At 37.4% G+C, this 72,089-nt stretch overlaps 1 protein-coding gene across 6 annotated transcripts; it reads right to left on the bottom strand.

The window, feature by feature from the left end:
* Positions 1–33,484: 33,484 nt before the first annotated feature.
* LOC110143546 (killer cell lectin-like receptor subfamily F member 1) lies at positions 33,485–61,602 on the bottom strand. 6 transcript variants are annotated; one of them, XM_070463991.1, is made up of 8 exons: positions 60,258–61,602; positions 55,787–55,878; positions 53,503–53,601; positions 51,719–51,847; positions 46,088–46,242; positions 45,248–45,360; positions 42,242–42,391; positions 39,070–39,504 (listed from the first exon to the last, which is right to left on the bottom strand). In XM_070463991.1, exons 2-7 carry the CDS (start codon positions 55,875–55,877, stop codon positions 42,253–42,255), a joined length of 726 nt encoding a protein of 241 aa, XP_070320092.1. In that variant the 5' UTR covers position 55,878; positions 60,258–61,602; the 3' UTR covers positions 39,070–39,504; positions 42,242–42,252. The 6 variants fall into 6 exon arrangements, with proteins under 6 accessions (XP_070320090.1, XP_070320092.1, XP_070320088.1 ...); XM_070463989.1 differs by lacking the exons at positions 39,070–39,504; positions 60,258–61,602 and adding an exon at positions 33,485–33,728 and having other exon boundaries at positions 55,787–56,550; XM_070463987.1 differs by lacking the exon at positions 60,258–61,602 and having other exon boundaries at positions 55,787–56,550.
* Between the last annotated feature and the right edge of the window lie 10,487 nt (positions 61,603–72,089).

Below are 72,089 nucleotides of genomic sequence, written 5' to 3'. Positions count from 1 at the left end.
GTCAAATGATCAATGTCAAAATAGTAAGATGTGTATACAATGTGTGTATGAGTTGCTTAATCATACACAAAGAAATCATACACATATCTATTATCCTATGTGAAACTCACAATAATTCTGTATGGAGTCCAGTTTTTGTTTTTTCTCAATTAGGAATTAAAAATATAACAAAATTAAACCACTTGTGCCAATATTCCAAGTCAACTTGTACCTTTGATTATACTTCATATGGATGAGTGACTGATTAACATTGATAAAGTCCTCTCATTCTTCAAGTATTCTGAATTCTTATAATAAATAATAGCCATTGAGTCACTGTGTTTAGGATTTTATTCTGGAGCCCCAAAACATACTTAGCTTGAAGGTCTGAGAACTTCTATCCATACTGCTCCTTCCTTGGGCAATCTGTCCTCTGAGAAGAATGATATCCTACTATTTTCTAAGAGTTCCCATCTTCGTTGTCTCTCTGAGTTTACATAATAGAGATAGAAAATTGTGAAGACTGAAGGACCAATGTTGAATCTGCTAGAAGCTGAACCTAGATTTCCCTAATCTAACTGATGTCTTTCGTGAATATTAGCAAAAACTGATACTGGAATGGTAACATCTAGAGAAATAAATATGCATCACACTCCAGGTGTGATTTTTTTTTCCCCCAAGGCTCTTTTGGACTCTGCCTTTGATGGTCTCAAGTCTCCCCTCTCCATCCATGCTGGATCCCACACTTTTCTGGTCCCTCTCTCTTAGGTCCCTACTGAGAACCAGGAGAAAAACCACATGATTGATTCTACAACCCATTGGACTCACTGTCTAGTCGGTCACAGAACTCACTTCCTTAGGCTGATCTACTGACTTACTCTGCCTAGTGATGTCTTGGGTCTCCTGAAATTAATGTCAGTCAGAGTCGGTATTTCCATAACTCTCCCAAAGTCTGATTCTTCAAATCATAGTCAAGTAGGTAAATGGTCACAGATCTCTTTAGGAAAACATGGGGAAAAGATTAACTATAAGCAGTCTGTCAGTTTAGCAGGGCACTTACTCAAGGGACATGCCCCTCACTCTTAATTAAGGAAGTTCTGGCTCTGTAAACCGGCTCATGTCTAGAAGTTGACTGAGGGGACAATGTTTTGTTGATTCAAGTTATCATTCTGTTCACTCACCCAGGACTCTTCTACTTAAGGGAGGCTATTTACAGTCTCTTCAGGCAAAACATGGTTAACCTTCTCACACACGGGTCACAGGGATACTTCTAATGGCAAAAAGACCTCGATAGAGTTAGAATTCCATATCCCTAGTTTGTTTGGGATCGTCCCATATGTCCCCATTCTAGTTTTCAAGACCTCATTCATTTCTCATTAGTGTTGAAATGTTAACAGAAGAGCTCCCCTCACAACGCAGCTAACAGTGGTTTCAGGAAATTTCATTTACCGGAAAATTCCAGGTATTTCTAGAAACTTTCTTGTGCTGTGCCTAGATTGTCCCAGCATCGTATCTGACAACAATCAGCAGTGCCGACTCTGTCCAGAAGAGGGAGCCATTCAACAAAGGCACTCAGGCATTCGTAGGAAAGCTTTCCTGTTTCTCTACAGTTTTCATGACACGGAGAGCAACTCTTAACATTAACAATTAATAAATTTGTTGCTATTGTTTAGTTGCTAAGTCGTGTCCAACTCTTTTTGCAACCCCATGGACTATAGCCCACCAGGCTCCTCTGTCCACGGGATTTCCCAGGCAAGAATACTGGAGTGGGTTACTATTTCCTTCTTTAGGGGATCTTCCTCACAAGGGATCAAACCCATGCTTCCTACTTTGGTGACCAGATTCTTTACCACTGAGCCACCTGGAAAGCCCAACTGATAAGAAAGAAAATGCATTCATGTTCGAAAGGAAGAAGCAAAACTTACACTATTGCAGATGATATTATATACAGAAAACCCTAAAGATTCTACCAAAAAAGCTGTAGGACTAATAAATGAATTCAGTACAGTTACAGGATATAAAATCAAGATACAGAAATATGTTGCATCTCTATATGCTAATAACAAACTATCAGGAAGAGAAATTAAGAAAACAATCCCATTTATAATTGCATCAAAAGAATAAAATACCTAGGAATAAATTTAACCAAGGAACTGAAAAACCTATACCCTGAAAAGTATAAGACATTGATGAAAGAAATAAAAGAACACAAATAAAAGGAAAGATATTCCATGCTTATACATTGAAAGAATAAATATTGTTAAAATGACTCTCCTACTCAAAGTTATATGGAGATTCAATGTAATTTCTGTTAAAATTGCAATGGCATTTTTCAGAAATAGAACAAAAAAAGTCCTAAAATTTATATGGAAACACAAAAGATGTAGAGTACCCAAAGAAACTGAGAAAGAACAGAACTGAAGGCATGATGCTGTCTGATTTCAAAATTTTTTACAAAGTTATCGTAATCAAAATAGTATCATATTGGCATAAAAACAGATATACAGATCAATGGAACACAATAGAGATCTCAGAAATAAAGCTACATGTATATGGTCAATTAATTCATGACAGAGGAACTAGGAATATGCAACAAGGAAGGGACAATCTCTTCAGTAAATGGTGTGGGGATAATTGGACAGCCACATGAAAGTAATGAAGCTGAGTCACGGCCTTACTTCATAAACAAACTTAGTGTGAAGTGAATTAAAAATGTGAGTGTAAGACCTGAAGCCAAAAATCTCTTAAGAGAAAAAATAAGCAATAAGTTCCTTAACATCAGTCTTGGTGATGATTTCTTGGATTTGACACCAAAAGCAAAGAAGATAAAAGTAGACAAGGGAGACTACATCAGACTAAAAAGGCCCTGAACAGCAAGGGGAATCATCGACAAAATTAAAAGGCAACCTACTGAATGGGAGAAAATATTTTCAAATTATGTATCTTATATGAGGTTAATATCTAAAATATATAAAGAAAGCATACAACTCAAGAGCAAAAAAAATAAAATAAAAATTCCAATCTGATTTAAAAATGGGCAGAGAATCTGATATAGACATTTTTCAAAGAAGATATACAGATAGATGGTCAATGGGTACAATAGAAGATGTTCATCATCACTAACCATCAGGGAAAAGGCAAATCAAAACTATGAGGAAATACCATCTCACACCTGTTAGAATGACTCTTATCAAAAAGACAAGAACTAACAAGTGCAGGAAAGGCTGTAGAGAAAAGAAAATCCTTGGGCACTATAGGTGGGAATGTACACGATTGCAGTCACTGTGGAAAACACTATGGAAGTTCCCCAAAAAATTAAAAATAGGAGAGAACAAGATCGCAGAGGAGTAGGTGGACATGGAGTACATCTCTCTCCATGGATACATTAGGAATACACCTTCAGACACGGAAGTGCATCCAGAACACCAGCTGAGAGTGGACAGGAGTACCTGACCAGCGGAAAAGAATATATAGAACCACACAAAACTCGGTAGGACAAAGGAACTAGGGGGGAAAACAGGAGTGTTAGTAGGACTGGACCTGCCCTCAGCGGGTGGGGGAACTGAAGCAGGGGTCCAATCCCCACATCAGGGCAATTGTCTGAGTCAGAGGAGAAACATTTAAGGCTGAGAGTGAAACAGCTGATCTGTGGCAGCCTAAACAGAATGAGAATCAGACAGTCCTTGCTGCAGACAGGACCACAGATTCCATGGAAGGCGCAGTGGCTGGGAGCTGGAGTTTAGGATTGTGGAGCAATCCCAGGGTGAGGACTGCTGTTTGCTGCAGAGAGACGGATGGATGCACTGTGAGGGAGGAGATTGTGGTGGGAAATGTGTGGAAAATGCCTGTGGAGGGAAGCTGGGCAGCCATGGAAGCAAGGCGATACTGCTGAGTCAATCATAGGGGGTGGAGCCATCACCATAGCCTCTCCCCCAGCCCTCACCCCCACACACCAGCATCAGCAGCTGAACAATAGAGAGGCTGGCCCATCAAACACCTGATGCACTGTACTACAGAATAGGACCCCATCCTGGGTGCCCTTTAAGTGCCTGACTAGCAGGTCTGCAGAGTAGGACCCCAGCCAAGGGGGCCCTCTATGTGCCTGACTCTCCAAACAACAGAGAAGGACCCCAGTCAAGGAAGCCCTTTAAGTGTTTAAACAGGTTGATCTCACTGATATCTTCAGGACATTCCATTCCAGATACAGAAGAATACATCTTCTCAAGTGCACATGGAACATTCTCTAGGATAGACCACAATTAGGTCACAAATCAAACCTCAGTAAATTTAAGAAAATTGAAATCGTATCAAGCATTTTCTCCAACCACAACACTATGAGACTAGATATCAACTACAAGAAAAAAAAAAAAAAACTGTAAGAAACATAAACACATGTGTCGGGAGCCCCCGGGACGCACCCAGGCTGTGACAAGTTCACAAGAGGAGAGAGGAACCTGCAAGGCAGCTCTTCCCCTCAGGGTCGCCCTGGGGACCCAGTTTGCCCCCTTTCTCTTTCTGTCTTACTGTTACTGTGCTTTCTACTAAATCTTGGAAATGTAATATGTAGTAATCAGGCCTCCCCGGAATGGCCCAAGCTGAGGGTATGGCTATGGGCAGAAATAAGGAAAAGGCCACAGGCATAGTTTGGCTGCTTGCTTAGAAGATTATAATGTTCTAGATTAGAAAAGAGTAGAGACATTTAGATTCAGAAGTAGATGTACTGCTTCAGTTTACTTGCTCTTTGGTCAAGAGGGTTTTCATTGTTGCTATTTCAGTGCTGCTATTTGTCCACTGTTTCCATTCCCTTAATAAACATAGAATATTATGGGTATTTTTGTAGAATTAGAAAATGTGTAACATAGGATTTCAATAGTATAAAAGATTTATATTAACCAGCCTCACTGCCATTACCTCACTATTAATAGAGGTGTTTTGCTACTTTAGAGGTGTTTTGCTGCTTCATAGTTAATCATTGTAGACTGAGGTTTTGTGGTTTCAGGTAAAGAAAAATATCAGGGTTTTCATATGGTACTATTCTCAGAAATGTCAAACATGTTTTTGTAACCCTTCCCATGTATTGTTTTATTGTCCAAAGAATTCATACTATATCTGGAATCTATGGAACATTGTTTTTGTCAGAGTGAAAATGTTAGGCCATTGAGGCAAGAAGACTATGTACGGGACATTCAAGGAAAAAACCCTGTAATCAGGATTGTTCCAGATGAAGTCATTGGGAAAGATATGATGGAAAATGTTGACAGGAGTATGAAACCAACATCTGATGTAACATGGGGTGATGGTAAGGGGGAGTAAGAAAAACAATTCTATAGAATTTGAGCTGTTAAAAAATAAAGTAGACAAGTTCTTGCATTGCAACCAGAGTCCGTGCACTTCTTCTCGCCGACGCCACTCATCCCTTAGGTATTCCTGGACCTGCTGGGGCTGGACTGCCGCACAAGTGGAGATTAAACAACACGTTTCTAAATAACCAACAGGTTACTGAAGAAATCAAAAGGGAAATCAAAAAATTTCTAGAAACAAATGGCAATGAAAACATGACAACTCAAAACCTATGGGATGCAGCAAAAGCAGTTCTAAGAGGGAAGTTTATAGCAATACAATCCTACCTCAAGAAACAAGAAAAACATTGAATAGACAACCTAACTTTACACCTAAAACAACTGGAAAAAGAACAACAACAAAAAAAAAAAAAAAAATTAGTAGAAGGAAAGAAATCATAAAGATCTGAGCAGAAATAAATGAAAAAGAAATGAAAGAAACAATAGTAAAGATTAATAAAACTAAAAGCTGGTTCTTTGAGAAGATAAACAAAATTGACAAACCTTTAGCCAGACTCATCAAGAAAAAAAGAGAGAAGAATCAAATCAACAAAATTAGAAATGAAAAAGGAGAGGTTACAGCAGACAATGCAGAAATACAAAGGATTATAAGAGACTATTATGAACAACTATATGGCAATAAAAATGGATAACCTGAAGAAATGGACAGATTCTCAGAAAAGTTCAATCTTCCAAGACTGAACCAGGAAGAAATAGAAATTACAAACAACCCAATTACAAGCACTGAAATTGAAGCTGTGATCAAAAATCTCCCCAAAAACAAAAGCCCAGGACCAGATGGCTTCACAGGAGAATTCTATCAAACATTTAGAGAAGAGATAATGCCTATCTTTCTAAAACTCTTTCAAAAAATTTCAGAGGAAGGAACACTTCCAAACTCATTCCACAAGATCACCATCGCCCTGATGCCAAGACCAGACAAAGACAGCACCAAAAAGAAAACTATAGGCCAACATCACTGATGAACATAGATGCAAAAATTCTCAACAAAATTTTAGCAAACAAACTTCAGCAACACATCAAAAGCTCATACACCATGATCAAGTTGGTTTTATTTCAGGAAGGCAAGATATGCAAATAAAGATATGCAAATCAATTAATATGATACACCATATTAACAAATTGAAAGATTAAAAACCATATGATAATCTCAGTAGATGCACAACAGAACATTTGACAAAGTTAACACCCATTTATGATTATAACTCTTCAAAAAATGAGCATATAAGGAACCTACCTCAACATTGTAAAGGCCATATATGATAAGCCTAGAGCAAATATTATTCTCAGTGGTGAAAACCTGAAACCATTCTGCCTAAGATCAGGAACAAGACAAGGGTGTCCACTTTTCACCATTATTATTCAACATAGTCCTAGAAGTCCTAGCTATAGCAATCAGAGAAGAAAACAAAATAAAAGGAATCCAGGTCAGAAAAGAAGAAGTAAAGCTCTCACTGTTTGCACATGACATGATACTGTACATAGAAAACCCTAAAGATAGTATCAGAAAATTACTAGAGCTAATCAGTGAATTTAGCAAAGTTGCAGGATACAAAATCAATACACAGAAATCACTTGCATTTCTACATACTAACAATGAAAAATCAGAAAGAGAAATTAAGGAATCAATCCCATTCACCATTGCAACAAAAAGAATTAAATATCTAGGAATAAACTTACCTAAGGAGACAAAAGAACTGTACACAGAAAATTATAAGACACTATGAAAGAAATCAAAGATGACATAAACAGATGGAGAGATAGATGGAGAGATATTCCATGTTCCTGGGTAGGAAGAATCTATATTGTGAAAATGACTATACTATCAAATGCAATCCACAGACTCAATGTGATTCCTATCATATTAGCAATGGCATTTTTCACAGAACTAGAACAAAAAGTTTCACAATTCATATGGAAACACAAAAGACCCTGAATAGCTAAAGCACTCTCGAGAAAGTAGAATGGAGGAATTAACCTCCCTAACTTCAGATTATACTACAAAGCTACAGTCACCAAGACAGTATGGTACTGGCACAAAAAAGAAATATAGACCAATGGAACAAGATAGAAAGCCAAGAAATAAGCCCATGCATCTATGGGTAACTTGTTTTTGACAAAGGAGGCAAGAATATACAATGTGGCAAAGACAGCTTCTTCCATAAATTGTGCTGGGAAAACTGGACAGCTACACATGAAAGAATGAAATTAGAACACTTCCTAACACCATACACAAAGATAAACTCAAAATGGATTAAAGACCTAAATGTAAGACCAGAAACTATAAAACTCTTAGAGGAAAACATAGGCAGAACACTCGATGACATAAATCAAAGCAAGATCCTCTATGACTCCTAGAGTAACAGAAATAAAAACAAAAGTAAACAAGTAGGACCTGATTAAACTTAAAAGCTTTTGCACAGCAAAGGAAACTATAAGCAAGGTGAAAAGACAACCCTTGGAATGGGAGAAAATAATAGCAAATGAAACAACTGACAAAGGATTAATTTCCAAAATATACAAGCAGCTCATACAACTCAATGCCAGAAAAACAAACAACCCAATCAAAAAGTGGAAAAAAGACCTAAACAGACATTTCTCCAAAGAAAACATACAGATGGCTAACAAACATATGAAAAGATGCTCAACATTGCTCATTATTAGACAAATGCAAATCAAAACCACAATGAGATATCACTTCACACCAGTCAGAATGGCCATCATCAAAAAATCTACAAACAATAAATGCTGGAGAGAGTGTGGAGAAAAGGGAACCTCTTGCACTGTTGGTGGAAATGTAAATTGATACAGCCACTATGGAAGACAGTATGAAGATTCCTTTAAAAACTAGGAATAAAAGTACCATATGACCCAGCAATCCCACTCCTAGGCGTATACCCTGAGGAAACTAGGGTTGAAAGAGACATACGTATCCCATTGTTCATTGCAACACTATTTACAATAGCTAGAATGTGGAAGCAACCTAGATGTCCATTGACAGATGAATGGATAAAGAAGTTGTGGTACATATACACAATGGAATATTACTCAGCCATAAAAAGGAACACATTTGAGTCAGTTCTGATGAGGTGGATGAACCTAGAACCTATTATACAGAGTGAAGTGAGTCAGAAAGAGAAAGATAAATATCATATTCTAACACATATATACAGAATCTAGAAAAATGGTACTATAGAATTTATTCACAGCTATGGAGGAACAGACATAAAGAATAGACTTGTGGATATGGGGAGGAGGAGAAGAGGGTGAGATGTATGGAAAGAGGAACATGGAAACTTACATTACCATATGTAAAACAGATCACCAACAGGAATTTGTTGTATGGCTCAGGAAACTCAAACAGGGGCTCTGTATCAACCTAGAGGGGTGGGATGGGGAGGGAGATGGGAGGGAGGTTCAAAAGGGAGGGGATATATATATATATATATATATATATATATATATATATACCTATGGCTGATTCATGTTGAGGTTTGACAGAAAAAACAAAATTCTGTAAAGCAACTATCCCTCAACTAAAAAACAAACAAACAAACAAAAAATACTCCTAGAACTTTAACTTCAGGAATTAGTTCCCTACAGCTTAGAACATTGAGATAAAAAATTAAAAATAAAATCAAAGAGTCGAAAGAAAGCTTTTTTAAAAAGTTAAAAATAGAACTGCCATGCCATCCTGCAACCCCACTTCTAGATGTTTATCCAAAGAAAATGAAAACACTGACTTGAGGGAACTCCCTGGCTGTCCAGTAATTAGGACTTTGCACTTTCACTGCCATGGGCCCATGTTTTTTCGGGGAACTAAGATCTCACAAGCTTTGCAGTGCAACCGAAAAAAAAGAAAATACTAACTTGAAAACATACATGCACCTTCATACTCATTGATGAATTATTTGCAACAGGCAGGATATGGAAATGACCTAAGTGTACACTGATGTCTGAATGGATAAAGAAAATGTAGTATATATACAATAGGATATAATTCAGCCATAAAAAAAGAATGAAACTACCCTTTGTGACAAACTGGATGGACCTTGAGAGTATCATGCTAAGTGAAATGAGTCAGACAGAGCAGAGAAAGACAAATACTGTACCATCTCACTCATATGTGAAACCTAAACAACAACAACAAAATCCTGGATATGGATACAGAAATCACATTGGTGGTTACCATGGGCAGAGGGAGGAAGGTAGGCAAAAGAAGCTGAAAGATAAAAGAAGTCAGGGAGTACAAACTTCCAGTTATAAAACAAATAAATTCTGTAAATCCTGTAGCTGTAATGTAAAGCATAGTAACTCTAGTTAACAACACCATGTTGCATATTTGGAAGTTGCTGAGAGAGTGGATCTTATAATTTATCATCACAAGAGAAAATATTCTGTGTGACGATGGATGTAAGCTAGACTTGTGATTGTTTCACGGTGCATATGAATAACAAATCATTATGCTATATACTTGACATTAATATCCTGTTGTATGTCAAGAAAACCTTGATTTCCAAAAACAGAAAATTTAAAAATAATCGGTAACTGACTTCCCCACTAGAGTTTAGTAGTAAGGAAGGAAAGGGGGGGAAATGCAATGAGTTGATACCCTATAAGAAGCTTAAGGAATAAGAGAAAAAAAACTTTAAAAACTCTGACCTCAAAAGAGGCAAATGGATACGGAGACAAGAGCATAAGAGCGTGCCCTAATCTGTCTTCAGAGTTTGGCCATATACTGTGTGATTCCACACACTGGAAATCATCTCAGGTGATTTCCAGAAATAAAGGAAGTATATCTGGATGTTCCAGAGAGTAGGGAAGGGAGAGGGACACAGGGGATTTTAAGGCCTCTGCAGTCGGGCAAACCGTCTGTTGGTATTGCTCAAACAACACCTATATCCAGAAATTGTAAAAACTGGGAAATATGAGGATTCACCATGATGCCCAGACAGTACAGTGGAAGAATAACAGTGTTTGTACACAATTCTTTGTTCTGTGATTTACTTTCAAACGTTTCATAGACCTATTCTATGTTGCTACACATGCTATAAAAGACAATGTAAGTATTTCCAATTTTAGAGATATATTAAATCTCTATTATATTCTTTTGGGGCTTCCCTGGTGGCTCAGTAGTAAAGAATCTGCCTGCCAATGCAGGAGACCTGGGTTTGATCTCCAGGGGAAGATTCCCTGGGGGAAGGAAATAGCTACCCACCATGGTATTCTTGACTGAGAAAGCCCATGGACGAAGGAGACTGATGGGCTACAATCCATGAGGTCACAAAAGAATCAGACATGATTTAGTGAATACCGAAATCAGATACTTATTTGAACAATGATCAAACTTTATATTACCCTTTATTTATTTTGGATGCATTGTTTGATATTAATTTTTTGCACCACAGAGAATTGAAACTAAAACAAAATACACGTTCCTCCATTATCAATAATAATGAATTTATTAATCTCTCAATTTCCTATTTTCTAATAGAAATGATTTCTATCTAATACCTCCAAGAAGAAAACTGACTTGAGTTTATGGGCTAAACAGACACATGAGTCTGTGAGATAAAAAGAGATTGTAAGATTAGTCAAGAGATGCCTGGAGTAACAGGCAAATTTGGCCTTGGAATACAGAATGAAGCAGGGCAAAGGCTAACAGAGTTTTGCCAAGAGAATGCACTGGTCATAGCTAACACCCTCTTCCAACAACACAAGAAAAGACTCTACACATGGAAATCAGCAGATTGTCAACACAGAAATCAGATTGGTTATATTCTTTACAGCCAAAGATGGAGAGGCTCTACACAGTCAGGAAAAACAAGACCAGGAGCTGGCTGTAGCTCAGATTATGAACTCTTTATCAACTCCACTATATAGTGGAAGTGACATATAGATTCAAGGGATTAGATCAGATAGATCTAATAGATAGAGTAGATCTAATAGATCTGATAGACAGAGTGCCTGAAGAACTATGGATGGAGGTTCATGACTTTGTCCAGGAGGCAGTGATCCAGACCATCACCAAGAAAAAGAAATGCAAAAAGGCAAAATGCTATTTGAGGAGGCCTTACAGATAGCTGTGAAAAGAAGGGAAGCAAAAGGCAAAGGAGAAAAAGGAAAGATACACCTATCTGAATGCAGAGTTTCAAAGAATAGCAAGGAGAGATAAGAAAGCCTTCTTCAGTGATAATGCAAAGAAATACAGGAAAACAATAGAATGGGAAAGACTAGAGATCTCTTCAAGAAAATCAGAGATACCAAGGGAACATTTCAAGCAAGGATGGGCACAATAAAGGAGAGAAATGGTATGTACCGAAGAGAAACATAAGATATTAAGAAGAGGTGGCAAGAATACACAGAACTATACAAAAAAGATCTTCATGACCCAGATAACCACAATGGTATGATCACTCCCGTAAAGCCAGATGTTCTGTAATGTGAATTCAAATGGGCCTTAGAAAGCATCACTACAGACAGAGCTAATGGAGATGATGGAATTCCAGCTGAGCTATTTCAAATCCTAAAAGATGATGCTGTGAAAGTGCTGCACTCAATATGCCAGAAAATTTGGAAAACTCAGCAGTGGCCACAGGACTGAAAAAGGTCAGTTTTCATTCCAACCCCAAAGAAAGGCAATGCCAAAGAATGTTCAAACTGCTGCACAATTGCACTCATCTCACACACTGGCAAAGTAATACTCAAAATTCTCCAATTCAGGCTTCAACAGTATATTAACCGTGAACCTCCAGATATTCAAGCTGGATTTAGAAAAGGTAGAGGAACCTGAGGATCAAACAGCCAAAATCCACTGGATCATCAAAAAAGCAAGAGAGTCCCAGAAAAACATCTACTTTTGCTTCATTGACTACGCTAAAGACTTTGACTATGTGGATCCCAACAAACAGTCGAAATTAAAACTGCCTCTTGAGAAATCTGTATGCCCAGTTAGAACTGGGCATGGAACAACACACTGGTTCCGAATAGGGAAAGGAGTACCTCAAGGCTGTATGTCACTCTCCTTATTTAACTTACATGCAGAATGCATCATGAGAAATGCTGGGCTGGATGAAGCACAAGCTGGAATCAAGATTGCCAGGAGAAATATCAATTAACTCAAATATGCAGAGGACACCACCCTTATGGCAGAAAGCGAAGAAGAACTACAGAACCTCCTGATGGAAGTGAAAGAGGAGAGTGAAAATGTTGGCTTAAAACTCAAATTCAGAAAACTAAGATCATGGCATCTGGTCCCATCACTTCATGGCAAATAGATGGGGAAACAGTGGAAACAGTGACAGATTTTATTTTCCTAGGCTCCAAAATCACTGCAGATGATGACTGCAGCCATGAAATTAAAAGACGCTTTCTCCTTGAAAGAAAAGTCATGACCAACCTAGACAGCATACTAAAAAGCATAGATGTTACTTTGCCAACAAAGGTCCATGTAGTCAAAGGTATGGTTTTTCCAGTAGTAATGTATGTATGTAAGATTTGGATTGTAAAGAAAGCTGAGCTCCGAAGAACTGATACTTTTGAACTCTGGTGTTGGAGAAGAACCTTAAGAGTCCCTTGGACAGCAAAGATATCTAACCAGTCCATCCTAAAGGTAATCAGTTCTGAATATTCATTTGAAGGACTGATGCTGAAGCTGAAGCTCCAATACTTTGGCCACCTGATGGGAAGAACTGACTCATCGGAAAGACCCTGATGCTGGGAAAGATTGAAGACGGGAAGAGAAGGGATAACAGAGGATGAGATGGTTGGATGGCATCACCAGCTCAAAGGACATGAGTTTGAGTAAGCTCTGGGAGTTGGTGATGGACAGGGAGGCCTGGCATGCTACAGTCCATGGGGTCGCAAAGAGTCAGACATGACTGAGCAACTGAACTGACCAAACTAAAGATTAGCATTAGAATAGGATCTGCTTAATCAAATATTATGAATTTCATCTCACGTACTGTATATACTGAATATGCTTGCTGAATGAGTAGAAGAATAAATAAAAGTATGGAAGGAGTCTGCCAACCTCAGAAGCTTATAAATTATAAGCACCCAGAAGCAATGTGATTTTTATGTTAGAAGACAATCAAGTGAATGGTTCATCAAATATCTAGCGGAATAAATCAAAAGCTACAAAATTTGAGGTTCTGAAGGAATTTTCATTCAATTAGATTAGAATCTTTTTCTCAAATTTGGTACAAATGTCACCATTTGTATGATTATCAGTTATATGCAATCCATATACATCAACATGCATCAATATGGACATCCATACACATCAATCACTCAGTAAGTTTGAGGCCAAGTTACAAGTTTTAAAATTCAAGTCAAGGATTTACAGAGGAAGGTAATCCTGAGTTCCCAAATAGGAGAATTGTTGAGAACATAGAACTCATTCACCGCTAGTTAGAATACCATTTGTTCTTCTACCCAATGCTCCTAACTCCTGTACAGGCCTACCAAATAGTTAAATTAGCCTTAAATTTTGAAGAAAAAAAAAAGCGATGAAAACATGTAAGCAAGCTAGTCTTTCATTACAATCCTACAGTTATTAGTAACCGGAAATTAATTATAATTAATTAATTGCTAATTAAATAATAACTGTTAATTGTTATTAATTAATTAATTAATTATACCTGACTCTAAATGGACTCTAAAACTGACACACAGAAGGAGAGAATTAGGTTGTTATAATAAGAACCGTGGCAACAGAAAAAAGATTGAGAGTCAGAGCTATGCCAACTGCGGTACAGAAAGACCAGGACTACAAGATCAACATGGCTACTAGAAACTGATGCTTTTTAGAAAAAGAATTGACCACAGAGATATGAAGTAGAAATTCATTTTATCAGAATACTTGGAAGAGTTGAAATAAACAGTAACTCAGATGTTAACTGAACAAATAGAAGATTAACACTGCAAACAATCCCATATTTACTGTAAGCAACTCACTCTCTGGGGTCTCTGAAAAATCACCACTTGCAATAACACTTAGTATTTGTTTAGCATAGTTCTAGGAGCTTTAAAAATCTTAAATATATTTGAGCCTTATAGGGGGGAGAAAAAAAAACTACTAAGGGCACACTTATTATTCTCATTTTCAATTTTTTTTGTTTGTTTGTTTAATTTTTTGGCTACAGGGCTTATGGGATCTCAGTTCCCCAACCAGGGATCAAACCCACTCCCCCTGCAGTGAAAGTGCAGTGTCTTAATCACTGGACCACCAGCGAAATCCCTATTATTTTCATTTTAAAGATGAGGAAATATTCTGGATTATTGGAGTAAACTTCACAAGGTCTCACATCTAGAAAGTGCCAGAGCTGAAATTTAAACTCAGATTATCTGGTTTCAGAGTCCCTCCTTAGCTATTTGATTATATTGTGTTTAATGGCCAGATGGCAAATTTAGTTGAGAGAAGATGAGAGTTTGGGGGACAGTGGTGAACTTGGGCAGGATATTCAAAATCAATATTGCTGTTTTCTACTTGAACCCATTTAGGACAAAACCCCTGTTCCTGTAAATCAAACATCCTGGCCATTCTTGGTATGCAGTCTGCCTTGGACCAGCTTTGTACAAATTCATCACATGCATCGTATACACATCTTAATCCACAAACCTTAACAGCATCAATCATTAACAATTATTTTAGTCCTGGAGGAACCACTTGCATTCTGGTGACAGAGTGACAACAAAATAAAAATTTGTCTGTGGTCTAATGTTATTATATCTCAATACAGAAAATTCCATGTAAGAAATATACTTTCAGATATTAAAAAAATACATTTCTCAACCCTAAGGAATTCATATATTCAATGCTTTCAATCATGAGAGCTATATAAATAATCATGTTTTCACCTGACTACCTGAAAGCTCAAAACTTAATTCTTACTTACTAATCACAGGTTTGCTTAGCACTTTTAATGGCAGTATACCAAACTGCTTTCCTTTCTTTGGTCCTGATAATTACTATTTCTCTAAGTTTATATATTTTTTCAAATCAACTCAAAAACTTTTAAAATAAATTTTTGTGTTTATAAATGTGGGTGTTGGTTTGTTTTATTTCTTTTTTTAAGTCAACTCCAGGATGTTTCTTCTATTAGCAGATATCTCTATTGGGATTTATACCTGAGTACTTCCAGAATGTTTTGACAGTAGATTATTGAATACAAGGAGCCTGATTTATTACTCTCCCCTGAGGAACTATGTATTTTGCATCTCCTATAGCAATAAGCACAAAGCTATGAACAGAGGAGGCATTCAAATAAATGAATTAATAAGTCAATGAATAAAGTAAATATCCTCAATCTTAAGGTGCTCAGAAACCAGTCAATCCTCCAACTCCTTTCTGGCAGTAGAACAGGGGCTTCCCAGAAAGAAAATTGCAGTTTCACACATTTCCATGTAAGAAGTGAAACCAGAAGTTTGTCTTTCAATATTGGGAATTGAGGTTAGAAATCTATTTCCATAATATTCCATCCCTTCCCACTATTTGTTCTCATTATGAGTCAACTTTCTGGTTTGGTAGAAATAAAGTCACTTCCTTCAAAAATCTCTAATTTCCACTACTATATTCTACTGCTCTAGGGTTGGATAGTTAGATTAATCTACCAAGATATTATTTTATTTCTTAAGACAGGAACTAGATATCTATCCAGTACACACTTACTATAATAAACATGCAAGTGCAATTTTTTAAATTTGGAAGAAGAGTCTTCACTTAATTACACATAAGATGGGTACAGACATCCTAGTATTAGCTGTATGAAACTAACCTGTTCAGTCTTTTGATTTCCGATCTGTAAAATGCATATAATAAAATATGACCTATCTATTAAACATAGGAGTTACATCAACTGTGCAATACCTAGGAAAGCATATTGTTTCACCAGCTCTGTCTTCTGGCTGGATGTGGGGACTCAACTGGTTTCTCCAGGGGTCTGCACTTATCTCTATATTTTTGTTTTTTATCCCATGGATCTGGGCTTCAATTGTACATTGCTTTCTCCATGAGACTGGAAAATAACTTCTGCATTTTAACTCTTTATACTTTCTAATCCTAGAGGAAGAGAGATGCCTTTCCTCTCCCAGAGTTCATATGTTAAATATCAGGTAAGTTACTTAAGAAGGCTAGTAAAGAATCTGCCCGCAATGCAGGAGACACGAGTTTGATTCCTGGGTCCGAAAGATCCCCTGGAGAAGGAAGTGGTAACCCAATCCAGTATTCCTGCCTGAAGAATTCCAAGGACACAGAAGCCTGGAAGCCTACAGTCCGTGGGGTCGCAGAGAGTTCGACATGACTGAGCGACTAAGCACACACACAGAGGTTACCTAAGAAAGACCTAGTTCAGGACAATATCTGTTTCTGAAATAGTTTCTGTGTAGGAGAGATGGAAAACTCTAATTGATCAGTCTAGTTTATGTGCATAACCCTTGGCAGGTAGGGGAGCCCCACCAGTGGCAATTCCAGTGGGTCCAGATTAGATTTGGGAGAGAATTTGCTCCAAAGGAAAACTAAAATGCTGGAAGCTATTCCCAGACAAAATATGCTTGTGAAAAACTAGGAAAATTATGTAGGTAGGGCAGAGAGAAATTAAAGAAGTGGCTTCAAAGATTATGCATGAAAAATTACTCGCTAGCAAAGAGTGACAGTTAGTCTTTCTATGCCCACAAAGAAAAAAGTAGCTGAAAGCCCATGATAAGAGATATGGAGAATAATTTTTTCTTTTTGTTTTCTTCTTCTGTTGTTGTGGTTCTCTTTCTTTCTTTCTACTTTGTTTTCTTTTTTTTTTCTTGTTTTTTTTTAATGCTTTTTTTTTTTCATTTACTTTTATTAGTTGGAGGCTAATTACTTTACAATATTGTAGTGGTTTTTGTCATACATTGACATGAATCAGCCATGGATTTACATGTATTCCCCATCCCGATCCCCACTCCCACCTCCCTCTCTACCCGATTCCTCTGGGTCTTCCCAGTGCACCAGGCCCGAGCACTTGTCTCATACATCCAACCTGGGCTGGTGATCTGTTTCACCCTAGGAAATACACATGTTTCGATGCTGTTCTCTTGAAACATCCCACCCTCACCTTCTCCCACAGAGTCCAAAAGTCTGTTCTGTACATCTGTGTCTCTTTTTATGTTTTGCATATAGGGTTATCGTTACCAACTTTCTAACTTCCATATATATGTGTTAGTATGCTGTATTGGTCTTTATCTTTCTGGCTTACTTCACTCTGTATAATGGCTTCCAGTTTCATCCATCTCATTAGAACTGATTCAAATGAATTCTTTTTAATGGCTGAGTAATATTCCATGGTGTATATATACCACAGCTTCCTCATCCATTCGTCTGTTAATGGGCATCTAGGTTGCTTCCATGTCCTGGCTATTATAAACAGTGCTACGATGAACATTGGGGTGCACGTGTCTCTTTCAGATCTGGTTTCCTCCGTGTGTATGCCCAGAAGTGGGATTGCTGGGTCATATGGCAGTTCTATTTCCAGTTTTTTAAGGAATCTCCACACTGTTCTCACAGTGACTGTACTAGTTTGCATTCCTACCAGCAGTGTAAGAGGGGTCCCTTTTCTCCACACCCTCTCCAGCATTTATTGCTTGTAGACTTTTGGATAGCAGCCATCATGACTGGCGTGTAATGGTACCTCACTGTGGTTTTGATTTGCATTTCTCTGATAATGAGTGATGTTGAGCATCTTTTCATGTGTTTATTAGCCATCTGTACGTATTCTGTGGAGAAATGCCTGTTTAGTTCTTTGGCCCATTTTTTGATTGGGTCATTTATTTTTCTGGAATTGAGCTGCAGGAGTTGTTTATATATTTTTGAGATTAATCCTTTGTCTGTTGCTTCGTTTGCTATTCTTTTCTCCCAATCTGAGGGCTGTCTTTTCGCCTTGCTTATAGTTTCCTTTGTTGTGCAAGAGCTTTTAAGTTTCATTAGGTCCCATTTCTTTATTTTTGCTTTTATTTCCAATATTCTGGGAGGTGGGTCATAGAGGATCCTGCTGTGATTATGTCGGAGAGTGTAAATGGGTTGAACAAGTTTGTGTTTTCTTGTTAATTTTCTGTTTAGTTGATCTATCCATAGTTGTGAGTGGGGTATTAAAGTCTCCCACTATTATGTGTTGCTATTAATTTTCTCTTTCATATTTGTTAGCATTTGCCTTACATATTGTGGTGCTCCTATGTTGGTGCATATATATTTATAATTGTTATATCTTCTTCCTGCATTGATCCTTTGATCATTATGTAGTGTCCTTCTTTGTCTCTTTTCACAGCCTTTATTTAAAGTCTATTTTATCTGATATGAGTATTGCGACTCCTGCTTTCTTTTGGTCTCTGTTTGCATGAAATATTTTTTTCCAGCCCTTCACTTTCAGTCTGTATGTGTCCCTTGCTTTGAGGTGGGTCTCTTGTAGACAGCATATATAGGGGTCTTGTTTTTGTATCCATTCAGCCAGTCTTTGTCTTTTGGTTGGGGCATTCAACCCATTTACATTTAAGGTAATTATTGATAGGTATGGTCCTGTTGCCATTTACTTTGTTGTTTTGGGTTCACGTTTATACAGCCTTTCTGTGTTTCCTGTCTAGAGAAGATCCTTTAGCATTTGTTGAAGAGCTGGTTTGGTGGTGCTGAATTCTCTCAGCTTTTGCTTGTCTGCAAAGCTTTTGAATTCTCTTTCATATCTGATGAGATCATTGCTGGGGATAGTAATCTAGGTTGTAGGTTATTCTCTTTCATTACTTGAAGTATGTCCTGCCATCCTCTTCTGGCCTGAAGGGTTTCTATTGATAGATCAGCTGTTATCCTTATGGGAATCCCCTTGTGTGTTATTTGTTGTTTCTCCCTTGCTGCTTTTAATATTTGTTCTTTGTGTTTGATCTTTGTTAATTTGATTAATATGTGTCTTGGGGTGTTTCACCTTGGGTTTATCCTGTTTGGGACTCTCTGAGTTTCTTGGACTTGTGTAACTATTTCCTTCCCCATTTTAGGGAAGTTTTCAGCTATTATCTCCTCGAGTATTTTCTCATGGCCTTTCTTTTTGTCTTCTTCTGGGACTCCTATGATTCGAATGTTGGGGCGTTTCACATTGTCCCAGAAGTCCTTGAGGTTGTCCTCATTTCTTTCCATTCTTTTCTCTTTTTTCCTCTCTGCTTCATTTATTTCCACCATTTTATCTTCTATATCACTTATCCTATCTTCTGTCTCCATTATTCTACTGTTGGTTCCCTCCAGAGTGTTTTTGATCTCATTTATTGCAATATTCATTTTTAATTGACTCTTTTTTATTTCTTCTAGGTCCTTGTTAAACATTTCTTGCACTTCTCAATCCTTGTCTCCAGACTATTTATCTGTAACTCCATTTTGTTTTCAAGATTTTGGATCATTTTTATTATCATTATTCTAAATTCTTTTTCAGATAGATTCCCTATCTCCTCCTCTTTTGTTTGACTTGGTGGGTATTTTTCATGTTCATTTACCTGTTGGGTATTTCTCTGCCTTTTCATCTTGTTTAGATTGCTGTGTCTGGAGTGGGCTTTCTGTATTCTGGTGGTCTGTGGTTCCTTTTTAATGTGGAGGTTTCACCCAGTGGGTGGGGTTGGACGATTGGCTTGTCAAGGTTTCCTGGTTAGGGAAGCTTGCATCAGTGTTCTGGTGCATGGAACTGGATTTCTTCTCTCTGGAGTGCAATGGAGTGTCCAGTAGTGAGTTTTGAGATGGGTCTATGTGTTAGGTGTGACTTTGGGCAGCCTATATGTTGACGCTCAGGGCTATGTTCCTGTGTTGCTGGAGAATTTGCATGGTATGTCTTGCTCTGGAACTTATTGGCTCTTGGGTGGTGGTTGGTTTCAGTGTAGGTATGGAGGCTTTTGGATAATCTCTTATTACTTAATGTTCCATGTAGTCAGGAGTTTTCTGGTGTTCTCAGGTTTTGGGCTTAAGTCTCCTGCCTCTGGATTTCAGTTTTATTCTTTCAGTAGTCTCAAGACTTCTCCAACTATACAGCACTGATAATAAAACTTATAGGTTAATGGTGAAAAGATTCTCCACTGTGAGGGACACCCAGAGAGGTTCACAGAGTTACATGAAGAAGAGGAGAGGGAGGAGGGAGATAGAGATGAGCAGGAGGAGAAAAAGGGGGACCCAAAAGGAGAGAGACAGATCTACGCAGTTCTCTGTTCCTTAAGTATTCTCTGTAGCCCAGACACCCACAGAGATTCACAGAATTGGATTGGGAAGAGAAGGGGAAAGGAGGAAATAGAGGTGTTCTGAGGTAGAAAACGGAGAGTCAAAAGTGGGAGAGAGTAATCAACACACTCCTGAGTAAAAATGGGTACTGAATATTGGATTCTTAAATGTCCAAAATTGATATCAAATACTGAAAAACAAAGATTAAAAATCTAGAGTAGAGGTTAGACTCTTAAAAATACAATATTAAAAACAAAAACAAAAACACAAAAAAATTTTAGAAATATATATGAAGTTTGGTTTAAAAAATATGGCTTCTTTTTTTTTTTTGCAAGGTTATAGTGAAATGAAAATGAAAATTAAGGAGTAATAGAGGAGTAATAGAGGACTTTAAAAGAAAATAAGAAAAAAATAAAACAAGAAAAAAAATTTTTTTCCTAATTAAAAAAAATAGTAAAAATATATGAAAATGAAAGTTAAGGAGTAATGGAGGAGTAATAGGGAATTTTAAAAGAAAATAAAAGAGAAAAAATAAAAAAAAGAAAAGGAAAATTATTATTTTTTTAATTTAAAAAAAAGTAAAAATATATCTAGGAATTTCTCTGGAGCTGTTGTGGTCAGTGTGGGTTCGGTTCAGTTTCAGATAGCTCCTCATTCCAGCTTACACTTCTCGATATCTATAGGCCCCTTCCGGTGTAGTCAGTGTTATCTACAGGGATTTTAATCTGCTGCACCGGTCCCTTCCAAAGCGGTTCCCTTTGTCTCTTTGGCTTCTGTTTGCCGGTCTCTTCAGTGTCTAATTTCCGCCCTGACACAGGCGGGCGGAGGTGGTCTCTTGTTTAGGTTCGCTTGTTCAGTCGTGCTGCGGGGAGGGAGGGGCGCTGCAGACAAATGTCACTGGCGTGTGTGGGGAGCACTCGCAGTGTTCCGGCCACACTGGGTTTGCCCCGCTCACGGGTGTGTGCTTCCCCATCTACACTGCTCAGGCTCCCAGCTGCTCTATATGGAGTGGGTCCTGCGTTGCGTGCGGTTCCAGTTTTCGGGTAATACACAAAAGCGCACATTCGGTTGGGCCTGCTTTTCGTGCCTTCCCCGTCTGAGCGGCTAAGGCAGCCCGGAGCTTGACCGGCGCACTCTCCCCAGGTGCGGAGCGCCTTCTCCCCCCGCCCCACAGTCACAGCCTCAGTTTCTACGCGTGCCAGTCAGATGCATGTGGCTTATGCCTATTCTTGAGAGCTGGCCTCTAGCCGCGACCCTCCCTGCGGATGTCAACCATCCAGAATCTCAGGAAGTCTTTGGTTAGAAACTGGGAGCCTGTTTGCAGTTTGGTAGGGGGTGCTGTCTCTGGGGCCGAGTTTGCCCCTTTCCCCTCCCCCCTGCCTCCTGCCTCTGGCGGGGATGGGCCGGTCTGCAGCTGGCTAGCTCTTCTCTGGAATTGCTCAGTCCCTTTGTTCTGCGAACGGCCGGCAGTGTGTTCGGGCCAGTTAATTCTCTCTCTCTCTCTCTCTCTCTCTCTCTCTCTCTCTCTCTCTCTCTCTCTCTCTCTCTCTCTATCCCACAGTTTAAGTTGCTATCTCACGTTAGCTCCCTCCGATTGCCCTCAGGGCATTCAGGCCCGGTCCTTACCCTAAGCAATGCCGCCCGCTCCTCTCCGTTCCGCCCCCACTTGCTGGTGGCGGATGCGGGCGTCTGGGGTACTTTTCTGCTGGGAGTTGCTTTTAGGCATGTAATCTGTGGGTTTTATTTATTTTTCCTCCCAGTTAGGTTGCCCTCCAAGATTTGAAAACTTCCCCCAGACCCACCAGTGAGAGGGTTTCCTGGTGTTTGGAAACTTCCTCTATTATGACTCCCTTCCCGGGACGGGTCTCTGTCCCTAGCTCTTTTGTCTCTCTTTTTATCTTTTATATTTTGTCCTACCTCCTTTTGAAGACGATGGGCTGCTTTTCTGGGCGCCTGATGTCTTCTGCTAGTGGTCAGAAGTTGTTTTGTGAAGTTTGCTCAGCGTTCAAATGTTCTTTCGATGAATTTGTAGGGGAGAAAGTGGTCTCCCCATCCTATTCCTCCATCATCTTGGCTCCTCTCCCCTCTTTCTTTCTACCTTGATGTGGACCATTTTTAAAGCCTTTATTGAATCTGTTACAGCTATGCTTCTGTTTTATGCTTTGTTTCTTTGGAAGAGAGGAATGTGAGATGTTTGAGAAGCATATAGGATCTTAGCCCCCTGACTAGGATCAAACCCACATCCCCTGCATTGGAAGGGTGAAGTGTTAACCACTGGACCACTAGGGAAGTCCCTGGAGAATAATTTCTAAAAAGAGAAAAATATGCTAAATGTATTTTTTCCAAAACTTTGACAAATTATTTTAGGCCTTGGGTTATATACCACACTTTTGACCTCAAACTTTACTTTCCCTTTTGGGAAAGAAGAAGTAAAGAAAAGCACAGATGAAATAATTAATTTAATAAATCAGAAGTATTAAAATAAACGACACTTTTTCTCCATTGGAAAAAAGATGTCTCGTATAACAATGACTGATCATGGTGAGTTTTTACACTATTTATTCTAAAAATATGAAAGGTGATGTAATTTAAGTGCAAAACTAGCCCCTCTAACATTTTATAATATACATCACATCTGCAGTAGCAAGTGCGCTGCATTTAACATTAAGAGGAAGGTGGGTGGAATGAAGAAGAAGCACTGATATTTCCTTTCATTTGGCACATAGCAAAATTCTTTATCCTGGAGGATTTTATACATTGATTCTTTTTAACGATATTTAGCAAAAAAAAAAAAAAAAAAAAGAAGGAATACACATATAAAAACAAAGCTCGTAAAATGTATACATGAAGAGTTCCAAATAAGTTTCAGTGCTTCCCTGGTGATTCAGTGGTAAAGAATCTGCCTGCCAGTGCAGGAGACACAAGTTCAACCCCTGGGTGGGGAATAGCCCATGGAGAAGGAAACGGAAACCCACTCCAATATTTTCACCTGGGGAAGCCCCATGGACAGAGGAGCCTGGTGGGCTATAGTCCATGGGAGTGGCAAAGAGTTGGACAAGACTGAGAGACTAAATAACAACAGCAAAATAAGTTTTATCAACACTTTGAGAAGAGAATAATAAGTATCTTAAAGGTAGATTAGAATGTGAGCAAATAAGGAGAATGACATTCCTAAGTATATGGAAAAGAGTTAAGGTCTGTGCTTGACCTTTCCATGTATTTCCAGTTTGCTCAGCCCCTACGGTGTCCGCACTTCTCACCCATGCATTTGCCTTTTTTCTTTGGGAGATTATGTGTTTGCTTGTTTGTTTATCCTCAAGTCCATAGACTTATGCTTAGGTGTGATTGCGTTTAGACTCTGAGGTTCTTGGCTGCTTGTCATTGTCCCAGACAATGGGACTCTCTTTCCATCATACAGCTGTAAATGGGAGGTTTTTTGTTGTTTGTTTGTTTAATTATTGCTTAAGCAAGATCTTAGGACAGGGAACCCTGAGAATTAAATTGGAGAGCTAATCTAATTTTCTATGTTTCCTCATCTTGCCTCTGTAGGGACAGTGCTCTGAAGCTTGTCTAATACATGTCAGATACCTGTAAAGATATCACTGAGCTATAAATAGTTTGAATCGCACTTGAGAGGACCACAGAGAGAATATCTGTGACTATATGAACCCAGAAGGCAAGAAATGGACTTGGAAAGAAAAGAGTTCTCTTAGTTTTCTCCTAAATTGCCTGTAGAATAGTGAATGCTGAGTTGATTGAATAAGTTTAAAGACCATTTAGCAAACAATTTCAAAGTTAAAATAAGGAGTAATTTCAAAATTATATGGACTTCCCTGAAGGCTCAGAGTGTAAAGAATCTGCCTACAGTGCAGGAGACTTAGGAGACTCAGGTTCAATCCCTGGGACAGGAAGATCCCCTAGAGGAGGGCATGTCAACCCACTCCAGTATTCTTGCCTGGAGAATCCCCAGGGACAGAGGAGCCTGGCAGGCTACAGCCCATAGGGTCACAAAGAGTTGGATATGACTGAAGTGAATAAGCATACACAAAATTATATAACCAGATGGATGTTATGGGATGATTCAGTGATAAAATTAAGCTTGTGATCTGCCCAGTATTAAGTGTTTCTGGTCACTCTTTGTTTAACAAAAGATAAATTTGAAAGGGAATTGATAATATACAGCAGAAATGTGAAAAGTTTATATGCAAATCATTTTGAAAAAAGATGAACCTTACCTTATATAAGTAACTGCCTGTCACTATTGTCCCTAAAGGATGCCAAGAGGCTGAAAACAGCTCTCTTAAGTAAGTTCAGTTCAGTCGCTCAGTCGTGTCCAACTCTGTGAACCCATGGACTGCAGCATGCCAGGCCTCCCTGTCCATCACCAACTCCTGGAGTTTACTCAAACTCAGGTCCATTGAGTCAGTGATGCCATCCAACCATCTCATCCTTTAGGTAAACTCCTTAATTATAAAACAAACAAAAAAGATTCAAGATTGATTTAAAACACAAAAGCAGACCAATGGCAGATAAAGCAGATTTGAGCAAGAGAGCTCCGTAAATGCTCCTGCGAGCTGCATTGTATGGATTACTGTCCCCAAGAAGGGCTTCCCAAATGGTGCTAGTGGTAAAGAACCTGTCTGACAATGCAGCAGATATAAGAAACATGGGTTCAATCCCTGGGTCAGGAAGATCCCCTGAGGAGGACATGGCAACCCACCCTAGTATTCTTGCCTGGAGAATCCCATGGACAGAAAAGCCATAGTATCTCTTAGAGTCAGGCATGACTGAAGTGACCTAGCATACACAAACATCCCAAAAAGGTCCTTGAAACATGCAGTATGGCTTTCACTAGAAGTCAAGGGTACTTCCCATGGGTTTGCGGTCAGCCAGAAAGGGCCACCGGCCAATGGGATAGTAGCAGTGACTTGAAATTTGGTGAGCGGCTAGGATTAGTGTCTTGTACCTCTGACGTCTCCAGGAGAAGTGCTTCTGGAGCAGCTGTTGCTGCCTCAACCTGGACAGGAGGATAACAAAGATAACAAGAAGCAAGCTGCCGTGTGAGACAGCGCTGCAGAGTCGCCAGCTTCTGTGGGATAGCACTCAACCAACGCAGCACAGGCTGGTAAGTGTCCAGGGTTTAGGGTGTGGTTTATAATAGAGCACTAATGTGGCAATAGCTGAGTTGTACTTCAGCAAAATGTATAGTTATAAGACAGCATGTAAAGTTTAGGAATAATTTGTGCTCCAGGCAAAGTCTTGAGTGAAATAATCTAGCCATTAGTTTCCCTAATCTCTCTCTCTCTTTAATGCACATATGTGTCACACAAACACAAAATCTGCCCAGCTCCTGAAATAATTGTTTGGGGGATGCAGAATAATGTTCACACATTAAAAATTCAACATACAAAATAGAGGGAACTCTATGTCTTACAATCCAACTTTGAAAAAAATGCCAGCACATTACTGTTTGCTTGCTTCTCAGGGAGGGGACTTTGAAATCCAGGTTGCCATGGTTTCATCCTCACTTCATTATCTGAGCAAAATGCTCGTAGCACAGTATTTTTGTTGTTGTTGAACCTGAGGTCTGTTTTCTAAATCTGGAAGGAGAAGCTTAGCACATCAGAGCATTCATGGCAACACTCCTAAACAGAGAGAAGCAGTAGAATAGAACAAAGTGGTTAAATGATCAGAGCCAACCTCTGCCCCATATTGACTATGTTACTTCAAAAAAACTTTTTATCCTCTCTGTTACATTTAGGAAGTTACCTCATCTATGAATTAATAATAATGATAAGCTCCTTGATAATGTTACAGTGAGTTTAAATTTCTTCATAAAAGTTAAAAGCTTAGAACTAGACTTACTGTCAAGGAAACACAATAAATATTAGATGTCATTTTTTTCTATTATTATTATTACTAAAGTAAAATCATGTTCTTTTCAAGAAGTCTTAGTTGCTATTTTGTGGCTCATCTGGTAAAATATCCGCCTGCAATGTGGGAGACCTGGGTTTATCCCTGGGTTGGGAAGATCCCCTGGAGAAGGGAAAGGCTACCCACTCCAGTATCCTGGCCTGGAGAATTCCATGGACTAAGTCCATGGGGTCGCAAAGAGTCGGACACGACTGAGCAACTTTCACTTTCACAACTTGCTATTTTACTCTTAAAACTTTGGGGCTTGGATCTGTGGCTGGGATCTATAATCAATTCAGTTGCTCAGCCATGTCTGACTCTTTGTGACCCCATGGACTGCAGCACGCCAGGCCTCCCTGTCCATCACCAACTCCTGGAGTTTACTCAAACTCATGTCCATTGAGTTGGTGATGCCATCCAACCATCTCATCCTCTGTTGTCCCCTTCTCCTCCTGCCTTCAATCTTTCCCAGCATCAGGATCTTTTCAAATGAGTCAGCTCTTTGCATCAGATGGCCAAAGTATTGGAGTTTCAGCTTCAGCATCAGTCCTTCCAATGAATATTCAGGACTGATTTCCTTTAGGATGGACTGGTTGGATCTCCTTGCAGTCCAAGGGACTCTCAAGAGTCTTCTCCAATACCACAATTCAAAAGCATCAATTCTTCAGTGCTCAGCTTTCTTTATAGTCCAACTCTCACATCCATACATGACTACTGGAAAAACCATAGCTTTGACTAGATGGACTTTGTTGGCAAAGTAATGTCTCTGCTTTTTAATGTTGGCTATAATGGTCAAATTAACTAAAAGTATGTGAAGGTAAGGGCCATGGTGTGAAGGCTTAACCTGTTGGCTTCATAAACCACTGAACCCAGCAGTTGGAAGAATTATTTCAGCTACCAGCCCTCTCTAGTATCTTCTCAAACTGCATTGATAATGATTTGTGGATAGCATGTGCCAAAAAGGAAGCAGTTCAGATTCTGAGGAACTTTTATTGAAATTTATATACTACTGTTGTAGTCTCATTTGAGATTGCCTGAATATGATATTCACATCTTAGATTGCCTTAACTTTGCATTCTCATTTGAGATTATCTTCCATCAGATTACTGAAGTAAGTCCAGATACTGAGCCGGAATCTTGAAACCAGTATGTTCACTCCAGCCTGTCTGTAATTTTTTTTTTTTCCTTACTCAGAAAGAAACATGAATGACCATGAAAGGTTGAAAATGGTAGGAGATTCCCAATCTTCAGGTAAGAAGCACAGGTATGACAGGTGCTATGCTCTATTTGTGAAATAAAAAAATTTACACTTTGTGAGTTTCTGTTTTCAATTCTGAACCCTAACCCTCCAGAGGTATTCAGCATTTCATCTCTCCTACCCATGCCAAATTATTTCCAGCTGTGTATACAAGGGAGCTTATAAACATTATAAACAGATACACACCGTGAATTAATGATACCTGATTTTCATATTAACATCTTTATTGAGAGAAAACTGGCATACATTAAAATGAACATATTTAAAGTGTACAATTCAATAGATTTTGATGTACATGACAATATCCAAGAAACCATAAATGCATTCCAGATAATAATATTTATTAACACCAAAAATTTTCTCATTCCCTTTATTATATTTTTTCTTTTGCTAATTTCAGCATGCCTTCCTTGAGAGAATCACACATCAACTTTCTGACACTATAGATAGATTGCATTTTATGGAATTTTATATAGATGGAATCACACAGTATATACTCATTTCAGTTTGGCTTCTTTTGTTCAGTATAACTATTATAAAATTCATCCATGTCATTGTTTGTATCAGTAGTTCATTTCTTTTTTGTTGCCTACTAGTGTTCCCTCATATAGATAAAACACTATTTATTTACTCACCCACAGTTTGAGGTTATTACAAATAAAGCATCTATAAAAATTTAGGTACCAATCTCTGTATGGACATACTCTTCCATTTCTCTTGGGGAAGTACTCATGTGTAGAAATAATGGATCATATTGTAGGTGTATATTTAGCTTTTTAAGAGTTTTTTTTTTTAAGAGATTTTTACAGTGCCTTCCAATATGGTATTGCTGTTTTCACCAACAATGAATGAGAGAGTTCTAGTTCTTCTATATTTTCACTAATACTTGTTATGGTCAGACATTTTAACTTTAATTATTCTAATAGGTATGTAGCAGTTTCTAAATTTAGCTTTCATTTGCACTTTCTTTATGACTAATAACACTGAACATCTTTTTATGTGGTAATTTGCCATTTATATATTTCATCTACATATTTCTTATTTCATGAAATGTCTGTTACACCTTGTTTGTATTTTTGTTATGTTGTGTGTTTTCTTAAGTATCAAGGTCTTTATATATTCTGGACCAGAGACCTTTATCAGACTTTGAATTTGAAAATATTTCTTCCAGTCTCTGATTTGACTTTTCATTTAGTTAAAACTATCTTTTGAGGAGCAGAATTTTAATACAAGTCCAATTTATTATTTTTTAACATCATGCTTTTTGGTTGGATTGAATCTTTCTCTAATCCAAAATAACAAGAAAATGTTTCCTGTTTTCTCTGAAACTTTATAGCTTCAGCTTTTACATTTATTTCTATGATCCTTTTTGAATTAGTTTTTACACATGGGATGTGGTATGTATCAAAAAGTACTTTGTTGTATAAAGATAACCAATATTTCCAGTACTGTTTATCAAAATGAATATCCTCTTTTGCATCTTTGCCAAAAATCTGGTGTCTGCACATGTGTGGGTCTATTTCTAGACTATGCTGTATTGACGACTGTAGTTTTTATAATAAGTCTTTAAGCCAGGTAATACTTGTGCTCAAATTTGGTTCTCTTTCAAACCTGGCTATTCTAGTTCTTTTTACATTTCAATAGGAATTTTAAAAACAGCTTGCCTATTTCTACTCAAAAAAAAAAAAAAAAATACTGCTGAGAACTTAGTGTATGATTGTGATAATGTATAGATTAGTATGAGCAGATTGACATCATAACATTACTGTGTGTTCCGAGGCATGAAGACATTATCTTTCCATTTATTTATGTCTTCAGTTTCTTTCAGCAATGTTTGGTATCTTTATTGTACAAGTTTTATATGTCTTCTGTCAGACATAAATCCATAAGCATTCAATATTTTTATGTCATTGTAAATGGTAAGCTATATTTTAATTTCCTATTGATAAATGCTAGTATATAGAAATGTGGTTGCTTTGTATATATTAATCTCAAATTCTACAACAGTATAAGATCACATAAGTAATAAAGAACTGATTAATTTTTCTATAGGAGAAGCTATCTGTTCCAACCTTAATATGGAATCACAAGAACCCTCAAAAGAAAATAAAAAGAAATTTTGTATCCCTAAAATGATCATAGTCGTCATCTTTCTGGTGATCCTAATAATTACACTGGCCACAATTTTAGCAGGTGGGTGGTCCATTTCCCAAATATGTTCATATTAACTCTCCTCTAAAATGTTTCATAGTACTTGTGCCTTTCATAATTTAGCTCAGAATTAAGGGTAATTTCAGACATCTTACATGAAATAAGCCTATGTTTCCTCCTATATAACATGAGAATAACTTGGTTGTTGCCATTTTTCAGTCCCCACGTCCTACTCTTTGCAACCCCATGGACTGTAGCATGCCAGGCTCCTCTGTCCTTCACTATCTCCAAGTTTGCTCAAATTCATGTCCATTGAGTTGGTGATGCTATCTAACCATCTCATCCTCTGCCACCCCCTCTCCTTTTGCCTTCAGTCTTTCCCAGCATCAGTCTTTTCCAATGAGCCAGCTCTTCACATCAGGTGGTCAAAGTATTGGAGCTTCAGCAACAGCCCTTCCGATGCATAATCAGGGTTGATGTCCTTTAAGATTGACTGGTTTGACCTTCCTGCAATCCAAGGGACTCTCAAGAGTCTTCTCCAGCACCACAATTCAAAACATCAATTCTTTGGTGCTCAGCATTTTCAATGGCCCAACTCTTAACATTTGTACATGACTAATGAAAAGCCATAGCTTTGACTATATGGACCTTTGTTGGCAAAGTTGATGTCTCTGCTTTTTAATATGCTTTTTAATATATGTTTAATATGCTTTTAAAAATATGAATCTAATATAATAGCAATACTAAATGGTGTGTATTCCTGAATATTTGTTGTTGAGAGAATGAGTGTCTAATAGGTTGTTATATGGAGGAGATGCCTGATGAGAGGCCTTGGTTGGACATATCAGTTTACTAATATCAGAACATATATAATAGTTAAGGTCATGAAAATGAGAGTGACTTCCTAGAAAGAAACATCACTTGAGAAGAACATCAAGCCCCAGTTTGAGTAAAAACAGCATCTACTTAAGTGGCATTCATCAAAATTTTCTTTCAACCTAGCAAAAAAGGAGTACAGAAATTTAGGAACGATGAAGTCTAACATCCATAGACAGAAGGGCTAACCTGGTGAATTTTATTCAAATGAACAACTGTTTGAAATTAAAAGATTTCCACCCCCTCAGTACTTAAGATATTATTCAATCATTTTTAGTTGAAAAACACAAATCTTCCTCTGAACACATATCATGTCTGGAAGGCTGGATTGGTTTCCTAGGCAAGTGCTTCTATTTTTCTGAAAACACAACCACCTGGGCAGCAAGCCAGAACTTTTGTGCCTCTCACGCTGCAAGTCTTGCTGTATTCAACACCATGGAGGAACTGGTAAGCCAATGCTTTTGTTCATAATTATATTTTCAGAGGTTATAGATGGTGTGGATAATAAGAATGGTCCAGAAAAGACCCTCTGATAAGCAGAGAGGGGGCTCCTGCCTTCCATATTTACTCAAACCATAGAAGGAGCTCATATCAAGTCAGCTCTCATTCATGTCACAGGTCACCTCAGAAGAACCCTCACGGTAAGTTATCAGACAACACTCAGGAGATAACTTTCCCTTCCTATTTAGAAACAAGTTACACCGAGGCATTTTTCCCTTGGCCCCATATAAAGCAATTTAAATACTACTGCCATGAGAAAGACCACAACTGTTTTTCAAAGTTCAACCACATAAGTTCCTAGGCTGTATATTCTCAAGGGCTTCCCAGTGGCTCAGTGGTAAAGAATGTGCCTGCCAATGTGGGAGACACAGGTTCAATGCCTGGGTTGGGAAGATCCCCTGGAGAAGGGAATGGCAATCCACTCCAGTATTCTGGCCTGGGAAATCCCGTGGACAGAGGAGCCTGGAGGGCTACAGTCTATGGGGGTCACAAAGAGTTGGAAACGACTTAGTGACTAAATAACAAAAAGAACAACAGCGTTTCCAAAAGGAATTATAGCAATGAAACTCAGAAGAACTCTGAAACCATTTCCACAATTCAGAATTGAAAAGTTATAATAAAGCTCTCAGTATGAACTGATACTAATCTATCTGTTTTATATCAAATAAAAATTGCTTTTTGTGGGACTATATCAAAGAAATGATAAGCAGAATCATAACAGCTTGTCAGAGATGCTGGAGAGAATTAGTACATGAGTTGTTATAGCCAAGATGATCTAGGAGCTCTGGAGTACAAAAAAGCCTAAAGTAGAAAAATTCGAAAGTGTACAATACGAAATACCTTGAAACAGAAACAGTAGAGATATAGAATGCCAGAGATGATAAGAGACAGAATGATTAAGACCTTAAGGAGCATAGGGACATATTTAACCTTTGCTGACAATTTGCTCTACTAGGAATGGACAGAAGAGGAAACGACCCACATTAACATTAATTTTGTAGAAAATTTTGGTAAAAATATTTCAATGAATACATTAGAATGGTGGAAAAATGCAAAGTTATAAATTCTATTCCATAGAATAATAAATTGTGAAATTAAAGCAAAGGGAAAGTGAGAAATATCAGATGGATGTGGAAACAGAACAAAAGCTTAATTATTTATTTGCTAAATTAATGGAATAAGCATAAGAGAAAAAGAGTAGAACAAAATAATAAGTGAGGATATACAGAAGGAAAACTGGTTCTCTGAATAGACAAGATTGATCACGGAAAAGGAGAAAAGAAATACTAAGAAATACAATTACAAACTATAGAGATGTAAAAAAAATTATGGCACCCAGTTAGAAGACCTTGAAGAAAAGGATAATTGTCCAAACAGTTCTGTAAAGAATTGTTTAGACATAGACAATCTAAAAATTAGAATATATATATAGATAGGTATATTTCTTAAGAATCAAGTGGTAATCATGAGAGAATAAAAAATGTTTTTAAAAGGTGTTAAAATAAAGACATAAAAACCATCAATCCAACAGAATTCAGTAAAAATAAATACGGAAAAATAAATAAAACACAACATTGGTAAATCCAAATATAACAAAAATCATGATAAAATGTAAATATTTTTAATTTATCTCTTAAAAGACAAAAATTTTCAGATTGGCTTTAAAAAAACAATGAAGTTCAGTTATGTCCTACTTACAGAGACATAACTAATGCACACACACACACACACACACACACACACACACACAGAGAAAAGTTAGAGAAAAGGTAAAAAAAAAAAAAGATATGCAAGGCAACTATTAACCAAAATCAAACCAACCCATAAAGCTAGGTTAGTGGTAATAAATAACAGAAAATAAAATGTATCAGAATAAATTATGAAGGTATATAAAACCTGAGTGAACCAATAACTATTCAATACGTTTTACTATTGAACAAAATTCTCCCATCCTAAAAGCCACCAAACCTAGAAAGATTTGATCAAATTAGATAAAACCTTCACAGAAAAATTAATTACTGTTTTATAAACACTCTTCTAGAAAATAAAAAAGAGAGAAAGCTACCCAATGCAATTTGCTACAAAACTGTTACAAAAGTAACATAACCTGTGAATTGAGTCATGAACCAGAGAAGGGCAAAGTCACTCTGAGATCATTTCCAAATCTGAAAGTCTGTGGTTTTTTTTTAATGTATAATAACTTAGACCAAAAAAATTCAAGGAATGAGGCATTTGTAATTTATTCTATAAATATTCTTTATTAAAGAATTTCCTGAAGCGATATTCTGACCGTTCTCAATATTGGATTGGGCTGAGGCGAAAACCAGGGCAGACTTGGAAGTGGATCGATGGAACGCTATACAACCAGGGTTGGTAAGTCCTGAGTATATAATTGACACATCTGAAACTGAGGCTTAGAACCTTCCCCATCATGGAGAGATCTGAGTTATAATCCATACACGCCATTCTCCTAGAAGTTTCCCTTTGGTGGAAAAAAAATGAGCCAGGGAAAAAAATGGTAACACAAGTTATTATACAAATTATTTAATGCCTGTAATATTCCAAACACAATGCTTCATATAATCATTGTACCATCCAATAGGTACAGAAACTGTGAGAGGTGTAATATGTATTATTCCATAATAATACAGGTGAAAGAAAAACTAGTTTTCAAAGATGTTGAATAATTAGAATATCATACATTTAAAATATATTTGGCAATAGATCCTTCCCTTCTTCATCATATAGATTATTGATCATTTGAGTTTATAAGGGCTTCCCTGGTAGCTCAGCTGGTAAAGAATCCGCCTGCAATGCAGGAGACCCCAGTTCAATTCCTGGGTTGGGAAGATCCCCTGGAGAAGGGATAGGCTATCCACTCCAGTATTCTTGGGCTTCCCTTGTGGCTCAGATGGTAAAGAATCTGCCTACAGTGTGGGAGACCTGAGTTTGATTCCTGGGTTGGAAAGATCCCCCGGAAGAGGGAATGGCTACCCACTCCAGTATTTTGGCCAGGAGAATTCCATGGACTATACAGTTTATAAAGCTATGCTTTAGGATAGGCAAAACATATGAATTCAGTTTGCTTTATATTCAAATAATATGATGTTGGATTAGAATAAAATCTGAGAGCAGACAATAATTTTTCTGCAGTATCCACTCATTCTCTGGCCCTTTTCTTTCCCTTTTGTGTTTTGTTTCAGGTTTAAAATAATTGGGATTGGTGAATGTGCCTATTTACACAAAATTGGGATCAGCAGTGCCAGTACCCATTTAGTTAAAAAATGGATTTGCAGCAAACCAAACACATGCACATCAAAAAGTTAATAAGACACCCTAGATTTAACATAATTTACATAAAGTTAATTTGTATTCCTTCAGAAATAAATATATTAACATAAATGTTTGTATTCCTTCAGAAATAAATATATTAATATAAATGTACATGAAATTCATGCTTAGAAATGTTCATTGATATTTCACTCAAAACCTCTAAATCCATTTTTATAAATCTGTTGGAGTCTTGGCATTCAAGATGTATATGCCACAGCATATTTAAAAGTTCCCAAATTGCTTCTAGAATCAAATCTGATAGGTAATACGTTAAAATATGTATGAAAATTTTAGATGACATTTCAAGAGATTTAATAATATGAATTGACTAAGGTCATTCAAAATTGCTTGTTTTGTTAAGTAAGCATTCTGATAATTTTACTGTTACTTTCATTATCAGTCCTAGTTGATTTTCTTTTAATTTTGAAATATTTGCATAGCTTTATGAGATTCACTCATAAGTAATGTAGTGTAGTTCAACACAAGAATAATGCATAACAGGTTGACTTACTAGTTGAGTGAATCTCTTTCACACACCGAACACATAGAGGAAAAAATAAAAAAGTAATAAAAAGATTTCACATTCAGACTGTCACGTGACAGAATCAAGGTGATGAGTAAACAATGTGAACTTGCAGAATGCTATTTGTGAATGCCAAGGACCTATTGTACGATGGACATCATGAATAGTACAAATTTGTGGGGCAGGTGGGTGAGGAAGTGATTTGAAACTTGCTGCTCAAACTGCTCTCTATTTGAGAAAATGAATTAGGTTCTATGTCAGAATGTTCAACTCTTCAGAAGATATTATCTTCATGTTTACTCAAGGTTAATATCTCTTTGTAAAACATTGTTTTCTTGAAATAATTGTGAAATCTGTGTTCTGCATCCTATGGGTGCTTCATGCATACTCATTAATAGAAATTTAAATAGTTGAAATAAGAGAACTGGACTTGCAAGAATTTAGGAAAATAACTTAGCAGAGTTTCATTGTTGAATCTTCTGTTATCGACCATGTCAATTTCCATCTTTCTAAACTCTCTTCTCACCCTCATTCTCATTTTGTTTTCCTCTCTATTCTCTCCTTGTTCCCATTCTTTATAAATGTGTATTTGATTATTTCAATCTCAACACGAATAGGGGAAAGAACCATACAGATTCATATAAAAGACAAAAAGAGAAAATCTCTTTCCTAATTAAAACCAACCATTGCATGGTTCCTTAGAAAACTCAGGACTTTGTTCTTAAGGTCTTAATTTTAACAGCTTATGCTGTATTATTACTTCATTGTTCTCCTGTATCAGGAGTAAATAAGATTATTTTAATTGAAAACTAGAATAGAATAAATGGGACAGTTAGCATTGCCTATAATTTGTTTAGAAAAGCAGACACTGAATAGATGAACCTTCAAACATTGAATTACCAAAGTGTAAGAAGTACAAAATCAAATGGATATGAAGTAGGAAAGGTTCACTGGTAGCACAAGAAAAAGAAAGTGTCCAAAATTTGAGAAAGAGGTGCCCAGAGAAGATATTTTTTAATTGACAAGAAAGTGGAGATATTCAAGGAAGAACATTTTCAGGAAAAACATTGGCAGCAGAATGAAAAGCATATATGAGGATAGCAAATGCTACAAAATTGAGAAGCTATAATTGTCTGGAAGCACCAGAATGAGAGGGGAAAGAATAAGATTTGGAGCTGAAAATGAGGATCGGGGAGGGAGAAAGAGGGAAGGAGACCCAGGGCCAGATTCAGGGGGAATTATTTGCTATACTAACTGAAGTAGTGAAGTTTAAAACTGATGCTCTAAACTTCTAGTTCCTTTAGGCTATTTCTCTAAAGATGCTAGATACTTGATGGGCCAAGAAATTATTTGAAAGTCTTTTCAATTGATTGAAAGAAGAAATGATAAGAGCAGTGCCAGAAACGGTGGTAGGAAAAATAGAGAAGAGTGAAGTGACTCTTTCGGAGATAAACTTCCAGAAAATATCGGACAATGGGATGAAGAATAGATGTTAAAAAAATAAATTCCATGTTTCCCTTTAAGAAGTCAATCAGAGGAACAGTGGGATTACTAACTGTTATAGCAGGAAAAGAATATTTTAGAATTACTGAAATTTTAGGAGTTGGCAGGAATTCAAGGGGGAAATGCTTCACAGGAAGTGGGATGTACAGTTCTGGCATTCAGGAGAGAGTCAGGGCTGGTATGTAACAGGGATGCAGACAGAGGTGCACAGATCTCAGTTATAAGCTCACATGACAAAACGAGGATAAGTGCATGGTGGTAGGATGACAGTTATCTGCCTAGTGAAAAAATCACTTGCTTCTATATGACTTATTGCTTTTTTTTTTTAATATTTTAGGTGAAGTTTAAGGTCATTTTGGTTTGGTCAGAGAGCTGAATCTGGGCCTCTGAGAGCACCAGTACAGCAACAGTCTAACTTCAGACACATAAATCCATTCACATATATTTGCAGAAGCATAAAATGAGAACAATGCATATATTCTAGGATATAGATGCTGCAATACTCACATATTAGACCTGTGATTGGAGTGTCCAAAATCAAATAGAAAAATATGCTGTTTCAAGTTATAATTTTAAAAATTATATGGTCATTGTATCAGCCTTCTCTAACAATAGAGTAACAATGTCAAAAAATCCCTTTGTATGACTCATGGCTTTTATGAGACTTAATGTTCTTTCACTACTTAGTGACAAAGATTTTTTAAAAGCCTGCTCTAAGTGTATGAATTAGTATTAAAATAAAGTTGTTACTTTGTAAAAACAAATTGAGAGTTTTGGTGTTTTTTAAATAAAATCACAAATATTCTCTCACATGTCCATTGGGGGGCGATAATAGATAAGTATGGTTAGAATTGGATATTTAATTTCTCAAATTATGAGAAGACAACTTCTAAGAGTGAAAACTTTTTTATCCTTGATTATAATTTTTGTTATACCTTAAGTATAATGCATGTGCATGTAAATATAAATATACACATGTATATATGTATTTATATACTAATAAGCATAAACAAAGCAGGGAAGTAACATGCTGATTTTTACCATGATTAATGGGAAAGCTGAAGTGTTCAACACTACTGAATATAAATGGAGAAAAATGAGAAATGTAATCTCATCACTGCGTGAGAGTGAACATGTGACACTTCATTGGACTTGAGAGGGATCACTTAGGAGAAGAAAATGGCAATCCCCTCCAGTATTCTTGCCTGGAGAACACGTACAGCTTGGTGTGCTATAGTCCATGGGGTCACAAAGAGTCAGACAGGATTTAAGTGACTCAACAGCAATAGTGATTAATAAAACTTCAAACCTATCATTCAATTTGTTGAAAAAAATGAGGGGCTCACTTGGAAATGGGAATATGAACTCTGTTAATATGTGGTATCTATGGACATATGTTTCCAGAATAGTAATTCAATACTTATGGGTAGCTTACTATTAGGATTTTAATTATTGATTCTCTTATCTTCTTGGAGTTATGTTTTTGGTTTGATCTAAGGTAATACTTAGATTGCAATGCAGGAGACCCCGGTTCGATTCCTGGGTTGGGAAGATCTGCTAGAGAAGGGATAGGCTACCCACTCCAGTATTCTTGGGTTTCCCTTGTGGCTCAGCTGGTAAAGAATCCACCTGCAATGTGGGAGACCTGGGTTCAATCCCTGGGTTGGGAAGATCCCCTGGATGAGGGAAACACTAACTCCAGTATTCTGACCTGGAGAATTCCATGGACTGTATAATCCATGGGGTCGGAAAGAGTCGGACAGCAGAGTTGGACACAACTGAGCAACTTCCACTTTCTTTCCAAGGAATACTCAACGTGCAAACAGACTAATTCTCTCATATTTTAATATTTAGTTATTTAAATGTTTAAACGTTTACATCCAAATCAGTGTTTCAAAAGTCATTGATAACCTGGCTTTGAAATCAGAGATCCTCAGATCTCTTAATCTTTCTCCCCTTCCCTTCCCTTCAATTATAACATTTATCAATTTTTTTGACATTTCTCAAGTATTCCTATTAATAAAATGGTACATATTTTTGCATTTGTTATACTAAGTAAGCATGGTTTTGTGCTTTTTGCATTTGATTTTTTTTTTAGTTGAACATTTTGTATTTCTTTCCCTACAAAGCTATAATTATTTCTGTTTACACATATGAATTTGAAATAAATTTTTAAAATTCTTTTATGATCTTTAAACTTTGCTGTTAGTGGATCTAAGACCTTAAAATAGTTCTGTTGGTGAATTTAAAGTCAATCAGCAAACATTAGTAATCTCTCAGCTCCAAGCCACAATGTAGGTTCGCTAATTCATTTCAATGTATGACAAAAACTACTGTAATGATGTAAAGTAATTAGCCTCCAACTAATAAAAATAAATGGAAAAAAATTAAAAAAATAAAAAAAAAATAAAAAATAAAATTATCTTTAGAAATTAAAAGAAAAAAAAAAGCACAAACAAGCAAGAAACCTGGAAATTTTTATTTACTAGCCTGTAAATCTAACACTGATATTTATTTAAAAAGGAAAAAACAGCAGTGACTTTATTTCTCTGTATGCAGGTTTCGTTTAGCAAAACTAGGGGAAGCTCTACCTAACTAGTAAAAATGATGCTGGGGAACATGTCGCAAATACATAGTTGACAACATCAAAAGTACTTATCTACCATTACGAATCAAGCATCTTGTTTGCACAATGATGAGGATCATTCAATTTACAGAGTTTACGGTGCATGAAGAAATATGAATAATTAAACAATGGTTTAGAAAAAAAAAGTTCTAAATGTTAAGATTAAGATCAGCACAGGGAACTATGAAAATATATATTAAATCCTTATAATTTAGCCTGGAGTGGAGAATAGTCACAGAAGTATTTTCTTGCAAATGACATTTCACTGGTGACCTGAAAAATAAGAGAGTTGAACAGAAGAGTGAGAAAAGGAACAGTGTTTGTTGAGCTGAGGCAAACATATGATTAAATTAGAGGCAAGAGACAGCATGCCACACCCGAGAAACTGAAACAAGGTTAGTGTGCTTGCATTGTTACCAGCATGGAGGTGGGGGAGGAGTAAAGAGTGGCTGGAGGAGATGGCAAAAGGTTTAAACAATGAAAAGCCACCGAAGGAAATTAGGTGGTGAGTAATGTGGTGGATGTGAGGTTCAGAGAATCTAATCCATGATGACAACATGAAGAATGGACTGTGGCAACAGAAAAGCTAGAGCAATAATCCAAGATGATTGGGTGATTAATAGTGTTTGTATGGAGACAGACTCCAGAAATAATCATGTGATAAAATTGACAGGGTTTAAATGAAATTTTGAATATTGACAGTGAAAAGAAGGAAGAAGTCATGGTTGACTCCAAAAGCTCTGGCTTGAACTAGAGTGAGCACATTGCTACCAATCCACTAAGCTAATCTGTTTAAGTTCATTAGTTAAGGGGTCTTGAGATGTACACAGAGATGTCCAATGGGCAATCCTCTATAATAAAGTCTGGGCTAGAAGTATGGGCTTGGGAGTTGTCAATGAATTGGGGAGATTGGGACTGACATAGACACACTTGTTTAGTAGTTCAGTCATGTCTGACTCTTTTGTGACCCCAAGGACAGTAGCCTGCCAGGCTGCTCCATCCATGGGGTTTCAAAGGCAAGAATACTGGAGTGGGTTTTCTCCAGGGGATCTTCCTGACCCAGGGATCAAACCCGTATGTACTGAAGGCAAATTCTTTACCACAGAGCTACCGGGGAAGCCCCAGCATATACACACAGCTACATATAAAATTAGTTGTTTTACATGTATAACTGATAAGAACTTGCTGTATAGCACAAGGAACTCTACTTAATACTCTGTAATGACCTATATGTAAAAAGACTCTTTAAAAAAAGAATGAATATATGTATATGTGCAGCTGCTTTTGAACTGTGGTGTTGGAGAAGACTCTTGAGAGTCCCTTGGACTGCAAGATCAAACCAGTTAATCCTAAAGGAAATCAGTCCTGAATATTCATTGGAAGGAATGATGCTAAAGCTGAAACTCCAAATACTTTAGCCACATGATGCAAAGTACTGACTCATTGAAAAAGACCCTGATGCTGGGAAACATTGAAGGCAGGAAGAGAAGGGGATGACAGAAGATGAGAAGGTGGTATGGCATCACTGACTCGATGGACATGAGTTTGAGCAAGCTTTGAGAGTTGGTGATGAAAAGGGTAGCCTGGCATGCCGCAGTCCATGGGGTCACAAAGAGTCGGATGCAACTGAGCAACTGAACTGAACTGAACTGATAACTGATTCACTTTGCTGTACACTTGAAACTAACACAACATTGCAAATTAAATACACTTCAATAAAATTACTTAAAAATAAAATAAATTGATAGCAATTGAAGTTATAGAGCGGATGAGTTCAGCCAATAGTTGTGTGTAATAGAGGACCCACAAGAACTCTGAGGAATATCATTATTTAAGAAACCACTACAATATTGTAAAGTAATTAGCCTCCAACTAATAAAAATAATTGAAAAAAAAAAACTTAATGGATCCAGTTAACTTTTGCATGATGAAAAGTTCTAGAAATGGATGGTAGTAATGGATGTACACAATGTGAATGTACTTAATGCCATGGAACTGTATGCCTAAAATGGTAAAAATGCTGAACTTTATATGTATTTTACCATTGGTTTTAAAATTTAAAAAAAAATAGAGAGAGAAAGAGATCAGACAAGAGAATAGATGTTGCAGAAAACACTGAGGAGGAATAGTTGGAGACGTAGAGAGAATTTCAAGAAAACTTTGCATCATAGATGCTAAGGTTAGAAAAGATTTTAAAAATGAATGCCAGGTCAACAATGAGCAACACTGCTGAGAGATAACGTGAAAGTAAACAGTCCTGACTGCATTTTGTCAAAAGTGTAGTAAGAACATGTCAGTGCAACAGCAGGAAAAGAAGAAAATACATTTTAGAATGTGGACTGAGAAACAGAAAGAGGAAGGCAAGTATAAATATTTTTAGGAAATTTGACTTAAAAGGGGTGAGGAAAACTGGGTGGAAATCAAAAGACCCATGTGGTTAATAGACAATTTTCTTGTTGCTTTCATGTTTAATGGCAGATAGAAAGGAAGGCATAAGAGGGAGGTTAAAGAAGACATAATCAAGGAAGGGATCTCCTTGAAAAAATTAAGTGGATGCAATCTTAACCATAGAATTGGAGATCTGATTTAGATAGAAAGAAGTGAGGCTTTTTTTTTTTTTTTTTTTTTGAAATGGAGATAAAAAAGTGACAGACAAGACACAGACAACTGTGTAGATTCAATGATAGAAAATTCGAAAATGTAACATCCAATGGCTTGTCTTTGAAAAAGTAAAAAGTTTTTCCATTAATGCTGAAGGCAAGGTGTAGGGAGAGGATTCTTGAGGAGACAAAGCAATAGTTTCTGTCTGAAACAGCCAGTATCATTCATGAGAGATGACTATGAAAATGTCATTTCAGTCCTCAGGTAGAGCCAAGAACTCAAGGCTGATTGCCTTGATGGGTTGTGACCCACATCCACACTACTATCAGCACTATCACAATAATATTTGTTGTAGAAACAAAGTTTTTCAACAAAAATGCATAATTCTTTTAAACAGGAAGAATTATACCTGTGATCAGTTCAGAGGTTATTGTCTGTAGATGAAGGAACCACACCTTGACAAATCCAGTAATTCTGAATGAGACACTTTTCAGAAAAAACACCCTTTTTTGTTATTAAAGCACATGCATCATCTTCAACTTCGCCAAGAACTTGAAATCTATAGAGGAAAAGGCAACATGCTAGTGACGCCCATGAAAGCTGGACTCTTTCCCAGACATCTGTTCTCACTCTGCTAAAAGCACAACTCTGTATTCTGCGTTTTCTCTCTTAGGAAAAATGTACTCTCCAATCTGGAGGTTTGAGACATTGCAATATTTAGAGAGCAAATGCACATTAAAAGCAATTTATTTAATGAAGGAATTCCTCCAAATATTTTCCTAACCTAAACAGTCATTTGTAAATATCATTACTATGTGGAATTAAAAAGAAAATTAAAATGTAAGAAACATTGGTTTCCCAATCCGTTCCATCGTGTGAAAACTGACGATTTTAGGAGACTACTAGGATCTGCATGTTTGTTATCACCCAAAAATTCATATGTTAAAATCCTAACCTCAAAATGATATATTAGGGATTAGGATCTTTGAGAGATGCTTAAGTCATGAGGGTGGAACCTTCACGAATGGGATTATTTCCTTACAAAGGAGGTTCTAGAGAGACCTACAGCCCCTTCCACTATGTGAGAACGTGTTGAGAATGCTCTGGCTGCAAACCAAGAAGAATCCTTTTAACAAAACAGGATCATTCAGGTATTTTTATCTTGGAATTCCATACTCCAGAACTGTGGGAAATAGATTTCTTTTGCTTATAAGCTACCCAGCCTGTGGCATTTTGTTATAGGGGCCAGAATAGAAGGCTGCTGCTGCTGCTGCTGCTAAGTAACTTCAGTTGTGTCCGACTCTGTGCGACCCCATAGATGGCAGCCTACCAGGCTCCTCTGTCCCTGGGATTCTCCAGGCAAGAACACTGGAGTGGGTTGCCATTTCCTTCTCCAATGCATGAAAGTGAAGTCACTCAGTCGTGTCCGACTCTTCGCAACCCCATGGACTGCAGCCTACCAGGCTCCTCTGTCCATGGGATTTTCCAGGCAAGAGTACTGGAGTGGGTTGCCATTGCCTTCTCCACCAGAATAGAATAAGACCTTTCCAAAATATTTTTTCACTGTTTGTAATGAGCCTCTTTGCTTCTACAAAAGATCAACTCCCTTTTAAAATTTATAAACTCACATAGACAGCTCTACAAGAAAATTTCTCTGCATGTGGGTATATAAGGATATACCCAGATTCTTTATCTTTAACATAAAAGATGGAAACTTCCCCTAAATTCTGTTTTTCCATGATGTTCAAACCAACTTTTCCTGTCTTAAACAAATAAGCTGCAAAATATCTTAGAAATCAGAAAATACTCAATGAGATTAGCAAATTAATAATTCTAAGCAGGTTTGCATGTGGGTGGCAGAGCATCACATTCTATAGGGAAAACATAATGATAAAAGGAGTGGATATATGTATAACTGATTCACTTTGCTGTACATCTGAAGCTAATAGGACATGTTAAATCAACTGTACTCCAACAAAACTTAAAAATAAAATATTTAAAAAATAAAAAAGGATCATGCTGAATTTCTAGAAAAGGTATGCTGGGAGATATCCATTAAAAGTAATCAAAGATAAATTTTTTAAGTTAATTTAGTGTGGAGGGTGTATAGAGATTGTGGCATATGTGAGTACAGAGTATGAATTTTAACAAAAGATATTGTAAATAGTCTCTGGGTAAGAATATTCATTTGTTGGGTGACTTCCTTCTTTTGAGCAATTTTTACTTCCCCTCAGCCAGCCTGACAAGTCTGCTGTATCACTCTTGAACATCTCTATTTTCTTTCTTCACTTCCTCCACATCACATCTCTTTAAGAGATACCACAACATTTCAAATTTTCAAGAAGTTAAATCAACTTTTAATGATCCCCCAAGCCTTGATACTGAGAGTAGACTGGACTCACCAAACCTTCTGCCTGTGTTTTGAGGATTAGCACAGAATCCCCAAAGATTCAGTACTCTCTACCCATAGAATTTAAACACAAATGAATGAGGTACATAAAATATAGATATTGTTTATTGGGATATTAGAATTTGATGAGTCAAATGGCTATTTGTTGTGTTACATATAACTTTCTCCTTAATATTTCCCAGTTATTGGGGTGGGAGAAGCTACCTTTGTGAAGGCTCCACCCTCATGATTTAAGCATCTTTCAAAGGTCCTATTTCTTAATACATCATGGTGTATTAATACATCGTGGTTAGGATTTTAATACATGAATTTTTGGGTGATACAAACATGCAGATCATAGCAGTCTTCCAAGATCTTTATTTTGCATATGAGAGAGGGGATATATGTATACATATGACCATTTCATGCTGTACTAAGGCAAACTAATGCAACATTGTAAAGCAGTTATACTCCAATTTAAAAAAATAAGAATTATTCTATAAACTTCTTTTCTTAAGAAACATGCAAAAAGAATTTAAATTTAGAGAATTTTGCACTGATTATGATTTTCCATTTATACCTCTAGCATTAGCTGTAAGCTAAAAGAAAGCCAAATATGAAAATAAATTAGCTTAGGAGTCTGTTTCTCTAAGGCAAATTTTCTGATCATTTAGACACTAATAAAGATTAAAGTCTTCAATCTGTAGGAACCAGTTGGCTCCCTTCAGATTCAGGCAGCCCCCAGTAGGGATTGGCTGTTGAACTATTAAATTCCCCCTACAGTACTCAAATGCCAGGTGGTGCAGTGTTAAATAATCTGCCTGCCAATGAAGAAGATGCAAGAGACTCGGTCGGGTTTAATCCCTGGGTCGGGAAGATCCTCTGGAATAGGAAATGGTAACCCACTCCAGTATTCTTGCCTGGAAAATTCCATGGACAGGGGAGCCTGGTGGGCTACAGTCCATGGGGTCGCAAAGAGTTGGACATGACTGGGCACACACACACACTCAAATGCCAAACACTCACAGTTGTAGATTTAATGGGGTGCCATCCAGCCAGGTCCACGTCTTTTGTGGATTAGAAATGTTCAATCCGATCCAAAAGTAAATTCCATCTTGTATATTGCTCTGTAAGAAATCCTGTGAAAGGGATCCAGAGGAAGTGAACTGTTACACTATTAAAACAGCTTCTTCTGACCTTTGTCCAGACTTTAAAATGTTTTGATATTTATCCTCCTAATCAGGAAAATCTTAAGAAGGTTGAAGAGGTTTTCTACATACTTAAGGTAGGAAATTAATATGGGAAGGTTTCCAAAGTATTCTTGCATATATTGTGTAAAGGCATTTGCTACTTAATGGAATTCATGAGGATGATATAAACAGCAACTGATGAAGGGATGAAAAGAGAATATGAAGCAAAAACTAGGAATTAATGTCTACTCAAAGGAGAGATAGCTATCCTTTTGCCTACCAATGTGCAGTCTTGAAGAAGACTGATGTTTACGGGGAAAATAAATAATAAGACTAAGGAGCCTCCATGTGTCCTACCCAAGATACCAGGAATATTGTTAGATATGGGTAGTGCCTTTGATGAGTACCTCTGTGGGCTTCCCCACCGGTTCAGTCACTAAAGAATCTGCCTGTAATGCAGGAGATCCAGGTTTGATCCCTGGGTTGGGAAGATTTCCCTGGAGAAGGAAATGGCAACCCACTCTAGTATTCTTGCCTGGGAAATCTGTGGACAGAGGAACCTGGTGGGCCATAGTCTATGGAGTCACAAAGAGTCAGACACCACTGAGCACACAGAAGCTCTTCTCTTAGTTTTAAAAGGGCTTTTTTTTTTTTCCCATGGCAAATGAGCTCTTACCAATTCAGCCTTATCTTGGATCACCAAGAGATGTGATTTCATTGTTGAACAGAATTTTTGGCTATCGATCCATGATTGATAGGTTTTGAAAAAGTTATAGCATTTCCCTTTCTTCTGCACCCAGTCATTAGGGCATAAGTTTTGGCTAGGGTTTCCTAAAATATAAAAAAAGAAGAAATAGATTCAAAAACAAGGTTTGGATATCAAAATCAATTTTGGCACTAATTTTGTAAACAATTTCTTTAAAAAAATTTTGTCTCACTTTTAAGAGATGAACGCCTCCTCCACTGATAGTCTTTTTTTTTCACTGATAGTCTTTAAAGAGATTGTTGTTGTTCAGTTGCTAAGTCCCTTCTGACTCTTTGCAGACAGAGATAAATGCCAGAAATAGTCATTTTTGTTAGTCAGTAGCTAAGTGGTAGCTCAGCTGATAAAGAACCCCCTGCAGTGCAGGAGACCCCAGTATGATTCCTGGGTCAGGAAAATCCCCTAAGAAGGGATAGGCTACCCACTCCAGTATTCTTGCCTGAACAATCCCCACGGACTGAAGAGCTTGGTGGGCTACAGTCTATGTGTTCTCAAAGAGTCGGACATGACTGAGTAACTCAGCACACAAGTGGTGTCCAACTCTTTGTGAACCCATGGACTGCAGCCCACCAGTCTTCTCTTTCCTTCCTATTAAGGGCTACAATTAAGTAATTTCCTGAGTTCTTTATTCATATGAATGTATGAAATGTTTTTCTTTATATGACATTTATGACATAAAATTATTAACTTCATGTTCCACATTTCATAAATAAAGGCACTAAAGCTAAGGTTAAGCAAAGAATAAAGAGGGCAACTAAAATAAAGCTTAAGTAACTTACTAAAGGTCATACAGTTTCGAGTTAGATAGGAAATAGAAAAACAGAGAGATTAAATGTCTAGATATCTAAAAGGCACCAGGGGAAAACCACTCTGAAAAACAAAATGTCCTTTTCAGAGCACATTTGATGCAGAATAATATGTTTCAAAGCATACTTTATCAGTAACTTTGTAAAACAAAATGTTTACCATGATCCCAATATCTCTATGCCCCAAGGACCTCCAGACATATCACCATGGAAAGGAAAAACTTGAAAAAAAGCATTAAAATAAATCTATACTCAGAAATGAATAAAATCTATGCTCAGGAAATAAATCTATATTCAGGTATATATTTCTATATTCAGAAAAATTAATAATATTTGTACTTCAAGCTGAGTCCTTGCATCTGGAAGATCCCCTGGAGAAAGAAATGGCTACCCATTCCAGTATTCTTGCCTGGATTCCATATACAGAAGGGAGCCTGGTGGGCTTCAGTCCACGGGGCTGCAAAGAGCTGGACACGACTGAGTGAATAATTTTCACTTTTTCATGGGAAGGGGGACACAGGTTTTGAGGCATAAGCCTACTGTGTTGCCCTCTCCACTGGCTGAGAATTAAAGCCACCTTTCTATCTCCTCCAAACTATCCATATTTTTTATTAGGCTTTGGTGGGCAGAGAAAGCCAGGATTTTGGCCAGCAACAGTCCCAACTCAACATCAAGACTATACATGTACTTTAGCATAACTCATGGCATTTAACTATGCAAAAGCTTATAGCTTTAGGTGGGTTTTTTACTTAGAAAATTGCCATAACTTATGAGAAAGGTTAATTTTCATATTAAACAATAAACACATAAAAAAAAAATAAGCACTCCATTTTTTCTTTTTCTTTTCCTTTTTTTTGCAAAAAGGGCAAAGATGATGAACAGGCATTTTACAGAATAAAAATAGAAATATCTAATATGTACAATTTTGCATTTAATTTCTCTAGTATATAAGAAATGCAACTAAAATCAACTATGTGTACTTTTATCATAGTATATTAGCACATATAATCTGAACTCTCTGTGTGCACGTCGGTGTGTGTGAGACACAGCGAGAGAGAGAGACGGTCCAAATCCTGCTCTTTCTTCCTGATGTTGACCTTCCTTAGCAGGTTCTTATGGTAACTTGAATGCTGATTCAAGTTTATAGGAGGAGAGGTATGTGAATGTGAGTGAGTGATGTTACTTCTTCAAATTTAAACTGAATTGGCTACTTAGAAAGGTGGCTCAGACAGTAAAGAATCTGCCTGCAATGCAGAAGATGGGGGCTTGATCCTTGGGTTGGGAATATCCCCTGAAGAAGAGAATGGCTAATTAGAAATTGAAGGAAATCTTGCCCCAAAAATGCTCAAGATGGAACTCTTTGAGCATCCTAAAACTGTTTTTTGCATATTCAGTTTCTGTTGTTTAGCGGTAAGTCATGAACAACTCTTTTTGATCACATGGACTGTAGCTCACCAGGCTCCTCTGTCCATGGAATTTCCCAGGAAAGAATACTGGAGTGGATTGCCATTTCTTCCTGCAGAGGATCTTCAGACCTAGGGATCAAATCTGCATCGTCCTGCATTGGCAGGTGAATTCTTTACCACTGAGCCACCTGGGAAGTCCGCATATTCAGTTAGTGGAAGCTAATTCTCTATGAGAAACTTGCATTTCCTGTGTGCCTTGAGAAGTAAATGTTCTACCACCTTCCTCAAGAATATTTTATCCAGATCATCTCTAATTCCTGAGACTGAGGGAGGGGAAGAAAGGAGGGAGTAAAGAGACTTTTAAAATTTAATTTTTCAGCTATATTTTAAAAAATAGTGAGTTTTGTACTCTAATACCTGATTCATGACTTTTTATTTCTTTATTAATTTTTGTTGGTTTGAAATGTATTAGTTTCTGCTGTATAGCAAAGTGAATCAGCTATACATATACACATGTGTGTGTGCTCAGTCTTGTCTGACTCTTTGTGACCCCACAGACTGTAGCCTCCAGACTCCTTTGTTCATGGAATTTTCTAGGCAAGAATACTGGAGCGGGTTGCCATTTCCTACTCCAGGAGATCTTCCCAACCCAGGGATTGAATCCATGTCTTTTGTGCCTCCTGCACTGGCAGATGGATTCTTCACCACTGCAGCAACTGGGAAGTCCATATATACATATATCCCTTCTTTTTTTTTGGATTTCCTTACTGTATAGGTCACCACAGAGCACTAAATGTGCTATTCAGAAGGTTCTCTTTAGTTATCTATTTTATACAAAGTAGTATATGATTAAGTTTTTAAATGAAGCTATAAGAAGGAGTTGACAGAGGGTGAGATGGTTAGATGGCATCATTGACATGATGGACATGAGTTTGCGGTATCTCTAGGAGATAGTGAAGGACAGGGAAGTCTAGCTGTGTTGCAGTTCAAGGGCGTCACAAAGAATCAGAAATGACTGAGTTATTGACCAACAGCAACAAATACATAGAAAAGAGCTAAATTCCTTAACTTGTGATTTCTGAATTTCTTTATTTAACAGTAATCTTCTGACTGCCTGATTACCTGCCCTTTGATGCGAAACTCCTATATATCCTAGCTCCCTCATCACCTCCCCAGAGCAGTTCTCTTGGGGTCACTGGAGATGCTGCTTCTCAGGCTGAGTTCCAAAAATCCCCACCAAATAAAACATAACTCTTGACTTTCAGATTGTGAATATTTCTTTAGTTAGCACATGCCATATCAGAAATTTCACATACCACCCTCCCCTCCTAATTCATAGAAACATGATTGAAACTCAGATTAGGAAGACAGATTAACAGACAGGTCTGCTATTTCCTTATTGGTTAACCTCACGATAAAGCTTCTCCTCTCAAAAGCTGATGTCAAGTATTGAATTTTTACGTGTGTTAGGCAGCAAGCCCTTTGCTCCAAAACAATATCTATTATCATATCATCCTTAACCACACTCGACATCCTGGGCTCACCTTACCTTTCAAGTTTCTAATGCCTCACACAAGAAACTACTCTAGACCTCTGTCAGGAAGAAGTTTCATCAGTTAAACCTCACATGAAAAAGGCATTTGATTATATCTTCACTAACTCTCACACACACATATGCATCTTGTGGGTAGGGAATTTTTCTTAAGTTTTTTTGCCATTTCATCATTGAACCAAGTATTTTATATTTGCCTGATAAGCTGGCATGCTGCGATTCATGGGGTCGCAAAGAATCAGACACAACTGAGCGACTGAACTGAACTGAACTGAATAAGTATGTGATGTCAAATTAATAAATTAAAAATTTGAAAAATAGAAAGAGATAGTGATATGTTTGTTGACTAGCAAGAGAATTGTAACATTTGAAGTAGCAGCAAGTTGACTACTGAAGACAGTGGTATTTAAGAGTTTTAGCAGCAGCAAGGTAAGTGAGCAGTACAGTAAAGTAGTGAACCTGAACAGATTAACAGGAACCAGAGTTGAAAGTGAGTAATTACAATAAGAAAACCATCTTCAAAATACTGAAAAGGATCTGAATTCACCCGCCTAAAATATTCCATTTTTATATGAGAATTATTTTAAGCTGAAAGACAACTTGAGATTCAAGAGATGCAGAAAGAAGCCTCCTCTGAGCTTTGCTTATCAGACAAAAAGTAAACACATCACGTTAACTCCAGTTCATGTGCCCATTGCATAGGGAGGCCAAGCAAAGCAAAGCATCAGTCTGGAGCAGAGCAAAGTTTATTGAAAGGCCATGCAAGGAAGGGTGGCTCCTGCCCTTAAAAAACCCACAGCTCCCTGAAGGGTTTTGGCAAAGAACTTTTAAAAGCCAGATGAGGAAGGGAGGTTGCAAGGTCTGTGATCAACTCATGCACAGTTCTCTGATGGCTGACGGTGAGGAAACAGGCCAGTGTTCCAAGGGTGAACATCATCAGTTCTTAGGCTCCAGCAGGCCTGGGGCTCTGTACTCAAGGTCATCAAGTAGTTAACATCTTCCATTTGTTGGAGAGGGGGACTTTTTGAACATCTACAAAACACCTCTGGAAATGTGTATCAAATACTATTAGACCCTTCAGAGAGGAGCTAAAGCAGAGGATTTGGGGAAAGACCTGTCCCACCCAGAAAGGCCCCATGGGGTCCTGCTCAGTTACCTTCTGAGGAGTGAGGCTGCCATGAACCCCCTCTTTAGGGTAAAAACCACTCCCACCAAAGAGACTGATAGGAAACCTACCTTAAGTTCCTTCTCTGGAGGAATTTTATGGCCACGAAGAAAAAGGAAAAACTACTCATGCCTGCTTAAACAGACACTGTCACAAACCTTATTAGTTCCTATGTGTTCTGAAAAACCCACTTGTCTTTCCCCAAAACCCATATTGTTTTTCCCATCAGAGTCATTTTTTCTCTCTTTCTTTCCCCAGGTGGCTCAGTGATAAAGAATCCGCTGCTAGTACAGAAGATGCGGGTTTGAACCTTGGGATGGGAAGATCCCCTGGAGAAGTAAATGGCAATCCACTCCAGTATTCTTGCCTGAGAAATTCCATGGACAGAGGAGCCTGGCAGGTTACAGTCCATGGGGTCACAAAGAGTTGGACACGGACTTAGTGACTAGCAACAACAACTCTGTTCCTTATTGAAGCATAGGTATATGAACAATTAACTTTGACCATTTAAGCTGCCACGTCTTTTGTTAGCTCTCATATGCATACAGATGAACCATTTTCTTTTGTTAACCGGTGTTTTCCTCCTCCAAAACACAATGAAATAAAACCACTTACTTATGAAGTTTGTACTGTTCTGCTGCTTCCTAGGAGAAAGATTCATGCAGCTGTAGTCTTTGGTTCCATTATCACTACTGAACCTCTCACTGGGGTTGTCACTGCAGGAATATATTCTTAGGTGACTTACTAAAAAATGAAGAAAAGTAGTAACACTAATTAGATTCCTACAAATATAAGCCTTGGCCTTTTAATTATCCATCAATGTTGTTGTTCAGTTGCCCACTCTTTGCAACCCCATGGACTGCAGCACACCAGGCCTCCCTGTCCCTCACCATCTCCCAAAGTTTGCCCAAGTTCATGTCCATTGCATCGGTTAATATGGAACCTTAAGTAAATTCACAAAATACTGACTGAGAGGACAGCTGTTTATAGCATTTTAGCCTTATAATTTGACAAAGGATGATAAACTTAGAGACTCAGAGAATTTCCACTTAGGAAAATGTAAGTAGAAACAATGTAAAAACAAGTTACCTAAATAATAAAAATTTTTAAAAATAAAATATATTTACATTTGCATCTGTTTGGTATAATAGATTAGAATTCTCTGTGATCTTGAACTAGTGACTTAGTTTCTCTTTTCCTCGAGTTCCTCATATATAAAAAGGGAAGATATTTAATGAACTTAGAGCTGATGGAAGGCTAAAAGTTAGTGAGTGTAAGATATTTGTCACAACTCCTAACATATAATAGGACACAGCAAATGGAAACAATAATAGATAGGACTATAGCTCTTGTTGAAGTAGAGCTCATTTTACAATATATCTTAAATTTAACTCAGCCTTAAGTTTTCAAGCAGCTGATAAATTTTGTCAAAACTTCAAAATATCGTCATATGTAAACTCCATAAGTTGTTTTTTTTTTTTAAGGGCCAAATCATCTTTCATAAAATTAAGTGCTTTCACCAAAATATAAAACTTCAGTTCATAGAATTGGGAGTGTCAAAACCACATTGTTTACCAACTGATAAATGAAGTATGTCCTTATCAGTAAACAAGGATGTCACCATCATCAATGATTGCAGCCCTCCAAAATGAGCCTGTGAGCTCTAAGGGAACTCAGGAAGGAGAATGCCTACTATCTAACAGCCATCAGATGGCAGCCACTCCCTGTGAGAGTGAGCCCCAAAGAAGCTCAGGATGTGAAAACATAGAATATCAGCCCCAGATAGCTGAGGTGCATATGAAAGGAATGATTTCAGTGAGCCCAGACTCTTGCATCTTCCCATACATAGAAAGTGCTAAATTCCTTAACTTGAGATATCTGGTTTTCTTTAATTAACAATAATCTTCTGGTGTTCAGATTACCTGACCTTTGTTGCAAAATTTCTGTATAACCTAGCTTCTCCTCCCCCTCCTCCTAGCTGCAATTTCTCAGAGCTATCTGAATCATGATCTCCCAGGAGGCAGTCTTCCTTCTGCCCCAAATAAAACTTAATTCCCAACTCTTATTGTGCAAATTTTTTTCAACAAAGTGCTTTTGCCAAAATATAAAACTTCAGCAAATTGTGACTGTCAAACCCACAGTTTGCCAATTAATTACAAAATTTCTAGCAGAGTACAAAATCACATTTATTACCTCCTCTACATAGGGGGAAATGATTAATAATTAATGAAATTATCAACTTTGTCATATAATACCAACATAAATAAAACAATATTGAAAGAAAATATTACTTAAATATGAACAATGATTCTGAAAAAGTTAGAGAAATGTAAAAAACAACAACTCCAAAAGACACATGTTAATCTCTATAGTTCAATGTGTAGATTTCATTTACTCACCCCAGACAGTTAGTCCTATCACTGTGGCAACAAGTGTAACCATGGCAACACTGGTCAGTCTCAGAGCAGTCTGATGCCATTTGGGACATTTGGGGTTATCTGTAATGATTAATTTTTCTTTCTGAAACATTAAGCATTTAAAACAAACTTGAAAATATGTCAAATTGTTGACTTAAAAAAAATGCACTACATTAGAGAGTTGCAAGTTAAGGTTCCTTCGAGGCAAAATGAGGACTACAGCCTAGGAGAGAACATTTCAGATAGCTCTGAAAAGTTGCTCCAAAGAGGCAAGGGGAAGGTCAGTACATAAGTGGTTTTGGTGAAGGTGGAATGCGTGCAATAAAGCACATATTTTTCCTAAAAGATTTCTGCTAGTCCTGTGAACCTTTGTTAGTCACAAAAACACAGTCATCTCACCATGACAGATTTTTGTGCTTTTCTAGCTATGGAGAGAAACAAGAATTGAGCTCATAAAATTGAATCGTGAAAATATTTAACTATCCAAAGACCTGTCACTCGAGCACAGAGGAGATGTGTGCACCCTGCTCTCTACCCTAAACTCCTTTTGGGATGTGTTGAAAAGCAGCAGCTACAACAACACATGATTTAATCCTTGTGGAGATGGATGATGAGTGCCAACTTGTACTTGACAATACAAATGTCAAACTCTGAGAGTTCACGTTGTCTTAATGTGATGGAAAGAAATCTACAATCTCTGTACATATTACATTACCATGAACACATATTTAGTTATCTTTAAAGAACTGGTTTTATCAATTCTAAATAAGAGGTGAATAAGTTGCGTGTGTGTTCCCAGTCATGTTTGACTTTTTGCAACACTATGGACTATAGAACACCAGACTCCTCTGTCCATGGAATTTTCCAGGCAAGAATACTGGAGTGGGTAGCTATTTCCTTTTCCAGGAGATCTTCCTGACCCAGGAATTGAACTCATACCTCCTGCATCTCCTGCACTGCAGCTGGATTCTTTACTGCTGAGCCATCAGGGAAGTCTAAGACACCAGTATGCTTTATCTAATAAATAAATATTTTTCTATTTTTCTGTTTTTTTGGTTTTGGTTTTTAAGTATTTATTTCATTGCTTTTTAAATTTTTTCAGCTTGATTAAGATATAATTGACATATCACAAAAAATAGGATGATTTGATATACACTTACATTGAGAAGTGATTGGGGCTTTCCTAGTGGATCAATGGTAAAGAATCTGCCTACAATGCAGTAGATGTGTGCAGGAGACATGGGTTCAACCATAGTAATGCAGTCCTCATTTCACATAGTTATCATTTTGTGTGTAGATGTGGTGATAACTTTTACGATGCACATTCACTGTTGCTTTCTAGTATATGGTACAGAATTGATATCTATAGTCATCATGTTGTACATTATACCCCCAGAACTATTATCACCAGAACTTATTAGTATCACTACAATTTTGTAACTATTTCAGCATTTCCCCCCATTCTCACTACCAACCACCAAAGTACTCTGTAGAATTCACCAGTTACTAGTGAATGGATGTTATTCTTATATTAACACTTCTGTTCCAAAACTATAATTCACATAATAATCAAATGGGTGGTTATTAGATAATCAACTACTCAAAACATTTCCACTAAAATTTGTCATTTAAGTTTATGTACACCTGGACTGGAAACATATAATATTCAGTGGGATTGACACCCAGGAAGGAAAAATATATCAAAAGACACCCAAATATATCAGATATGTCAAACTGACACCCAAAAGGGAAAATATATCAAAAGTATCAAAAGAATTAAATTATATTAAAAATTACTGTCTAAAGTAGAAACATAAGTAAGATTAAGTACTATAGCCATCTATCTTCCTAAATTTTGTTTGAAATATTATAAAAGTTATATATTTATATTAGTTCATGAAGCAAAACTCAGATGCCAGTCTTTATAACTTTGCCTCAACAAAATAAGCATTATAATACTTTCTTAATCTTCAACCTAGGTCAAGTCAGATCTGATTCATTATTTTCAATTTAACAATGTTTATAAACATATAATTATATGCCAGAAACTAGACTGAATAGAAGGGTTGCAGAAATAGAAAACTGCACAGTCTAATGGGGAGACATGTAAGTAAACAGATTATTTCAGAATAAGATTATGAATTTTCTGAATAATAGATTACAGTTCTAGTTCTTAAAAGTTCTCATTAAAAGTCTGAGACTAAAAGACCAATAGAAAATTCTAGCTACGTAATCTGTGGCCTCATGGAAGGTTATGGTTTCTTACCTTTGCATGTCCACGTACGTTGGCAATGATAGGGATGTTTCCTTGGCTTCTGCATCATTGATTCCTCTGTGTTTTGCATCTGTCCAAACATCCTATAAACAGAATAATCCATCTTTGAATGAGATGGAAAAAGAGACATCACTTGATCAAAAGCAGTCAGTGCCTACAAGCTGTGGCATTGAAACAAAGCCTAGAGCTGTGAAACCACAAAGGATATGGTTGAAGAGTGAGGGGAACTTCATTATTTAAATAAATGTTTTCTTTCAAGATTGTTTCATATTTACAGAAGGGTTGTGAAGTCACTACAGAGTCACCATATACCCAATACTCCACCTTCTCTATTATTAACATGCTGCATTAGTACATTTGTCAGAATTAATGGGTCAATATTAATATACTATTTTCAATTAAAGTCTATACTTTATTCACTTTTTGTCCAGTACCTCTTCCTTAATATTTACCTAAGACCTTTTTCTATTCAAGGATCCATCCCATTCAGGGTACCACAATACATTTAGTTCTGATATCTCCTTAGAATATCTCTAGTGTGATAGTTTCTCACTTTTTTCTTTTTTTTTAAAATTTTGACAGTTTTGAGAAATGTTGATTAGATATTTTCCAAAATGTTCCTAAGCTGAGGTAGTCTGATGTTTTTCTCATCATTATACTAGGCTATATATTTTCGGAGGGCTTCCCTGGTAGCTCAGATGGTAAAGAATCTGCCTGCAATGCAGGAGATCTCTGGTTTGACTCCCTGGGTCAGGAAGATCCCCTGGAGAAGGGAATGGCAACCCATTCCAGTATTCTTGCCTGGAGAATCCCATGAACAGGGGAGCCTGGTGGGCTACAGTCCATGAGGTCACAAACAGACATGCCAGAGTGCCTGACACACACAGGTTTTTGGAGGAAGACAAATAGTCATTCTTAGCGCATCTGATGAAGGGTACTTTTATAACATAACTATTGAGGATGACTTTGATCATCTGACTATAATGGTGTTCATCAGGTTTAACTACTGCAAGATTACTCACTTTTCCCCATTTCCACACAGGACTCTTCAGAAGGAAGTCAATATGCTCAGCCAGCACTTCAGTGGAGATTTATGCTCCACTGTTTTCAGTAGAGAGAATCTACATAAATTATTTAGATTTATTCTGCAGAGGATGTTTGACTAGTGTTCCATTTACTTATTCATTCAGCCATTTAAATCAATGAAAGTCATTCACATTCATTTTATGTTTTGAGGGACAATTTAATGCTATTTTATTTTATTGTTCACATGGTTCAATCTTTGGCCATCAGGAGTTTTTCCGGTTGGCTCCACAAGTTTATGCTGATGGTGCCAAATCTAATACATTGCAACATGGATTATGCTAATCTCTTCCTTTGCATTTCTACAACCTCCCACTTCAATAGTGAGAATCATGGTTATCAGCATCACCAGAAACTTCCTTAATTTTTCAGTTCTAGTGTCCGTACTTTATCCCTCGCAAGACATTTGGTCCTGTCAAAAGCATCCATTGAGCCATTTGGTCCATGAGTCATTAAATAATACAAACATTAACTTCCCTGAAATGTTTTTTGAGTTATTTTGATTTGTAATTCATTGACTGTTATGGATTTCATGTTTATTCTTTCTTACCATGAAGTTTGGCAGGGTTACTTTTAAATCAATAAGTGGTTGCTCTAAAGTGTATATGGACCTGGTTATTGGTTTTATATTTGCAGCATCTGTTAATAATTTTGTATTTACAGATTTTGTTACCATCTTTGTGACAATGTTATCTGTTGGTGGCCATATGTGAGTGTGAATATCAAGAATCTGGGCGATGATTTTTTCATTGTTTTGCTATTCACCTTTAACACTTCAATAAGCCTCCAAATTGAAGAATGGTGAACTACCATCAGCTGTTGAAATTTGCAGTTCCAACTTTCTGTTGTTCATCTTGTGGTTGCCATTTAGTACTGATGTGTAAATATTCCAAGTTTCTGGTGAAACTCTTGGAACTTTTGATCTTCTTCTGCCTCTTCCTTGCTTCCATAGACTCATACTTTCTAAACGTAATCCACTAAGTCATCTAATTTTTCTTCTGCCTTCTCCATAATGTATTTAAAATTTTCATTTGTGTCTTAGGACACAAACGGAATTCCAAACTGCATGGATGAACACTTAGTGTGTTGGCTATTAATAACTATAGTCATATACTCATATGCTCTCCCAAATGAGATTTTTTTTGCCACAGTATTGTGAAAAATAAAACAAGCATCCTTTTCCTTATTCATCTGGTAGGAATAGTCAAGTTGTATTTGTATTTGCAATCTCAGAACCCATCATGCACAGTGATTTATCTCACAATGTTGAGATTTATTTCCTGTGCAAACACAGGTACTTTCTCATATACATATCTGTAAGTGTCTTCTTACTTTTTCATTGTTAGTGCATAATTCAACAACATAGAAAAACCCAGTGCTACTCCATACACAGTGAATAACTGAGTGTACTCTGTTAGGGTCGTCTTGAAGATGTCATCAATGAATAATGTATACTGGCACTGAAATATCAAATATTGTCAAGTTGTATTACTATAAATAAAAATTTTTTGTGTTTTTTGAGCACTGGACTCATGCATAAAAATCCCCATATCTGGTCACTTTATACTCCTTTGAGATTTTAATTACATGCAATGAAGTTAGGTTTGGAAGTTGGTGTCTGTTTTGAATTCTATTTACTGTCCCCATTAATGAATTTCTGGTCTGAATAACAGGACCTCTTCATCATGATGGATAGATCGATCCCAGTCTCTCACATTGCAGGCAGATTCTTTACCCTCTGAGCCACAAGAGAAGACCAAATGTATAACAAGAGAAATTAAATATGATTTTTGTCTAAAATCAAGAAGACAAGAGGAAAGAAATGAGGAGTTGTATTTGGAAAAAGAATGATCTGATTGTGGACATAAGTTTGAGATGCCTATTAGACATCCAAATGGAAATGCCTAATGTGCATTTAGATATTTGTACCTGTAACTCAAGAAAAAGAACTATATATGAAGCAGAATGAGCTCACTCAGAGAGTGTGCTTACAGTGCTAAGTACTGTCCTTGAGAAACTCCAACATTTAGGGCTAAAACAGAGAGGAAGCCAGTAAGTGAGATTAAGAAAGGGTAGCTGAGGATGTCAGAAAAAAAGAAAGAGATGTGTTCGGAAACACAGGGAAGAAAGTTTTTATTAGGCAAAAGTTGGCAAACTATGTCAAAGGATGCTGAGAGGTCAAGAAATACAGGGATAGTTAAATGGCCATTATCTTGGCAATGTGGAAGTCCCTAGTGATATTGATCAGAAATTATTTTGTGAAGAGAAGAGAATGGAATGAGTTGAAAAGACAACAGAAAATGAAGAATTTGAGAGTGTGCATTTAGCCAAATCTTTTGACAAATATACTGAGAAGAATGAATGAATAATGGAATAATAGCTGAAGGAGAATATATGATCAAGGGAAATGATTGTACTTTAAATATGGTAGACCTTAGAACATGGGGGGTTTTGTTCCTTTGGGTTGCTTTTTTTTTTTTTTTTTTGATGCTGGAAATGAATCAGTGAAAAATAAAAAATCAATACCGCAAAAAAGGGTGGAAGAGAAATAATTGCAAAAGTAATGTTTTCAGAAAAATCAAGAGGAGATGGGTTCTAGAGTACAAGCGGTGGGCTTGGCTTTTTACATGAGCAAAAATATTATTTCCACTGTAACATAATTAAGATTATTCTATGCTTTGAATTCTAGACACCCTTAGTTTAATTTTGGCCAAGAGTTGTGTGCAGATTTCTAAATTATTCTTTTCTACATCAAAGAAAAGCAACTATAGAAGGATAACCACAATCTCTTCCTTTCCTGGCAGCTTACTTCCTCTCAAACAATGCTTATGGCATTTCTCTGAAGTATTTCGAAGACTGTGGTTCACCTAAAATTTTACCAAATATGCTTTCCTGATTTGTTTGAAATGTTACACCAAAAAAATAATAATTTAGATCAGCATGTGTGTTAAGTAGGTATGAATCAGCAAACTAAGTGGTTGAGAGCCAAGTGTATTACCAAAAGAATTGCTATGAAAGAAAGAGAAGGTTTGGAATTAAAGGAAGGATCCTTCAAGACTATTCTTCAAGGGGCTGTAAGGGGTTAAGGGGGAAATAGCAGGCAGAATATGGAAAAGATGTAAAGAAAAAGGATAGTAGCTTCAAAGGAAAGGAAACCATAATATTACAGCAATAGAATTTATGGCGTTAATTTTTAAAAGTAGAGTAAAAGCTAAAGGTTGACCCCAATATCATTCAGATCCCAATATTACTCTTTGCAACCCCAAGAACTATACAGTCCATGGAATTCTCCAGGCCAGAATACTGGAGTGGGTAGCTGTTTCCTACTGCAGGGGATCTTCCCAACCCAGGTCACCCACACTGCAGGCAGGTTCTTTACCAGCTGAGCCACCAGGAAGCCCAAGATACTGGAGTGGGTGACCTATTCCCTCCCCAGCAGATCTTCCTGACCCAGGTATCCACCCAGGGTCTTCTGCATTGTAGGTGGATTCATTACCAGCTGAGCTACTAGGGAAGCCCTGAAAGAAAGGAAATAATAATATCATAGCAATAGAATTTATGGTGTTAACTAAAAGAGCAGAGTAAAAAGGTAAAGGTTGACCCCCATATCATTCAGTTACAGTATGAATTTTTATATCCTTTTACTTACTATATGAATATTAAAGTTATCCTTGTAAATATCAAGGATAACTTTGTTTTAATCTTTGGATTTAGATCATCTAGCAGAATACCTGACAAACGTAGCTTTAAAAAATATACTAATGGAGTTGATGAAGCCAAGGGAATGTAAAGAGCAATTTGTTCTTGTAAGTATACAAATGATTAGAGCTAGGAATGAAAAAGATGAGACAGGTATTCACCTACTGGGAAACAGCAAAAATAAAGATTTTTATGGCTTATTTAAATGACATTATTAAAGTAATACTGCATACTTACACTATTATGGAGATGCACCATCTCCTTCAACCATTGAAAGCACTCTCTCAGAGCTATTATCCCCATTTTACAGATGAGGAAACCGAGTGGCAGGGAGCATGAGCAACTTAACCTAGTGTTGGAGCTAGAATTTATATCCATGTTATCTGACATAAAGTCTTGACCCTTCAACATGCTCCTTCATAATTTCTATGTATACCTGTGACTGATTCATGGCAAAAAAATAACAAAATTCTCTAAAGCAATTATCCTTCAATTAAAAAATTAATTAATTAAAACAATTTTCCCAAAGATACTTATTCTACACCACCAAAATGTCTTTACTTAATTTTCCTTCATCCTATGAGAAACTTTACCAGTGAATATTTACGTGTGAATAATCATCGTTTCTGATCACCTACTGTGAATCTGGTTCAATCAAGAATGACAGTCTCCTGATTACAGATTACTGAGGAAGCAACATTGCAACAGGTAAAATAATCAAAAAGAGCATTAGAAAATTTATGGTGTCTAGGCTAAAGAGAGCAGAACAAAGTGGTCTTTGTACAGCCATAGAACCATCGAGTCATGTGATTGTTGCTCTTCAACTGCTCAGTCCAGTCCAGCTCTTTGTAACCCCAGGGACTGCAGCATGACAGGCTTCTCTATCCTTCACTGTCTCCCAGAGTTTGCTCAGATTCATGTCCATTGAGTTGGTGATGCTATCTAACCATCTCATCCTCTGCCGCCCTCTTCTCCTTTTGCCTTCAGTCTTTCCCAGCATCAGGGTCTTTTGCAATGAGTCAAGTGGAAGCTAGATAAAAGAGAAATACATTAGGTAGAGAATGATCCTCTATAACTGTCAAAAAATACTGAAAATTAAGTGTAAATCATGTGTATACTGTAACAAAAATTGAACACAAGTAACACAGAAAACATTTGAAATGTATATGTAAAATAAGGAACTATAGTCTTAATATACAAGGGGCTCTTTTTAATCAGTTAAAAAATAGCAATATAAAACTAGAAGAAAACATGAGGTAACAATTTATGAAAAAAGAAAATATATTATCAGTAAGCATTTGCAAAAAATTCTTATGTGTAAAAATAAACAGTCCATCTGAGAGCATTAGCTGTCTCTCCATTCGTTTGCCAGAAAAATCGCAGTCGATACACTCAGAGTAAAAAACAAACAAAAAAAAAAAAAAACCTCACCAAGATATGTATCTAACCACATCGAAATATTTTATCAATTTCCAAATCTAACTATTTTTTCCTAAATAGATGGTCTTAAAATGTACTAGAAGTCCTCATTGTATAATTTAATACTAGATAAAGTACACTTGCATAAACTGATCTAAAAAAAAAACTAACATTTCATAATAAATGGTGGGGGAAGAGAGTTCAGTAGGCTTTAATCTTGAAAAGTAAAGCAAGATACTATTCGAAAATAGTTTATCTTATATTTGAGATTTAAGCTACAATTGTATATATTCAAGAATCTTTAGAATGGAATGAATTAAGTGTTGAGATTTTAGGAGGGTCATTATTTTTCAACCTGATTTTATAATAGCAGAGTAGCATAACTGTAACTCTTATTTGAGTTTTATAACATAATCATATAATGTGTCACTTTTGCAGAAAAAAATAGAAACCTCTCTGATTTTATTTTTATTGAGTGTCTCTTAATACCTCAGTCTTCAATTTATTATCCTTTGAAGCAGCTGCTAATCTTCTTAGTGCCCCTGTTGATTTTGTATATTTAAAGTATTAATTTGTATAATTCTGTTGTTCTCCCATTTTTCAGTAAATTTTCCTGTGATTTAAACAAATCTCTAATTTTATTTAAACAAATCTCAAAGCTCTCAGAAAATCTTAAATACTTTGAAAGCAAGGTTATTTTGCATAGCACACTCTGTGTGCATTAGGTTTTAGCATCTGACAGCTGGTGAAATACAGTCAAGAATTTCCTTTATGTAATGACACAGATGGAGGCTAATGCCAGGTGGGAAGAGGAGGTGCGCGGGAGCCAATTTTGCAAGTGTCAGCTCATCAGTGAATAATTTTGCTTCTATTGCTTTTGACATTTATTACTTTCTTATACAGCCTCATAACTGCAGTGATTCTGTGAATGAAAGTTTGGAGACTTTATATATACATATGTTTATATATATGTTTATATGTTTATACTATATACATATATATACATATATACATATATATACATATATACATATATAACTATATATGTATACAATACACATATATATACTATACATATATAACTATATATGTATACATATACATACATATTTTATATATATTTATATAGTTATATATATATTTATATAGTTATATATATTTATATAGTTATATATATGCTATATAATATATAAAATATTTTATATATATTTTTATATATATAGTATGTTAAAATTGAAGATGCTTTGACATAATTCTTAAGCGATTCTCAGAGCTTTAATGTGATGCAGTCAAGACAGACATAATTATTTCCACCATATACTTGACTTAGAACAGTTACAAAATTTGCTTGAACTCATAGAATCATTGAATAAGGTAACTGAGATTTGTACCTAAATCAGTTCTTGTGCCAAAGTCCTGTTTAATCCAATGTATTATACTGCCACCAAGTGGTATGAATTTTTATTCATATGCATCTGTAAATAAACAGGTTATTCCATTCTTATGGATTTGGGAAGATTTGCAATCTCTTCACTTGTCTATTAGCAAAGTAATTTTTTCCTGTGTATCAGGGATGCTCTACTTTAACATTCACATATTCCTGAATTTGTATAATTTTATGCTTTAGATACACAAGGAGAACTTAATTATATGAAAAGTTTAACATGTATAGTATTTATTTTATCCAAGGCATTGTACCCTAAAATTTATTAACGTATTATTATCATTCTTACTTTAATAGGAATAATAATCAAGATTTCCAGGAGAAATATCAATAACCTCAGATATGCAGATGACACCACCTTTATGGCAGAAAGTGAAGAGGGACTAAAGAGCCTCTTGATGAAGGTGAAAGAGGAGAGTGAAAAAACTGGCTTAAAACTCAACATTCAAAAAACTAAGGTCATGGCATCTGGTCCCATCACTTCATGGCAAATAGATGGGGAAGCAATGGAAACAGTGACAGACTTTATTTTCTTGGGCTCCAAAATCACTGCAGATGGTGACTGCAGCCATGAAATTAAAAGACTCTTGCTCCTTGGAAGGAAAGCTATGACCAACTTAGACAGCATATTAAAAAGCAGAGACATTACTTTGACAACAAAGGTCCAACTAGTCAAGGCTATGGTTTTTCCAGTAGTCATGTATGCATGTGAGAGTTGGACCGTAAAGAAAGCTGAGCACCGAAGAATTGATGCTTTTGAACTGTGGTGTTGGAGAAGATTCGAGAGTCCCTTGGACTACAAGGAGATCCAAGCAGTCCATCCTAAAGGAAATCAATCTTGAATATTCATTGGAAGGACTGATGCTGAAGCTGAAGGTCCAATACTTTGGCCACCTGCTATGAAGAACCAACTCATTTAAAAAGACCCTGATACTGGGAAAGATTGAAGGCAGGGGGAGAAGGGGACAACAGAGGATGAGATGGTTGGATGGCATCACTGACTCAATGGACATGAGTTTGAGCAAGCTCCGGCAGTTGGTGATGGGCAGGGAGGCCTGGTGTGTTGCAGTCCATGAGGTTACAAAGAGTCAGACACAACTGAACAATAACAATTATTCCTACTTTATAGTAAAATGAATGAATCTCACAGATTCTATGTAAATTGCCAGTATTACACAGCTACCAGTTGCCATGCCAAGGCTCCCTTGTTCCTCTCCAAAGCCCATCCTTATAACCATAAATTATATTTCATACCATAGCTTTTCCTTAGTTAGAATTTTATCAAAGGTTTATTCTTTCACTGCCTGCTTACTGCTTTTTTAACACAATATCTTCTGAATGACTATAAGCACCAGATCTTTAGAATCAATCCTTGAGTAATACCTTGTTCAGGTACTCCTCTGTGTAAACATAACAAATAAATATCCAATCAATGCCAAAATATCTGATCTATACCTGTATCACTTTTTCACAAGAAGTAACCAAGATTTTGTTTTTTTAGATGTATTTTAATTGCAGGCTAATTAGGGCACACCAACCCACCCCAGTTTTCTTGCCTGGAGGATCCGATGGACAGAGGAGCCTGCGGGCTACAGTCCATGGGGTCTCAAAAAATCAGACATGACTGAGGGACTTGTATACTACTTTACAATATTATGGTGGGTTTTGCAAATATGTATTGATTTTGCTCTCCATTCCTGACATCAGTGGTAAAAAATTGGTGGTGAAAAAATTCTTTTCTAAAATGCTTTAATTTTTAAAACCAAACCATATATTTAGAGCTGCCGTCCAGTAGCCATTAACCACATCTGAGTGTTTAAGTTTAAATCAATTATTATTAAATAAAAATTTAAAATCTACCCACATTTCAGTTGTGGTTGCAATTGTTATGGAATATTTCCACCATTGCAGAATGCTGACTCAACAGTGTGGGTCTAGATTCAAGATAGAGGTTTTCTTCCAGATGTTGTACAAAAGGAACTCCAGCTAGGTTTTCTGAACAATGAACCATAGTTAGCTCAATACATTTTACAGCAATTAGAAGCAATAGCCTTCTTCACCGTGTGTGCTCATAAGATGTAGATGTTAAGATCCAAGCGAAGCAAGACTGAATATGATGACAGTGTTTAAAGAGAACCTGAATAGGGGTTTCCCCGATGGTCCAGGGGTTAAAACTTCACCTCCCAAATTAAAGGGTGTGGGTTCGATACCTGGTCAGAGTGCTAAGATCCCACATGCCTCACAGCCAAAAAACCAAAGAGAAAATGGACCCAATACTGTAATAAATCCAATTAAGACCTTAAAATAAAAATCTTTAAAAAAGAGAGACAGAACTTGAATATAGGACAACAACACCATGTGTGTGCTCATTTTTTAATAGTTTACTGAGATCAGGTTAGTACCCTTAAAGTAAATAACAACACATGTCTCAAAATGATAGAGACTTCTGGTGAAGAATGACCTATCTACTCTTAGAATTTCTCAGTAAAATATGCCTGAATATATAGAAATATATATGTAGAAAGTCCAGTGTGTTAGTCACTCAGTCGTGTCCAACTCTTTGCAACCCCATGGACTGCAGCCCACCAGGCTCCTCCTGTTCATGGAATTCTCCAGGCAAGAATACTGGAGTGGGTTGCCATGCCCTCCTCCAGGGGATCTTTCCAACCCAGGGATTGAACCCAGGTCTCCTGCAATGCAGGCAGATTCTTTACTGTCTGAGCCAGCTGAAAGTCCTGGAAAGTCCAGGATGGTACCATAAATTAAATTTTAAATTGAATGTGTCACAATATGTCAGAAATTTCTAGAGCTATGGCAGTTGGTGGGATATATTCACCAAGTTCCTTCATGACTGGCAGTTTTCCCACCTGAACAATTTCACACACAGCTCTGGGAAGTGACCTAAAAGTAGTTTTTGAGCACTTCTAACCGCAGCCCTTACACTAGGCCTGGAGGATTGAAGGAGACATGGCCCAGATGAAAAAAGCTTCATGTCGGGAGTCACCAGGATGTGCCCAGACCGTGACAGGACACGGGGCAAGAGAGGAACCTGCAAGGCAGCTCTTCCCCTCGGGGTTGCCCCGGGGGCCCAGTATGTCCCCTTCCTCTTTCTGTCTTACTGTTGTTGGGTTTTCTATTAATTCTTGGGAATGTAACATACAGTGACCAGGCCTCCCCAGAAAAGTCCAATCCTATTAAGAAAGATCCCCCAAGGCCAAGGCCTACTCTGCCTCCTGGGCATTGGGAACCTTATGACCAACCAGGAATGAAAGGCCTGTTCAGGTTTGTGACAGACCATCCACCACGCAAGTGGTGTTATGCTTGGGAGGGCATCAGAAATGCTCATGATTGCTTCAGCCCAGGACATGACCATAAGCACTGTACCAAGCCAAAAAGGAAAAGGCCACAGGCATAGTTTGGCTGCTTGCTTAGAAGATTATAATGTTCTAGATTAGAAAAGAGTAGAGGCATTTAGATTCAGAAGTAGATGTACGATAGGTTAATGTTCTTTGGTCAAGAGGGTTTTCATTGTTGCTATTTCAGTGCTGCTATTTGTCCATTGTTTCCCTTCCTTTAAACAACATGGAGGGGAGGAGCTAAGATGGTGGAGGAATAGGATGAGGAGACCACTTTCTCCCCTACAAATTCATCAAAAGAACATTTGAATGCTGAGCAAACTTCACAAAACAACTTCTGACTGCTAGCAGAAGACATCAGGCGCCCAGAAAAGCAGCCCATCATCTTCAAAAGGAGGTAGGACAAAATATAAAAGATAAAAAGAGAGACAAAAGAGCTAGGGACAGAGACCCATCCCGGGAAGGGAGTCGTAATAGAGGAAGTTTCCAAACACCAGGAAACCCTCTCACTGGCGGGTCTGGGGGAAGTTTTCGAATCTCAGAGGGCAACCTAACTGGGAGGAAAAATAAATAAAACCCACAGATTACATGCCTAAAAGCAACTCCCAGCAGAAAAGTACCCCAGACACCCACATCCACCACCAGCAAGTGGGGGCGGAACGGAGAGGAGCGGGCGGCATTGCTTAGGGTAAGGACCGGGCCTGAATGCCCTGAGGGCAATTGGAGGGAGGCTAACATGAGATAGCAACTTGAACTGTGGGATAGCAAGAGAGGGAGAGAAAATTAACTGGTCGGAACACACTGCGGGCCCATTTGAAGAACAAAGGAAGGACTGAGTGATTCCAGAGAAGAGCTAGCCTGCTGTGGACCATCCCTGCCAGAGGCAGGAGGCAGGGGGGAGGGGAAAGGGGCAAACTTGGCCCCAGAGACGGCACCCCCTACCAAACTGCAAACAGGCCTCCAGTTTCTAACCAAAGACTTCCTGAGATTCTGGATGGTCGACATCCACCGGGAGGGTCGCGGCTAGAGGCCAGCTCCCGAGAACAGACACAAGGCGCACGCACCCGACTGGCGCGCGCGGAAACTGAGGCTGGGACCGTGGAGGGGAGAAGGTGCACCGCACCCAGGGAGAGTGCACCCGTCAAGCTCCTGGCTGCCTGAGCTGCTCGGTGGGGAAGGCACAAAACGCAGGCCCAACCAAGTCCGCGCTTTTGTGGAATACCCGAAAACTGGAACCGCACGCAACGCAGGGCACGCTCCATATAGAGCAGCCGGGAGCCTGAGCAGCATAGACGGGGAAAGCACACACCCGTGAGCGGGGGCAAACCCAGTGTGGCCGGAACACTGCGAGTGCTCCCCACACACAGCGATATCTGTCTGCAGCGCCCCTCCCTCCCCACAGCACGACTGAACAAGCGAACCTAAACAAGAGACCACCTCCGCCCGCCTGTGTCAGGGTGGAAATTAGACACTGAAGAGACCTGCAAACAGAAGCCAAATAAACAAAGGGAACCGCTTCAGAAGTGACCGGTGCAACAGATTAAAATCCCTGTAGGTAACACCGACTACACTGGAAGGGGCCTATAGATATCGAGAAGTGTAAGCTGGAACAAGGAGCTATCTGAAACTGAACCAAACCCACACTGACCGCAACAGCTCCAGAGAAATTCCTAGATATATTTTTACTTTTTTTTTAATTAAAAAAATTTTTTTCTTTTTTTTTTTTTTTTCTCTTTTATTTTCTTCTTAAAATTCCCTATTACTCCTCCATTACTCCTTAACTTTCATTTTCATTTTCATATATTTTTACTATTTTTTATTAGAAAAAAAATTTTTTCTTTTTTAATTTTTTTCTCTTATTTTCTTTTAAAGTCCTCTATTACTCTTCTATTACTCCTTAATTTTCATTTTCATTTCACTATAGCCTTGCAAAAAAAAAGAAGAGGTCCTATTTTTAAAATGGAACTTCATATATATTTCTAAAATTTTTGTGTTTCTTTTTGTTTTTAATATTGTATTTTTAAGAGTCTAACCTCTACTCTATATTTTTAATCTTTGTTTTTCAGTATTTGATATCAATTTTGGACATTTAAGAATCCAATATTCAGTACCCATTTTTACTCAGGAGTGTGTTGATTACTCTCTCCCACTTTTGACTCTCCGTTTTCTCCCTCAGATCACCTCTATTTCCTCCCTCCCCCTTCTCTTCCCAATCCAATTCTGTGAATCTCTGTGGGTGTCTGGGCTACGGAGAACACTTAGGGAACAGAGAACTGTGTAGATCTGTCTCTCTCCTCTTGAGTCCCCCTTTTTCTCCTCCTGCTCATCTCTATCTCCCTCCTCCCTCTCCTCTTCTTCATGTAACTCTGTGAACCTCTCTGGGTGTCCCTCATGGTGGAGAATCTTTTCACCATTAACCTAGAAGTTTTATTATCAGTGCTGTATAGTTGGAGAAGTCTTGAGACTACTGGAAGAATAAGACTGAAATCCAGAGGCAGGAGACTTAAGCCCAAAACCTGAGAACACCAGAAAACTCCTGACTACACGGAACATTAAGTAATAAGAGACCATCCAAAAGCCTCCATACCTACACTGAAACCAACCACCACCCAAGAGCCAATAAGTTCCAGAGCAAGACACACCATGCAAATTCTCTAGCAACGCAGGAACATAGCCCTGAGCGTCAACATACAGGCTGCCCAAAGTCACACCTAACACATAGACCCATCTCAAAACTCACTACTGGACACTCCATTGCACTCCAGAGAGAAGAAATCCAGTTCCATGCACCAGAACACCGACACAAGCTTCCCTAACCAGGAAACCTTGACAAGCCAATCGTCCAACCCCACCCACTGGGTGAAACCTCCACAATAAAAAGGAACCACAGATCACCAGAATACAGAAAGCCCACTCCAGACACAGCAATCTAAACAAGATGAAAAGGCAGAGAAATACCAAACAGGTAAAGAAACATGAAAAATGCCCACCAAGTCAAACAAAAGAGGAGGAGATAGGGAATCTACCTGAAAAAGAATTTAGAATAATGATAATGAAAATGATCCAAAATCTTGAAAACAAAATGGAGTTACAGATAAATGGCCTGGAGACAAAGATTGAGAAGATGCAAGAAATGTTTAATAAGGACCTAGAAGAAATAAAAAAGAGCCTATTAAAAATGAATAATGCAATAAATGAGATAAAAAACACTCTGGAGGGAACCAACAGTAGAATAACTGAGGCTGAAGATAGGATAAGTGAGGTAGAAGATAAAATGGTGGAAATAAAAGAAGCAGAGAGGAAAAAAGAGAAAAAAATCAAAATAAGAGGACAACCTCAGGGGCCTCTGGGACAATGTGAAATGCCCCAACATTCGATCATAGGAGTCCCAGAAGAAGAAGACAAAAGAAAGGCCATGAGAAAATACCCGAGGAGATAGTAGCTGAAAACTTCCCTAAAGGGGAGGAATAGTTACAGAGGTCCAAGAAACCCAGAGAGTACCAAACAGGATAAACCCAAGGCAAAACACCCAAGACACATATTAATCAAATTAACAAAGATCAAACACAAAGAACAAATATTAAAAGCAGCAAGGGAGAAACAACAAATAACACACAAGGGGATTCCCATAAGGATAACAGCTGATCTATCAATGGAAACCCTTCAGGCCAGAAGGGAATGGCAGGACATACTTAGAATAATGAAAGAGAATAACCTACAACCTAGATTACTGTACCCAGCAAGGATCTCATTCAGATATGAAGGAGAATTCAAAAGCTTTGCAGACAAACAAAAGCTGAAAGAACTCAGCACCAGCAAACCAGCTCTTCGACAAATGCTAAAGGATCTTCTCTAGACAGGAAACACAGAAAGGCTGTATAAACATGAACCCAAAACAACAAAGTAAATGGCAATGGGACCATACCTATCAATAATTACCTTAAATGTAAATGGGTTGAATGCCCCAACCAAAAGACAAAGACTGGCTGAATGGATAAAAAAACAGGACATATATGCTGTCTACAAGAGACCCATCTCAAAACAAGGGACACATACAGACTGAAAGTGAAGGGCTGGAAAAAAATATTTCACGCAAACGGAGACCAAAAGAAAGCAGGAGTCACAATACTCATATCAGATAAAATAGACTTTAAAATAAAGGCTGTGAAAAGAGACAAAGAAAGACACTACATAATGATCAAAGGATCAATCCAAGAAGAAATATAACAATTATAAATATATATGCACCCAACATAGGAGCACCTCAATATGTAAGGCAAATGCTAATGAGTATGAAAGGGGAAATTAATAGTAACACAATAATAGTGAGAGACTTTAATACCCCACTCACAACTATGGATAATTCAACTAAACAGAAAATTAACAAAGAAACACAAACTTTAAATGACACAATGGACCAGCTAGACCTAATTGATATCTATAGGACATTTCACCCCCAAACATTCAATTTCACCTTTCTCTCAAGTGCACATGGAACCTTCTACAGAAGAGATCACATCCTGGGCCATAAATCTAGCCTTGGTAAATTCAAAAAAATTGAAATCATTCCAGTCATCTTTTCTGACCACAGTGCAGTAAGATTAGATCTCAATTACAGGAAAAAAAATTATTAAAAATGCAAACATATGGAGGCTAAATAACACACTTCTGAATAACCAACAAATCATAGAAGAAATCAAAAAAGAAATCAAAATATACATAGAAATGAATGAAAATGAAAACACAACAAACCAAAACCTATGGGACACTGTAAAAGCAGTGCTAAGGGGAAGGTTCATAGCATTACAGGCTTACCTCAAGAAACAAGAAAAAAGTCAAATAAATAACCTAACTCTACACCTAAAGCAACTAGAGAAGGAAAAATGAAGAACCCCAGGGTTAGTAGAAGGAAAGAAATTATAAAAATTAGGGCAGAAATAAATGCAAAAGAAACAAAAGAGACCATAGCAAAAATCAACAAACCTAAAAGCTGGTTTTTTGAAAAAATAAACAAAATTGACAAACTTTAGCAAGACCTATTAAGAAACAAAAGCAGAAGAATCAAATTAACAAAATTAGAAATGAAAATGGAATACCTCAACGTTATAAATGCTATATATGACAAACACACAACAAGCATTATCCTCAATGGTGAAAAATTGAAAGCATTTCCTCTAAAATCAGGAAGAAGACAAGGGTACCCACTCTCACCACTACCATTCAACATAGTTTTCAAAGTTTTGGCTACAGCAATCAGAGCAGAAAAAGAAGTAAAAGGAATCCAGATAGGAAA

This window comes from Odocoileus virginianus, unplaced genomic scaffold (genome assembly GCF_023699985.2).
Source record: "Odocoileus virginianus isolate 20LAN1187 ecotype Illinois unplaced genomic scaffold, Ovbor_1.2 Unplaced_Contig_11, whole genome shotgun sequence".
In the NCBI taxonomy this organism is placed as follows: domain Eukaryota; kingdom Metazoa; phylum Chordata; class Mammalia; order Artiodactyla; family Cervidae; genus Odocoileus; species Odocoileus virginianus.
This window is presented reverse-complemented; position numbering and strand designations above follow the sequence as displayed.

Excerpts from the sequence above, each read along its gene's own strand:
- LOC110143546 (XM_070463989.1), bottom strand. The coding sequence starts at position 55,925 with ATGTCTCTTTTTCCATCTCATTCAAAGATGGATTATTCTGTTTATAGG. Across the intron at positions 51,848-53,502 it reads GATAGGACTAACTGTCTGGG|TAAGTCACCTAAGAATATAT; the intron begins GTGAGTAAATGA and ends TTCATTTTTTAG. Across the intron at positions 45,361-46,087 it reads TCCAAGATAAGGCTGAATTG|GATTTCTTACAGAGCAATAT; the intron begins GTAAGAGCTCAT and ends TCCCTTTCACAG.